General features: G+C 41.3%; 2 protein-coding genes across 2 annotated transcripts; one reads left to right on the forward strand and one right to left on the reverse strand.

Annotated features, from left to right (window-relative positions):
* Positions 1 to 544: 544 nt before the first annotated feature.
* Positions 545 to 43,323, forward strand: LOC134458340 (zinc finger protein 850-like). Its single transcript, XM_063210600.1, has 19 exons — positions 545 to 622; positions 7,599 to 7,647; positions 12,398 to 12,466; positions 14,236 to 15,291; positions 16,373 to 16,540; positions 22,900 to 23,004; positions 23,528 to 23,903; positions 25,081 to 25,340; positions 25,586 to 25,688; positions 27,446 to 27,762; positions 28,005 to 28,409; positions 29,393 to 29,690; positions 33,255 to 33,574; positions 33,812 to 34,102; positions 34,502 to 34,771; positions 38,087 to 38,263; positions 41,896 to 42,066; positions 42,817 to 42,944; positions 43,255 to 43,323. The coding sequence occupies exons 2-19, from the start codon at positions 7,599 to 7,601 to the stop codon at positions 43,321 to 43,323; spliced, it is 4,632 nt and encodes a 1,543-aa protein (XP_063066670.1). The 5' UTR covers positions 545 to 622.
* A 16,247-nt stretch (positions 43,324 to 59,570) lies between these two features.
* Positions 59,571 to 71,274, reverse strand: LOC134454773 (zinc finger protein 235-like). The gene is made up of 9 exons (XM_063205935.1): positions 71,126 to 71,274; positions 70,503 to 70,595; positions 69,834 to 70,013; positions 69,298 to 69,368; positions 64,885 to 64,942; positions 64,665 to 64,785; positions 63,202 to 63,512; positions 61,584 to 61,641; positions 59,571 to 61,202 (listed from the first exon to the last, which is right to left on the reverse strand). The coding sequence occupies exons 1-9, from the start codon at positions 71,135 to 71,137 to the stop codon at positions 60,466 to 60,468; spliced, it is 1,641 nt and encodes a 546-aa protein (XP_063062005.1). The 5' UTR covers positions 71,138 to 71,274; the 3' UTR covers positions 59,571 to 60,465.
* Positions 71,275 to 72,089: the final 815 nt, after the last annotated feature.

The following is a 72,089-nucleotide window of genomic DNA, read 5'->3' on the forward strand; positions in this document are numbered from 1 at the left end:
TAGCCTTGTGCAAAACTTTTTATTTAACATTGCGAATGGGCAGGATGATTTGCTTAGACACGCACGTGCTTCAGAGCAGCTAGAACTGTGCAAGGTGACTGCTGCAGTTTTCAGCTCAGTCCTCCTGGATAATAAACACAAAATAATGCCGACGAGAAAGTAACGCCGTTATCTTTTGATGAATTCCCTTTGGGTGCCCGGTTGAGACAGTTTAATTTTCACACCCAAATCAATTCGGTTTTAAGTTATAATTTCATTGTATACTTTTTTATTATCATTTTGATGTCACAGGGTCTATTCCTTTGATTGGGAGATCAAGGAACTTTCTGGTGTCGCCGAAACGGCGATGTGCGGTGGGCTCTTTACGCACGGCACCTATGTCCCTCCTTCAGTCAGACTCAAATCGGACCGAAATCAAGTAGCTGAGGTTAAACTGTCGTAAATACACGACCGAACGCGAGTAGCTGAGGTAAAATAGACGTAAATACTCGGGCGGATATCCGGGCACTCACATCCAGCCGCCTACTTACATTGGGTTGCTACACTGCCGACTGTCGTCATGAGCATTATTTGCACTAAACCTGGACCGTATTTCATTCTTTGAACGCTACATTTAAACACGGTAACTATGCACAGTATCAATTCCAGTTCTTGTGTCTCTAGCCTTTGCTGGCAAATGGGGGGTATATTTGCCCAGCAGATCGCTCCTTGGTGGTTGAACGAGAATCTCAAGATTAGCTAAAGAAATGATTTTCCATGTTGATCAAAACAAGACCGTTCGGTATGGTTGGACCCAGAGCCATACAGTATGACAGAGTTGCTCTCGCCTTTTTCACTACTGAAGGCCATATAGCAATGCTGTGAGCATTTGCGTACTATCAGGCACACCCTTTCTCTACTTTGGAGTTTTCAGACATTCTCGAACATCAACAAACAGGACCGAAGATTCTATTCTTATTGAGCGGATGTGATCAGAGCCATGTGGGTTTCACCCGGCTGTTTATGATTTCGCATCTTGGCATCGAAAGTGTATCATGACATGGTACTTTTTACGGCCTCACTCATTTAATAATATTTTTTGACTAAGCGAAATAGCCTACCTTTCCTTACACGTCCATTGATGGCTGACGTCTAATATATCCAAATGTTTCTGATGGTTACAATACAAGGATACAAGGATATTTATTTGTCATGTACATAGAGACACTTTCGTGTCACTTGTAATGAAATGCATGGCCGGTGCAAAACAAGTGTGCAGAAGAAGGGTGAAGAAGAAATAAAATAAAAATAAAAGGTGTGTGTGTGTATGAGTGTTCAATCAAAGTAATTAGGAGGAATTCAGTAAGCAAATGGCATGAGGGGAAAAAACTCTTTCTCAGTCTCTCAGTTCTAGCTCTGTGACAGCACAGTCGCCTTCCAGATCTCAGTTTTTTAAATAGTCCATATCTTTGAGAATGTTATGGGCCCTAGATAGCACTCTCTTTGTGTATATGTCTTTCACGGCAGGCAGAGGTTGACGGATACAGCACTCAGCAGAGCGCACTATCCTTTGTAGTTCTTTCTGTTCACGCACTGTGGCGTTTCCGTACCAGGTGATGATGGACCCTGTTAAGATGCTCTCCACTGCTGAGGGGTAAAAGGCTTTTGGGATGGGTGTGGAGACTTTAAACTTTTTCAACAGGCGCAGAAAGTACAGTCTCTGCCTGGATTTCTTAATGATATTGTGTGTGTTGTTTGTCCATGTCATTTGTTTGGTTAGTGGTTGTTTTTGCATAGGCCTACATGTAGATCAAATGTGGAGTCTCCTACTTGTTTTTTTATGTAATGCATGCAGCCCATTCGCGACACTACAATAGTTTTCGTTTGATCCTCCGCTGTGGAAAGAAAAGTTTAGTTTTAACGTCTTCAGTGATCGAACGTACGTTAACGTTAGCAAGCTACGATGGACCAGTTCAAACCTCCAGCACCGCTAGTGCTAACTGGAAACATCAGCGAGAATTGGCGCCGATGGGAGCAACGGTTTCGGCTGTACATGACGGCTACGGGAGCGGACACAAAAAGTGAACCGGTGAAAACAGCCATCATGCTGCATACGGTCGGCGAGGAAGCGCTGGAGATATACAACACAATGGATGTGTTCGTCGAAGCGGGTGAGGATGGACAGCCCGGTGAGCTAACAGTGAAGCACATATTGGACGCATTCAGAAAGTATTGCATACCGAAAAAGAATTCATTGTATTCGAGTTCTGGTCACTGCCGATGTCTGAGGGAGTCAACGTAGACCAATTCGTGACTGAACTTCGCCAAAAATGTAAGAACTGTGAATTTGGACTAACAGAGAATGACATGATAAGAGACAAACTTGTGTTTTCTGTACCGGACGCTCGAGTGAAAGAGCGATTACTGCGTGAAACGGACTTAACTCTGGATAAAGCAGTTGATAACTGTAGAGCAGCCAAGGTTACCAGATCACAGATGCGAGCCATGAGATCGGCGCAGCCAGAGGCATCCGTAGAGGCTCTTCACAAGGTGTCTGCCAGCTACGATAAGGGGAGAGTCGCCATGAAAAAGATGTCACGACCACCTGAGAGAAAGACACACGCAGCGAGCAGTAATGTAAACAAATGCAGAAAGTGCGGCGGTGCGCACAAACCTCGTCAGTGTCCAGCATTCGGTGTCATCTGCCACAACTGCAATAAGAAGAACCACTACGCGAAGATGTGTGCGTCAACACAAGACAGAGGAGCCACTGCTCGGGGCGTGCACGATCTTGAGGTAGAGTCACTGTTCATGTCCTGTACTCAACCCAAACACACTCAACAGGATAATTCGTGATACACAACAGCCAGCATAAAAGACGCAGGGGTCAAGTTTAAATTGGACACTGGGGCAGATGCAAGTGTGCTACCTCTGAGCATTTTGCAAAAGATTCCGGGTCCTCATCAGCTTCAACCCACACACATCACTCTCGTCGCCTATGGAGGAACACGTCTGAAGCCGGAGAGCACCGTGAAACTTACCTGCGATGTGGCCAGAACGACGACAGATCTTCTGTTCTTCATCACCAAGCACTCCTCCACTCCGATCCTGGGCCGAGACGCATGTGAACAGCTGCAGCTGGTGAAAAGAATGCAGACCATCGCACTCAAAGCACCAGCCACGAAAGAGGAGCTAGTGTACGCCTACCCCTCCGTCTTCAGTGGGCTGGGGTACACCACATCCACACAGACCCACATGTGGCCCCAGAGGTGCACGGCTGCAGGAAAATCCCCATCGCTGTCATGGACCGGCTGAAATCCACACTACAAGACCTCGTCGAAAGAGATGTCATCGCACCAGTGAAAGAGCCTACAGAATGGGTAAATAGCCTTGTCATCACAGAGAAGAAAAACGGGACACTCAGGGTGTGCTTGGACCCTCGAGACCTGAATGAGGTGATCAAGAGACAGCACTTCTCAATACCAACCCCAGAAGAAGTACTACACCGGCTGTCAGGGAAGACCATCTTCTCCATCCTAGACGAAAAGGACGGATACTGGCAAGTGAGTCTAGACCAGCCCTCATCGATGCTCTGCACATTCAGCACACCGTGGGGCAGGTTTCGCTTTAAGAGACTTCCTTTTGGCATCAAGTCCGCCAGCGAGGTTTCCCAACAAAAGAATTGTGAGACATTCGGCAACATTGAAGGAGTGCACATCATTGCAGACGACATGATCATCGCCGCTGCGTCTGAGGAAGAGCATGATGCCATTATACAAAAAGTAATGGACACTGCATAGAAAGACAGCATAAAATTCAACAAAGACAAAATACTGTACAAAGTGGACTCAGTCAAATACATGGGCCATGTAGTCACCTCGAAGGGAGTGAAGCCGGACGAGTCCAAGGTGTTCGCCATCAGAGACATGCCGCAGCCAGACGACAAGAAAGCACTACAGAGACTGCTGGGAATGACAAGGTACCTCTGCCAATACATCCCAAATGAAGCCAGCATCACAAGCCCACTCAGAGAAAGGACGCTGCCTGGCACTGGAGCCACCAACACACTGCTGCATTGGAGAAGCTCAAGACCGCCCTCATGCAAGCCCCAGTACTCCAGTTCTACGACCAGAGCAAGCCACTCACCATACAGTGCGACGCATCGAAAGACGGACTCGGCGCCTGTCTGCTGCAGGAAGGTAGGCCACTGTCTTATGCATCACGAGCACTCACAGACTCTGAGAAGAATTATGCTCAGATATAGAAAGAGCTGCTGGCAATGGTCTTTTCCACCAAACACTTTCACCAGTATGTCTATGGCAACACAATGACTGTACAATCTGACCATAAGAAGTCATCTTCAAAAAACACCTGAGCAAGGCACCAGCACGACTCCAGCGCATGCTATTGCAGCTCCAACGCTACACAGTCTACACAGCAGGCAAGGACATGCACGTCGCTGATACCCTGTCCCGCGCTGTTGTCAGTGACTGCAAGGATGACGTGAAGGAAGAACTGTTCGAGGAGAGAGCAGTGCACGCATTGGAAGTCACAGCCGCACTCGACGAAGACACACTCTCAAAGCTCAAGGCGGCCAAGGCGACAGACAGCACACTGCACTAGGTGATTGAGCTACATAAGAAAGGCTGGCCAAGACGACGGTGCAGTGTTCCCACCAACCTACACCAGTACTGGTCAATGCGACACAACATCAGCAATCCAGGATGGCATCCTGATGACTGGTGACAAGATTGTAATGACACAGAATGTGAAGCAGCTGATGCTTGACAGACTGCACCTCGCACTCCAGGGGATACAGTGTTCGAAAGCGCACGCGAGAAAGGTGATGTACTGGCCAGGTATGAAGCATGGCATCGAAAACCAGGTGGAGAAATGCCACCCATGCTAACAACAGCAGCCACAAAATCAGAAAGAACCTCTGATTCCACACGAGATACCTGAGCTGCCATGGCTGAAGATTGGTGCAGACATCTTTGAGCTACACGGACAGTCATATCTTCTGATGGTGGACTACATGTCAAAGTATCCAGAAGTGCTCAACTTACCAGACAAAACCGCCCACACAGTCATGCGCAAAATGAAGACCATCTTCGCCAGACATGGAATCCCGAAGGAGCTGGTAAGCGATCACGTCCCTTTCGCCAGCTCTGAAATGTGACAGTTTGCATCGTCGTGGGGCATAAAACTCATCCACTCCAGCCCTGGATATCCACAGTCAAACGGCCTAGCAGAGAGAATGGTAAAGACTGTGAAACATGCACTTAAAAAAGCAACACAGGCCGATACAGACCCGCACTTAGCTCTCCTGTCACTACGCAACACTCCAGTGACTGGAACAGAGTTTTCACCAGCACAAGTCCTGATGGGAAGAGTACTGCGAAGCACCCTGCCGACCTCCACAGCTGTTCTGCAACCAGCTGTGCCACACAGACTCCACTCACGGCTGAAACACCTACAAGCCAGGCAAGTGCACTATTACAATCACAACACAAAGATACTGCCATAGTTTGCTCCTGGTAACTCAGTGCACATGTCAACACGTCATGGCTGGGAACCAGCTACAGTCCTGAGAAAAAGAGAGGAACCACGTGCATACAACGTCCAGACACCCAGTGGTGTCATGTTCCGGAGAATCCACCCCAGTCTTCATTGAGAGGACGACGACGATCTTCCAGAGCAGCCCATCGCTTCACAGGCCCAGAGAGACCAACGCACACCAGCCTGTGAACCATCCAGTCCCACTCCAGCTGCGCCCACCTACAGCACCAGAAGTGGGAGACTCGTGAAGATTCCTGCAAGGTTCAAGGACTATGAGTTGAAATAACACTTGAGTCCTGCCTACTAGGCAGGACTCAAGTGTTATTTCAACTCATAGTCCTTGACAGATAAGTCAAGTTCTGACTTTGTTTATGTATACTTCTTGTTTAATGAGGTGAATACTTACTCAATTCTTCTTCCACAGAGAGACTGAAAAAAAAAAATCAACTGTCTTTGAAAAAAAATTAAAAAAAGACAGACACATGGACAAAAAACATCATCTGTGTCTTAGAAAAAAAAAAGAACAGACACATGAAAAAAAACATCATCTGTGTCTTGAAAAAAAAAAAGAACAGAAAGACAAACGTGAATGAAAGACTATGAATGATAAAATGTTTTTAATTGTATGCAATGTGATCCAAAGGTTGTTTTTACAGTATAAGAATCTCATTTAAAATGCATAATGAAAATGCTTATATCTTGTGGTAATCTTTAAAATGTTAATTTAAAGATGTAGAGTTACAGTAAAGTTAAATATTCAATATAAATACTCACGCTGCGTAAGTAGAGCCAGGAGTATCATTAAAGATCCCACACATCCTGGCTTTCATCTCTTCACACTGTTGCCCTCTGGCAGGCGCTACAAGGCATTGCCAGCCAGAACCAATAGGATGAAGAACAGCTTCTTCCCCAAAGCTGTTACAACAATGAACTCAATGTTCATCTATAAAGGACTGTGCACTTCGTAGGGAAGCTACAATCTCAGTATACTTTGTATAATGACAATAAAGGCTTTCTATTCTATTTCTATTCTATTCTATTCTAATATGATTCTCATGCTTAAAAAGGGAGGATGTAGTATATTGTTAGAATGCTCTGTGACTGATTGGTTTAGCCTATGAGGAACTCCTCACTCAATGTTCGATATGTTTTGCCTACTCTTCAGTCTGTAGTATGTGAGCGGCAATAAAAGTCACATACAAAGTGTCTCACCAGGTAAATAAGCCTCACCGTTTTATTTATTAGAGTAACAAGTACTCAACAGCTGTCAGCTCGTCATTGCATAGCAACCATACTGTACAATCAATTCGGAACTACTTTGCTTAGCGAAGCAGGTAAACAAGTATGATTAAGGTAACTAATAAACATGAATTTGAACATTTATTCTGGTATTTTGTAGGCAATTGAACTATTGTATGAAAGCAATATGACCCGAGTGGAAGGGATGATGTGCACTGACATCCTCCCAAAAAACTTTTTTTCCCTCCATAAGAGCAATCACACCACGGGACACCATAAATGAACCTAAACATTGTGTGACAGAAATATTGCAATATGTAGACATATTAAGAGGTTAATAGTCACCTCAAACTTCCACACCACTCTAGGAGCCTGTCCCTTGTAGTTGGCCTGCAGCTGCCCGTCCACAACCTGACTTACATGTCACTCAGCAGGACGCAATTTGTGTTACGAAACTGAACTTGTAGTTAATATTACTGTATTGAGTTTTTTCACATTCATATTTTTTATATAAGGCTAATCATGCCAAATGCTTTATAAATGATTCAAAATGTTGTTGGTTTATTTTATAGCTGTATACATTCCAGGTTTTATTAATGTTACAGTCACACCACAGGACATTTGACATATAAACCTTTACATAAATCTGAACAAAAATGTTTCTAATATGAAACATGACGTACCACATCTTCTTTCATTTACATTTGTTTTCAAGAGGAAAATATCATTTTTGTCCGTTTTCAACCAATGTTAGGTAATGGCATGCTTGCTTGTACCCTTAACGGGAGCTGATGTTTCTTGTCTGGTTGATGTCATTGCAGATGGGGAGATTAAGCAAACGCCAAATTCTCGCCAGGTCCAGGGTCAAAGGTGAGGACATTTTTGGAACTGTTTTTTTAATGTGGTGTTGACCCACCTGTTTTTGTGCCCACCCGCCCTCCACCGGTAGCCTGGGAAATCCCATGCTGCTTTGCACAATCGTTTCGATCTAGAAGAGGGTTCCCAGTCATATGCTCCAATCAGAGAGCAGAAAGTCAAGTCAGCTTTTATTGCCGGGTTCCTCATGTGCACAGGTCATGCAAGGAAATTGAAAATTACATTTCTCTCTATGTATAATGAAAGGACATAGACATACACAGGACTGACATTCACAAACTGACATCAAAGTGCAAGACGGCACAAGTAACAGTGATGGACCAATAACAGTAAAGTGATTAAGTAGCCTAATAAAGAATAAATAATAACTGAGCATTTATCATAGGTGAGTGACAGTGACGGACCAGTGATGAACCAGTAACAATAAAATGATCGATCTAATAATAACACAGTGTTTCCCACAGAAATTTTGGCATTCCACACGGGCCTTTTTTTTTGGCGGTGTTATTGCAAAACGGAGAAACGATGAGTAAAATATGACATTTTGACATGACATTTCATCCATTTATGTTTTGAGAAATTGCATAATATTTTACCCATGACATGTATAGTAGTACATTGTCATTTATATGAAAAATGCAGTACAGTGAACCATTTCTGTTTGCAACACACTTTTCATTCGTCCCTCATGCATGGGTCTATGCAATGAAAAAAAGGAGTACAGATAAGAATTTTGGAGCACTATGAAATTGTTAACGCACAGACAAAAAGGGTCTAAGAGAGTAGACTATGCCTTTTTCCCCACACATGCCTCCGTACACATTCTACATGAGGGGTGCTGGTCACAGGGCCAGTTTTTCAAAATTCCTCCGAGTAAAAGGGCTGAACAACATATTATACATTAATGTGAATGTCTATATTCACATTCATTTGTATATGCAGCCGGATGTCTCCTCTGCTGTGTCATTGAAGGCCTGTCACCTAACTCATTATCATACAACTGTAAAACCCGGAAATTGTTTAAAAAAAAAAAGTTAAAAAATAAATATATATATATATATATATATTATTTTTTTTAAAAAACATTTTCAGAAACTACGGGGGCCAAATTTAAACTATGGTGGTGCGCCATAGTTTCATCAATGTATGGGAAACACTGATAACAGTTTAACATTTAACATATGGCAGCCCACACCTCAACCAACCCCCTTGCCCCCCAGCCTTCACACTAGACCTCCATCCCCCTTCTACTACCTCCTCTGAAATCCTGAAAGACTCAACTGTTAACATGCTTGCATTTTCTGCATGTGTAAACAGACTGGGTATCTCAAATAATGATACCAGTCAGTGTTGGGTAAGTTACTTTTTAAAAGTAATTAGTTACTTTACTTTTGTTACTGCTTTCAATTGTAATTGAATTACTTTACTTATTACTCAATTTAAAAAGTAACTCGTTACTTATTACTTTACTTTACTTTTCGCGGGAAAAGGGATTTTAGTAACACTTTATTTTAGGGATACATCTATTAGCACTAATACATACAATGTACCTGTATAAGTAACTTGTAAGGCATGTACGAAGCAAAATCAAACATGTTAGGCATGTATTCGCAAATATCTTGTTCATGCATAATAAGGGATTTATTACCAATTTAACCTTAGTAGGGACCTAGTAGGCCTTAGGCCAGCCGCACACCGGCTCCGACAAAGTGCGGCGCACTTTTGCTTCCGACAGAATTCAGACCCCCAAACCCAATTTCACACGAACATTGCATTGATAGTCAATGGGCGGCGCCGACAAAATAGAACTTGTCTCTAATTGCTATCCGACATCGGAGAATGTCCGTGGACATCGGCGCCAGTGTGCGTGGTTCTATTGAAAACAATGGAATCGAATTTTAGCTGAGCAGTGCTCAGCACTTTGTCGGAGCCGGTGTGCGGAAGCCCTTGGCGTTTGCTTAGTACATGACTTACAAATTACATATGCAGGCATTAACATTGTATGTATTAGTGTTAATAGATGTATCCCTAAAATAAAGTGTTACCGGGATTTTAACCAGTGTAGTGGCACACCTCATAATACACCTTCTTCCCCAGGTTGTAGACCGGCTGTGTAAATGGCCTAATATTTTAATCTGTGCAAACTGTACCTCTGTTGTCATTCTCACATCTGAAATGGATTTCATGATTGCCCTGTAGGTCTAGGCCTATTTATAACAGTGTCAATAAATTTGAATTTACTCTAACATTATACCATAGACTAGAATAGACTTTCATTGTCATGTCAGCATGAAAATGGCCTTTGGTCTCAGAGAATAAAATGAGTAGGGTGAGGTGGCCACACCAAACCGAAATGTTGATAGGACACTCTAGCTTACATATCCTCTCCTAGATGTTGCAGCTTATGCTACCCCAAAGCCTTTCAGTTTCCTGATTAAAAACGACTTTGGATTGCATATGCATATTGCATATGCGTAACATTATTATTAAAGGGACAGTTTGGTCAATTTCAACATACAGTTGTATTGCTCATGCTACCCTTGACTTGTCAGTACCTGGTGATGCCACATTTTTCGGCTCAGCCCTTTCCGAGATATGAGCAATTCTAATGGGGGCAGCGTTTGTTTACATTTTTAAAAAATGAAACATAGGCCAACTCCAAATATTTTCCCAAAAGGTACTGCTGTTTGATAGTTGTCTGCTGATGTTTTATAACCTTTTGGATGTTTTTGGGAATAAATAAAAATGTTTTTTTGAAATGTAAACAAAGAGCTGCCCCCATTACAATGACCAGGATCTCGGAAACGGCTGAAGAAGAAGAAAAAAAAATCTCAGGCACTGACAAGTCCAGGTTAGTGTGAGCATTACAACTGCATGTTGAAATTGACCAAACTGTCCCTTTAAGAATTCTGCCGAATGCAGAATCCGTTTGTGCTGGAAGACAGTTTGATCAGGCACATTCGAATAGCCTAAAGAACGTGGTCTCAACGCAATAGTGTTGCTTGGGGTGTTGTTCTCACGTTATTCTCAATTACTTGACTCGCGCTGGGTGACGGAGCTACCCAAACTTTTTTTGTTGCAGTGTATTTAACCAATATGTCATCAGTGAGCTGAGCACAACAGAGGCCATGGCGGCATTTGTGATGTAGGGTACAGCTGTTTCATTCATGCATTTGCATGGACTCGGAATGACTGTAGATTTAACTGCGCAGCAAAATCACTTTCACTTTACCTCTGGCGTAATGTTTAAAAGAAATGATGGTGGAACTCCAAATATTGTAGGTTAAGCACATCACAGCGCAATGGGCTCATGAAAGTCCCAGTGAAAGACCTTGCATGCACGAGGATGGAGCAATCTGCATGCGCGCGCTCTCACACACCCACACCCGTGAGCTCGAGAAGGGCTGGCGGAAAAAACAGCCCAGACAGCGCTTCGCACATCTAGAACTACTTATATCAGCAAACCTGAAGAGGATTTCGAGGCTTAAATTATAATGAGTAACGACCGTTACGGAAGTGCAGTAACTGTAATTAACTTACTGAAATTTGAAGAGTAATGCGTTACGTTCCTACGTTACTGCCAAAAGTAATTAAATTACGTAATTACGTTACTTAGTAACGTGTTACCCCCAACACTGATACCAGTACATTGGCTTGCATGGAACGTTAGTAAACCTCCCTCCCAAAGTCTCATACAGTGTCGATGCCGTTACACTGGGAGACTGGTCTCTTAGTTCAGCGGTATCGTACTGTGCCTCCCATTGCCGGACCGTTGTTGTTGACGAGGGCACAGGTTCGATCCCCGAGGGGGGCGAATAGGTGCAAGATGACCTCCGTCACACCTTTGCTGTTTGTGTGAAAATACTTAGCTAACTGAGCTAGAAAGCAGCATTGCTAAGTAATGCCCATAGTGCTTGCAATGTAATGAAGGTAATCGCGCTATTTCAAATGTGGCTCGCAACGAGACCGCGGGCGCAGATGCATAAACGTGGAGCTGGTTAGCACTATTCATACTAACTCACACACACTATACCCCCAAACACACACAATACATGCTAACACACTCTATAACTACAGAGCGATGTAGCTGATTCTGCGCTGGTTGGATTACATTTCGGGATTAAACCCTAATATTAGGGGAAGTCATGTTGCCGCAAGGGGGCTGCAGTGGCAGTTTTATACGGCACAAGGGCATACGCTCTGTGTCAAATATTGCCGGCTGGTCAGTGAGTCGAAGAATGACACACTGGAATGATGCTACGGTATGTAGTTAATCCTTAAAGCGATACTGAACCAATTCTGGAAATGAGTTCATTTTACACCTCCCCTTAAAGGGACACTGTGCAGGAAATGGTAAAATAAGGTACTGCAACTATGCTGCTCATTGAAACTGGGCTGCCTACTGCCAAATTTGATCTTAACATGAAAGTTTACTAAGTAGGCTAATAAACATATATTTCCTAGTATGTTCCAAGTAGAGTCATTTTTGCAGCTAAAAATGGCTATTTTTGGAAATTCAAAATGGCGGACCATGGAGAAGATCCCCCTTTTCATGTATGAAAAGTGCAATTTTTCTAGTCATAATGAATACTTAGAATTTGATAGTGGTGGTAAGTATTCATGAAAAAGGTAACATTAGTGAATTGGCAGCATGAATTCTGGAAATTCATGAACAACTGAAAATCTCACACAGTGTCCCTTTAAATTGCATTTAAAGTGAAATGATTGAGTTCTACCTTTCTAGAGTTGAAGCGACACATGCTAGTGGAAGAAGATTCCGGAGCCTCAGGTGTTGATCATATGAAGCAGACAGGTACAAGTGTATTACTTTCATTATCTCTTATTATTAATTTGTCTGTAATTATCTCCGGCATGGAGCTAGTGTTCATGCTCGTCTGAGTTTGTTGGTGCATATGTACGGTATGTTGGTTCGCGGTGCGTGTGTATTTCTGTCCATCAGAGGGCAAAGGTGCACTCTTTTCTTTGTTTCAGACATGTGAAAATTGTATCCGTCAAGTCAATTGTTCTTTAATGTTAAAAATCTATGTAGCAGGGTTGGCACAGACATTTGAAATCGCATTTGACCAGTCTCCAATGTGCAGTTAAACTAAGCATACAGTACAAGCCCAAAGTGTGGACTCACCTTCTCATTTATGCATTATCTTTATTTTCATGTATTTTCATTGTATATTTCCATGCAGGCCATCAAATTGTGCATGAACACATGAAGAATTACGTGCTTACCAAAAAATATCATTCTAGCTGTTGTCCAACAGCAATGTCGGCTGTTTATCCACCTGACGTCAACATGGCACAACTGATGGCCCCACACATTTCAATAAGCTTATTTTTGTCTATTTTCAAATAAAAATGCCCAGTCAGTCATGTCAATCCTAATTGAACATTAAAGTCCTTCAATAACTCACTAGAATTGTAGAACTAGAATTTTGAGAGCTAAAATCTAGTTTTAAACACTTGCCAATACAAGAATTTTACAGACATTTTCTTGATCTGATATTGACTCATAGCCAGTTGCTTGGAGAGGTCAAACCTGTGTTGGAGGGAATCTGTGGCAGGGTTTTTCAGTAACTTTTGGTATCACTGTTTCACCTAGATCAGTGGTTCCCAACCTATGGGTCAGGACCCAACTTGTGGGTCACCAAAGATCCACAGGGGGTCGCGAAGCCCTCTTGACTTTAAGGGGTTTCATTTTAAATATCATATATAGCCCATGTTGAATAAATGACAAAGCATTTAACTAATAAATGCATAGAAGCAGCAAATTGTAAGAGCTACATTAAACATTTAGGCTATTCGATATTTGACCAAAGACGAATTGAAGAATAAAATAACTAAAATTAGTTTTCGCAGGAAACAGAGGGCATCTTGTGACTCCGTCTCGTGCGGGCACTCGCGTGGTTGGGTCACCAAAGCTTACAATAGTAAAAACATGGGTCCCTTAAGAAAAAGGTTGGGAACCACTGACCTAGATAACCAGCTACATGCTGTATGCTGAGCAAGTGACCCATTATCAGATCAAGAAAATCTCTATTGTATTGCTTGTATCAAATAAAATTGACTCGACTGACAGGGTATTTTTACTTGAAAATAGACGGGGCCCTCAGTTTTGCTGTGTTGACATCACTGTTTGGCATTTTTGATATTTTTTTAATAATTGTTTTTATTTTTTATATATTTTCATTTTTTTGTTACACACATAATTATACATGTGTTCATTCACAGTTTTGATGCCCTCCCTGAAAATGTACTAAGTTCTGTAAATAGCCACAAAAATAAAGAGAATTAATTAAATGAGAAGGTGAGTCCACACTTTTGGCCTGTACTGTACATATAAGACATTAACAAAACAAAACACCTACACACACACACACACACACACACACACACACACACACACACACACACACACACACACACACACACACACACACACACACACACACACACACACACAAACCCGTGTCCCCGGCATAGCAGTGCAGTGCCCTACTATTTTAGCCATCGCTGAGGCCACAACCTTTAACTATTCACATTTTAATTCTGACTTTTTTTGCATTGTAGGATTTGCTGAAACAAAGCTTCCCAGCAAAGCCAATGACAATGGAGACGTGTACAGTTGCATCACATGTGGAAAAGGCTTTCCTGACATGTTGCTACTTGAAAAACACGAGAGAATCCACAGTGTACAAAAGTGCACTACATGTGGAGAAGCCTTTTCAAACATAAAAGAGCTCACAACTCACATGAGGAACTCACATACTGAGGAGAAGAAAACGCATACTATGCCCCCCCAAAAGTCCTACCAGTGTAATATGTGCGGGGAAACCTTCCCTAACCTCTCCCTGTTCAAAACGCACAAGCAAATGCATTATGAGGAGAAGCCCTACAAATGCACAGCATGTGGCGAGGCGTTTTCCTCACTAAGGATTCTAAAGGCTCATCAGGCTGGCAAACAGCCGTACAACTGTCTTAAATGTGGAAAAACTTTCTGTAACTCGTCACTGCTGAACATACATATACTGAGTCTTCACACTAAGGTGTACAATTGTACCGTGTGTGCACAGTCATTTCCTACCAAGTCACTCCTCAAAATGCACAAGCAAATCCATCGGGAGGAGAAAGTGTTGCAGTGTGCCACTTGTGGAGAGACGTTTTTCTCAGTTCAAGTTTTTAAGACTCACCAGACACTTCACGCTGGAAAACTTAATCTGTTCAATTGTTCTATCTGCGGAAAAGCTGATTTGACGTCGACAAGTTTAAAGGCTCACCAAAGAATCCATTCAGAGGGAGAAAATGCAACAGGAGCATCGCTGATGAAGTTGAAGGTTCGCAAGAGAATCCGTTCGAAGAAAAAAAAATCAGTAGGACCAACATTGCAACATGGAGTTGATTACCAAACAGTTGGGAATGGTACGGCATCAGCAGCAGCACCAGCACCAGCAGTGCCAGAGTTTGAGACAATGTGGTCAAGACAGGAAGCTGAATGGGAAGAAGAAGAGCCTTACGGCATGGCTGACTATGACTATGACTATGCCTATGCGACTGCTGTGTTTGACGAATCCCATTCCCCCCCACCTGCCTTACCTGGCCAGCACATCAAACAAGAAAACACTGCAGGTAGGATTCATAAAACAGCAGAAGACGAGATGTATGCATTACTATCAAGAGTGAAATTGTCTTGCATTCCTAATTAAAGGATAGCTTCTGCCAATGTCGACATGCAGTTGTAATGCTCACAATACCCAGAACTTGTCAGTAACAGATTCTTCAGCCTTTTCTGAGAGCTTTTATTTACATTAAAAAAAAACATCTCGATTTATTCCCTATAACATCCAAAAGGTTATGCAACATCAGACAACTAGAAATACCTTTTGGGATAATATTTGGAGTGGGCCTTTGTTAAGAAAGATTTTAATGTAAACAAAGTCTGCCCCCATTAGAATAGCTCAGATTTCGGAAAGGGTTGAGTCAAAGAATGCAGCATCACTGGGTACTGACGAGTCAAGGGTAGTGTGAGCAATACAACAGCATTTTGAAATTGGCAGAAGTTGCAAGAACTTTCAATTGAGAGGTTTCACTGATTTGGATCGCTGGCTGGTATACTGCAGATTATTTTACAGTGCGATAAAAAGTGGTAGAAAAGGCTTGTAATGAGCATGCTGTGGAGCCACAAAGTGGTAAGAGGGTTTTGTGCGTGAACATGGTGATTGCTTATACTGTACTCGGGGCCGGTTCTAGTCTGTTTTGCTTCCCCTTTAAAAACATCTGCTAGCAGTGCCATACTTCTGATTGAGCATAGTGGATCTAGTACCTACATGTTTACTGAGTGCCCATAATGTTAAGTTTGATGTTTTGTTTGGTTGACCAGTCAATTGGAGCTGATTTTACCAGTGGATTCCAAAAAACTTGGGACAACTGGTATTTTGTGAATAAAAGCAAAATGCTACCATTTTCAAAACATTCAATATGTTAATAAGGTAGCGCATTGTGTACAGACAACATACCAGTTGTTAAAGTCGAGCAGAATTATTGTGATCATTTAAAACATCACCCTTGGAACAGATTCCAAAAAGTTTGGACGGGGTCAAAGTCAGGTCAGGTTCCAACTTTTTTGGAATCCGCTTTGTACATAGGGCCGACAATTTTGCTGTTGCGCCCCTAGCCAGCCCTGAATGTTTTTCATTCATTTGGTTTGTAGAGTTGAAACAGGAAGTTAAAGAAGAAGGACACAGCGAGCCTACTGTTGTAGAACATGGAGAAGAGCCTAGTGTTGTAGAATGTTGTGATGCAACATACTCTGACTGGGCCATACCTGTGAAGATCATCAAAAAAGAAGAGCCAAATAATCTCCATATGGATCATACAGGTGCGTTCAAACGTTGGTCTTATTAAATGTAACTGCATGAAGTTCAGAGTGTGCGACGACCATTCCGAGTGTGCGACGACCAATTTTTAAAATTGTTATGCCCTCCTGTATCCACAAGGCGGCAGTGCATAGACAGACGCATCTTTGTCTGCCTGTCGGACTTGTCCATACAGAACACCTCTGTACAAAATACCAATATATTAATATTTGCATGAATCATCAAAATTTAATTCTTAAAACAGCATCTATAACCCTGTGCATTTTGGGCGGAATTCTCCCGTTGCCACGGTTTTACACGCGCACCTTGAACATGAAAAATAAGGCACTTTACCACCTTTATAAACCCTAGCCAACGATTTTAACTGTATTAAACCCCAAAATAGTGGCATACCCCTTTAACTACAAAAAAGCAATGCGTAGCCCAACATGGGCATGATATATGCTAAATGGGGGTATGAGTCTTTGCCAAGTCCATCAGTTGTGGCTACAAAGAAACCATGGAGCATGGATTTTCAGATCAACCATGTGAAAACCTCTGCAATCAATTGAAAGCCAAAACTGAACTTTAACTTTGAATTTAAAACCATGTGGCAAAATTTATTGTGCAAAAGCATTTTGAAATCTAACCTTCGCTCCTTTTCACAAACACAAGGCGAGTAGTGGAGGTGAGATAATTAGATGGAAACGCGATGTGTCCCATTCGCGGGAACTGCTCTGCGTCTTGCAACCAGTTGATTGAAATATGAAACATGATGAAACGTTTTCTTAAAAATGGAGTTTGGCGTTTTGCCTAGACAATTCCGGAAATTAAAAACTGATTTAAAATGCTGATCATTGCCTCTTAAGTCCCACAGTAACACGCACATTGTATTTGATGACTTTTAAAAGCTCTTCGGGGGCGCTGTGGCGCAGTGCGCTAAGCCCCACACATTTGGGCTTGCATGCCCACGAGGACCCCGGTTTGAGTTCGGCCGGGGTCATTTCCCGATCCTTTGTCCCATTTCCCGTCTCTCTGTCCCACTCGCTTCCTGTCACCATCTCAGACTGTCCTATAAAATAAAGGCATAAAAGCCCCTAATATATATATATATGTGGATCTCAGCTGTCCGTCAGCACATGACACTTACATGCATTCTGAAGAATGAACAAGGAAATCGATCGTCATGAAAAGACTGAGACTTTATACATGTACTCTGGCGCAGACATGGGAATTGGACAGGACTTAAACTCACAGCTGATGGGGTGTAAATAAAGACCAGAAGCGAAATGCCGAAGACATGCTCTGATGTGTAGGCCTACCTTTTTACGTTTAGCTGTAATGAGATTCAGGAAATATTTTGTGCCTTACAAAAACAGATAGGACAACCTGTAGCCTACCTCAGTAGGTTGTGGCTTTGTCGGGCATCAGTTCGAAAAGTTCCAATAAATCACAAAAGTGGAGGAGTTGCAATAAAAACCCTTTACTTGAAGGTTGTTTTTGAATAGGCATACTTTGGGTGACTGAAACAGCGGTTTTGGTTACCTTCCGGGGGCACAACATGATGATCCTCATACTGATTAATTAATTACTTGCTTTTGTTTGTAAGTTCACCGATATGAGAACATGCTCTGGGCAGCTGGTCATATTTGTCACAGTTAATGTAGGATGTTTATGTGGAACTGTTAATGAATTTCGATTTGGACTCACGCTGACGGTAAGGAACATCAACAAAGCATACCGTGTAACATGTTCAAAAAAGCGAGCATCAAATGCAATATAACATTTTACCTCATAGTGGTGCTTCACCTTACTACAGCCATTTGATGTGCGTAAAGGGAAAAGTGCGTAAGTGGACGGGAGAATACACTTAGGATTGATTTACATGAGAAACTCCCTGATTTTGGCCTGGCCCCACCCAAATGTGATCTTTTCATGAATATTTATTTACTAAGTTATATACTAATATATCAGTAAGACCAAAGTAAAGTAGCCTAAGTGTTGCGGCTTAAAATGCATTTTTCTAGAAATTCAAAATGGCGTACAAAGAGAACACCCTCCTGTTCATGTCTGGAAAATGCTATTTTCCCTGTCATAATGAATACGTAGAATTTGATGCTGGTGGTAAGTATTCATTAAAAAGTTTTCTGAATCCGCAGCATTAATTTTGAAAAGAAACTGCTAAAAAATATTGCACAGTGCACCTTTAAGCCTATGTTACATAATAGGGAAGGGAAGATTCACCGATCCGTATCGGAAAATCGATACGACCTGTACGGTATCGATTTGCAAACGTCTGCATCGATATGAAATGCAAGTAAAATCAAGATGCATCGTATCTTGACTGTCGGCATCGGTACAAACCGGATAATATTTCTTAAAACTTTTTAGAAACGGTCAATTTCAGGATTTGTTCTCGTGCGCAAAGCACATCACCTTGCTCTGATTCAGACCACCTTTCCTCTCGTGCGAGGAGGCGTGACCAAGCAAACATTTTCCTTTGAGTCAGAGTGGCTGGTAACCAGCAATGTAGAGCAGCGAGTTTTCTGGTCATCCGGTGACTTTTTCAATGAAAGTTTCTAGCGACCATTTTCTGCGAGTCTGGGAGACGTGTGGAGAGAGTACTCCCTTCACTAGTTGATATGTAGGGTAGCTCTAGGCTACCGCGCGGCACAAACAACAAGAGAAAGTTGTCTGCCAACACGTTGCCATTTCCGAATGACAGCAGTATAAGCATACTGTAGTTAGCGCACAAGATTTAAAATAAAACACGACCGTGTTGGAAAACGTTACAGAGGCTGTGCATTCGTGTCCATTGTTCGTGCAGTAAAAAAGAAGTGAAGTCGCTAAGTTGGCATCATTGCTTAGAAGCCTGTTATATTTCGCTCTCGTGCTGGACACACACGGTCTGATTTGCAGCTGGTGCAGATTGTCCATGCAGTTTAAAAAGTCCAGTTGAAAAGTACACTACTCCAACACTTCAATCCAGTACGCACGTTTTCCCCCTTTCTGATATTAACCCCATTTCCAACATCTACTAAATTGTTCTAATTTGAATCAATTGTAGTTGATAAGTTGTTCAGAGCGTACCTGTAGGCCTTAATGTAGTTATTACATGTCCAGGTCAATATTCCAACATGAGCAGAAGCTCTGTGGTTTTCCCATTTTTATTTTAAAAAGAGATATAGCCTACTGTTGCCATGGTATTCAGGTATATATTTTTTTCATTTTCTCTGCTCATAGCAATGTGCCCAAGCCAAAATGAGTTCTCACTGCTTTCTGTATGTTTTCCAGTATAGGCTATTTCAAAAGTAATATGCACAGCCAGGGCCGCTGCTAAGGTTTTGGGGGCCTAGGCATAGCTGGTCAGGAGGCCCTTCATAAGTAAATACTACTGCTACTACTAATAATAATGCTAATTCCTGTATTCACAATTACAGTATGCCTGAAAAATGATGGCCCTTTTGATAACTAACAAATGGTTTTGAAATGTAATTAAATATTTTTTCATGATATTTCTTAGTCAGTCTCAATTTAGGAGGCCACAATTTTCGGGGCAAAGTGGTTGAGGCTCTAAAAGCGCTCTGTTTACTCTGCTTATGCCTAACGGCAGCCTTGTGCACAGCCTTTAATATCAATTTAATATTTTAATCTGTTCTGCATCGCATTGTACCGAATCGCACTGCATTGCATGGCTTTATAATTGCATCACATTAGGCAGGAGAATCGTGTTATATCTTATCACTGGTAATTTCATGAATCATGAATGTATCGTATCGTTGCCATGTGTATCGAGATGGGCATCGTATCGCTTTGATGATGAAGATTCCCATCCCTAGTACATAAGGTTGTAAGATCCCACCAGGAGCCTCATGTACGAAGCTCACTTATGGACAAATGGACAGGTCCAGATGTACTAAACCTGAGTAGATGTGGAAAACTGTGGATCTCCATGTGAATTTCAGAGCTGCAGTGGAAGTAGCTGTAAGCACATTTCTGGTGCATTTCATCATTTGGCGGCACACAGAGGCATGCAGCACAACTACATGCACTGTACACGGCCATGGAAGACGAGAAATGTAGCAATAAACGCAGCCAGTCAAACGTGGATTTGAATGTTGAGGCGCGTGATAGTAATAAAAAAAGAAACCCACTTCAATCATATTATTGTTGAGTTAAAATGAAACAGACTCATAAAACTATCCTGGAATTACAACAAAATTGGATGCTCATCAGCAGCATTATTTCAAGTAGGCCAATTGACATGGCAGCTATTAAACATTGGATATTTTCAGGACTATGACATTTATGATGCGTCTTCTAGAACGCAACTTTTATTTCCCTTTTAACTAAAGTTACTGTAAAATCAGTCCATCAATTAACAGTAACTGAGTATGCCTACAAATTATTCAGACCTTGGGCGCAGGGGCGCAGTGGGAGGACTTTTCCCATCGGTACAATTTTCCCCTTGGCGGCCCTTTTTACCCTTTTTAGAATCCACAGGAAGTGACAGGAAAATGTTGTGATGTACTGCCAAGGACTTACCAAGGACTGCCAAGGGGTTTGAACATCTTTTTTTCTGTCAGGCGGTTTTAGAAACTCTTGGAAATTACTACATTTCAGCAGTTTAGCTGATACATTTTGCCTTGGAAACAAATTTGATACTTACTCACACGTCTACAGAAGCTGTTTGTCAAAGGGCTATATATGACCTTTCCCAAGACAATTATGTGTGGATATGCACATGCGTTTTGCCATGTGTTTTATTGTAGACCTTTTGATTAGTCAAAATGCACCCCACAAATAAGGTCTCACTGTTCAAGAACATTTTGAGCTAGAATCCTCATGATGGTCTTAAATGAAAGCTTACCCCTTGAGGTGTTCTACAGTCATCTGCCTTTTGGGTAGTATTACAGAGATGTTACTGTACTGTACTGTACTGTACTGTACTGTACGGTACTGTACACTATGTACAGTAAACACATGGGAAGAAAGGGGCATTCTTGAGCAGATTTGAGATTCCTCTGTCCCTGGGTGTAACACAGAAGAACTATATGACTAATTTGAAAACCTGGACTCTAGACTATCATCCAGTCATCCAGAATGGAGTTTCTGGCTCTTGCTTTGAGGGAGCTGCAGTCATTCAAAGCAAATGAGCCAACACAAAGCTGCATAATACAGGACCTGCCTACTTCTCTTCTAAGGCTTGTCTTTCTGGGCAGGAATGTCACAGAGCCACTCCAGTGGTGCCCATGTAATCAGCTGGGTGTGGGAATCATGTGGAATACCATTGATCATATGAAATATATGGAAATGTAGGCAAAAACAGCACAATTCTTGAGGGAAAATTCTTGAGGGAAAGGTTCTTCAAATACTGAAAACGAAACTGTATTACTAAGATCTAGCAAACTGATATATAATGTTCCTGGGTTTATTTCACCACCTGGATTATAAACAATTGCGGAATGAAGATCAAGTTGAAGTTCAAAGTCATTTGGGTCGCCACCGGGTCGCTTTACAGTCAAGGGGATAAATTGACAGTTTTTTCTGCATTCCTCACATTTCATATTACCAAATGCCAGACTTTATATGCGCCAAAGTAATTGTTGTTGTTGTGTGCCGCATTTTTCCTTTTAAATAGGCCACCTTCGAAACAACACCTTGCATTCACCTCGTATCATGAAATGTATTTTCCGTGTTCCCCCCTTTCCCATTCTTTCAACCAATGAATGCACACCAAAGAGCCTGTTCACAGTAATTAGAATATTCATATGGAATATTTAAGGGAGGAGGCAAGGCAAAGACTTGAGCTCGCATGTGCTCGTGCATGTGCACAAGATTTCACGGCAAAACCTGGTTACACACTTATTGATGCATCCAGATTTTTTGTCCGTAAGTAACTTTCAATAGTTTCACATCCACACTTTTTGAGTAGGAATTCCACACAGTTCTTAGTACATGAGGCTCCTGATCCCATTTCCCAGTCCTCCTCAGTCCCTCTCTCGGCCCCATATCCTGCCTTCTCTCCACTGTCTTGTGTATTACAGGTACAAAAGCTAGCCAAAATAGTTCAAAATAAATAAGTTAATGTACAGTTGTGTTCATGAACTGCACAATCTATTTCAAAGCAAAAAATGGGAAAAGTAATTAAATTTCATAGTATTTCATGAAAAGTGGAGAAATGTCATCTTCAAAAAAAACCTGAGTGCAGTGTTGAAATCTGTCTTTGGAAACTCAACGATGTTCCGTACAAACTAACAAATTATTGCAAATTCAACATAGCTGAGCATCTTAAACTAATATTTGTGAAGGCACTGTTACTTTTAGGAGCACAACTGTATGATATTAATGTTTTTTTTCTGTCTCTGTGCTCTGTTATTAGATAAGAACACAAACAACACAGCGTCATTTAAAGACGAATTGGTTTCAAGTCTTGACATTGAAGGGGAGGAGCATTTTTATGAGGACAGAATTGAGATCACATTAGGTAAGTTTCATTAACCCACGCAAGCCTAAGGTACCCGCAGAAAACACCTGCTGAAAGCCAAAGCTCTTTTGGGAAAAGGTGCCCTGTGCCTATTACAACCTAAATATCTCAGGCTCAGAAGCACATGAAAGCATGAAGTAAGTTACATTTAAAAATGAGGACCCCCCCTCATCTTGCGCTAGAATGTGTTTACTCAATTTACCCCTCATCTCTCAAGAGAAATAGTTAAGATAAAATAGCCCTTGAAAATGAGGTTGTTTCTTGTTACATATGTGCTCTTTGACTATCCAAGTTGAAATTGAGGATCTAAATGTATTTTCACGACCCAAGAAGAAGTCCAGTCGCTTCCAAGTAAACCACTGTATTTGAATGAAAAATCACTGATGCACAGCACTGATGTTGCCATATCCACCTGAAGTACCTCTTGACAGGCGTTTGTCCTTCTGTTTAGAAAAATGTAGACACCCAAAGTGTACTCACCCAAAGCTACTTGCTCTTTTCTTTGTATGTTGCTTTATCTCAGATGAGCACCAGGGACCTTCTGTCGGTGTCAGCGCACCACATCAGTCGGCCACATTCGGAAAGGCGTTCAAACAAAGAGACCGTCTTGATGTTCACTTGCGATCGCACAGTGGAGAGGCGGCGTACCAGTGTGGCGTATGTGGGAAGGCGTTCAAAACAAAACGAAGTGTGAACCGTCACCAGCGGGTACACAGTGGAGACAAGCCCCACGGCTGTGACGTGTGCGGGAAGCGGTATACGTGGAGGTCTGGTCTCGTCGACCATCAGAAAATCCACACTGAAGAAAGACACTACTGCCACACTTGTGGAAAAGGCTTCCCCAGAGCGAGAGAAGTCAAGAGCCACATGGCTGTTCATCAGAGGACAAGACCAAAAAGGTTCACTTGTTTTGTAACATTCATTTTATGTCATTATGTGAAATCGAATCTTAAAGACCTTGCCATTTCATTAATGCCGTGTCCAGACCAAGAGCGAACTATGCTGCCTGGTAGCGTGGGTAGCAGAAGAAGTTTCGCCTTGAATTCGCTGTATTCGCTCAAGACGCAGCATTGACATGTTTGATTCAGCTAATCACATAACGGCTCTGGCTTGACAGCTTGGGACATTCGGTGATATGAACGTTCTGATTGGTTTTCGCCGAACAGCGTCAGAGCGAATTCGCCTGCGATTAGATTTAGTTTAATCGTCAAAATTCGCTCTGGTAGCGCAAGAAGCTTCGCTCCTGGCGAATTCGCTTTGGTAGCGCAGGTCGCGTTCCCTCCATAGAGAAATAATGACTTCTGTCGCTTCATTCGCTCCGTTCGCTCTTGGTCTGTACACGGCATAACATTGCTGTGTTCCAAATATACATTTATTTAACAAATTTTGGACAATATTACAAAGCTTTCCGTTCTTGACGCTGCCATAAGGCTGTAGAGTTTCTGTCCTTGTGTTGCTTTTGCACGTCTCTAAGTGAACCTGTCTTGAACCAACGGTCCACAGATTCATCACAAATCGATCTTAGAGCTGTCACAACTTCGAGCTGTCACAAATGTCAATCCAGAGAAGCATTCAAACCTGTGAATGGCTCTGGGGTGCATTTCTCCAAGCCACAGTTGTTAACTACGTTTGCAATGCAATTTCCCATTAGCAACTACTCAGGTTGCTAACTGGTAAACAACTACGCTTTTGAGAAACCCACCCCAGACTAGTTAAACTGTGAGTGGATTGTTTTTTTCATAGATTTTACTCAATTAATACAGCTTTACCCTCGTGACAAAACTGCATTTTCAAACAGCGTTACAGTTTTTTTGTGCAATGTTTGTGTTCAAAATGCTGCGTAATCTTCACAGGAGATAATGATATGTACTTAATTCACATAATTCACGATTTCATGATTCATGCAGGAGTACCACAGCCATTTTAAATAATAGGCTTTATATATATATATATACAGCACACGCTCAGCAGCCTCTTTCGTAACCCCCCGTAACTGGGGGGCTGTACAGCCCCCGTTGAGACACGTTAATGTCCATTTATTGTTCCGTCTCTGTACTGTGCTCTGCTCTGCTCTAGGTCCTATGAGTGCGATACCTGTGGGATGTCTTTTGAAAGGAAAAAGGACATCCAAAGGCATCAGAAGGTCCATCGCAAAGCTTACAAGTGTTGGACATGCGGGGAAGGCTTTCAAGAGCAGGACTCTTTGATCGGCCATCGATGGAGATGCCACCCTGAAGAAATGAAGCTACTTCGTGAGGCTCCAGCTCCGGAGGGCGGAATAGTCAACCAGCAATCTCATGCTGCAGAGGAAACCTGTTCAACTCCAGACATTGCAAGTGAGTGAGTTATTTTCGGCAGTGAAAGAAATTATTAATATCCGCAGCACTGTTCTGTCCTTCCAAATGTTTATTGCCACTGATTGCACTTGGTGAAGGACTGAGCGTCTGAAACGCCTTGCCATTTAAATATTTGGGAGCATAGAACAGTGTTACCGACATTTCTCATTTGTCATCTCCTTTGGTCCAGTACAGTGTCACTGATGTGCGTGCATTCTGCATTTTTTTGTTTGTTTTAACTTTAGGCGCTGAACACCGAGAAGAAACATCTGACATTAAAAGGGAAAGGGAGTCCTGTGTCATTGAGTCTACTGTAGACGTTAAACAGCGAGAAGAAACGCACGACAGGTCAGATGTTCTTGTATGTGACGGCTTTAACCCTTTCCTATTGCAGTTAAAAACCTACTAACACTTTAAGCCCATTTCCTGAGTTGTATCCTTTTTTTTGGAAATGTTCCACATTCTTGTACTGTACCTAAAGGTAGCAAACATCCTACATGTGAATAGTGATGATCCAAGGCATTCTATTCTATTCTATTCTATTCAATCATTCGAAGAGGCATTGTATTCTTGTTCTATTGTATTCTATTCATTATCCGCATTCTGTTCATTTGTTTCTAAAAGGCTTCCTATTCTATTCTATTCTATTCTATTCTATTCTATTCTACTAGTGCAGAGCCTGTTGGGCCTATTTGCCCAGGTTTTGTAACTTGGGTCTATGTACAAAAACTGGGATATGTTGGGGGCTTCCCCTGCGCTGTCCTAATGTGCTTCCCCAAAAGATATGAAGGCATAATTTCTTCATGTAATCTATAATTTTCTACCAGATATATGGATATAAGGCCTAGATAGATTTTTTTTCTTATAGACCTATTAGGCACAAATAACCATTAGGCACATTAGGTAACCAATAGGCACAAATATGTTTCAATGGAATCCGAGGTGAATTCGTAGGCCTATTTGTATTTCCACATATTTCCATGTCTGTCTCTCTCTGTTGGCTATTGCTTTCTGATTGTGACCCTCTCGTTTTAAAACTCCCCTTGTTGGAAAGATGCACCACGTTTAGTTCATTTGAACTCAAATAGCTTAGTCAAACATTCGGAAATTTGAAACTGGCAAGTAGACTGTTCGCGAATGGAGGGAGAGGGAGAGAGGTGGTTTAGAGATTAACGAATGACATCAGTTTTGAACACATGGAGTTCTTGTGTGGCACGTGTTTGTAGGTTTGAGACGCAGCTGACTTGAAAAATTAATGTTGGCTTTTGCAGGTGAAGGTTATTGAGCAGAACAGCAAAAGCAAATTAATTTGTTCACTCTCACACTCACACGTTCCAATTTGCAGATCATCCGGCAGCGCGGAGTGGTGTGGGAGTTGTGCGTGGAGCAGATAGAACATTTCTTATTTCTGTTAAATGCGACAGCCTATGTGAGGTGTGTGTAGCTGGTTTGTGTCTGTTACACTTTAGTGTTGAAAATGAAATGTCTGTCGCGCTGCTTGTGCTGTCAGCTGTCAGTGGTGGACCTCAACAATTAAATTCTAGAATGTTGGGTCTGCTGATGATTCCATGGCGACAAAACGGCTAACCACTGACTTCTATAGTATAACAGAAGTCTGTGTGGCTAACTAATATCTTCATTAAAAAAGAGGAAAAGGAGAGGGCTGCGTTCGGTCAATTGTTTGTAAAAGAATCAGGTGCTCCTCAGAAAGGACACGATAACTTCAGTAACTTGGCTTGTGACTATCTCCAAAATGTGAAGGTCCAAACAGAAGGATCCTTGTTGAAAGTGGTAGGCTGAATGATCCAAGCCACACTGATCTTAGTGGAAAAAAAGTTGAAAATCCTTTATTTTAATGGATAACGCCTACGCGTTTCGACTACAATCAGTCTTCATCCATTAAAATAAAGGATTTTAAATTTTTTCACTAATATCTTCATTTTTTTAATTTTCAAGCGGCGTGAAACTTTGTGCTGCAACCTGCCATACCACTACCAAGTGACCTTCCAAGTTTGACTTAAGTTTGAGATAAGTTGGAGTACATAGCGGAGATCCAGACAGACATTTCTTGAATTATTAGATAGATTCTTTTTTCCGTTCTAAAGGTCACTCCGCTGTCCCACCTGTGAGGAGGTGTTTGTGGAGGCGCACTCCTTCCTGTTACACCTACTTGCACACACAACAGAGAAATCTTGTGCATCTCTAAAGCATCACCATGACAGCTATCACCATGACAGCCATCACCATGACGACCACCAAGTGACAAATCTCCACAGTGTGGCCGGTGATGAAACCAGTAACGAAGAGCACCAAAGAAATCATCAACATGCACCTTGTGATGAAGAGGACTTTTCACATCAACCTGCTGTGAGCGTCGAGCAGCGATCTCGAGAAGAAACGTGTTCCACTCCAGACATTGAAAGTGAGTGGATTGTTTTATGCATTTAAAGAAATAATTGTCTGCAACACTGTTCTGTTTCCCCAAATATTTAATGGCACTGGTTGCACTTGATGAGGGACATCTGAAATGCTGTGCCATTAAATATTGGGGAGCATAGAATACTGTTGCAGACTTTTATTGGTTCTTTTAAGTCATCTTGTCAGGGCCATTAGGGAGACTAATATGCGTGCATTTTATTTTGTTTATTATTTTTTTTAATGTAGGTGTTGAACAGCGAGAAGAAACATTTGCCATTAAAAGTGAAACATTTGACATCAGAAGTGAAACATCTGACTTCAAAAGTGAAGGGGAGTCTTGTATTACTGAGTCTACTCTGGGTGTTGCACAGCAAGAAGAAACATGTGACATTAAATGTGAAACATCTGACTTCAAATGTGAAAGGGAGTCCTGTGTCAATGAGTCAAGTCTAGGCGTGGACAATGGTTTGAAGGCCCACCACCAGAGCGATCATAACATTATGACTTGGGATGGAAAGGACTTTCCAAGTCCAACTATTGTAGACATCGACCAGCGATCTTCTCTAGGAGGAGAAGAAACAATTGTGGACATTAAAAGCGAACAGGAGTCTGGTATCACACAGCATGGAAATGCAGACGAGACCCCTATGGGTAAGTTTCAAAATTGTATTCATTTTAATATTTATATTTAAAATATTTGGGATAGTAAAATATGACAGGAAATGAATGAAGTGAAAGTCCGCCTGGGAAAGCCCACCATTTTCCTTGTGACACAGCACTCCACAGCACACTGCACATAATGAAATAGCATTAATGCCCCACTCTCTGAAGGGTGCAGCCCCAAATGACAACCCAAGGGAGAACAGTCAACACAGACAAAAAAACAGCAGACACACAGCACGGAATGTTTCATTATTTTGAGAGATCTTCCTGAATTGTATTGTTGGTACATTGTTTTGAACATGCTGCTATAGTGAAGTGAAATTATTGTGAAAAATAGGCATAAATGAAAAATATGTATTGAACATGATGTGAACTGTTTGCTTTTGTGAGTTAACTTATCAATTGCTGCACCCTTAATAACATGTTCCATACATATTTGGTTTGAAGTGTTGAAACAGGAGGTAAAAGGAGAAGGCGAAGGAGAGCCTGGTAATAGTCAAAATAGTAAAGTGCTCAGGGAGTGCACCTCCGCCCTCTGGTGGACAGAAACAGACGTGCATCACGAATGCCAACAAACTCTGACGAGCACATAACCTCCTTGGCGGCCCCTAGTGGTAAGCCGGGCTGACAGCAGTGTGTGAACGCAGCAAACTCAGCAGTGAGCGAACAAACAATTGCACAACAAACTCGGACATAACCTCCTTGGCCTAGGTAATAATGAATAGGTTGTGTAGATTATAGAAGTATACTATAGTTGAAAATCAAACCCTACTCAAAATTCTGTGTTATAGAAGAGAAGTATATCCTCCTTGCTCCTGCACTTCACACAATCTGGTGCATCACAGGAAATGACCAGTAAGAGCAGATTAAGAAAGTCACTGGAGCATCTTCAAGTGGATAGTTTACGTTTCGTCGTCGTCCCGTTTTCTTCAGTCAGTCATTTCCTGTCGTCTTTGTATGTTGCTTCTTAGATGAGCACCAGGGAGCTTCTGTCAGCGTCAGCCCGCCACATCAGTCCGTCACATCTGAAAAGTCGTTCAAACAAAGAGACCGTCTTGATGTTCACCTGCGATCGCACAGTGGCGAGGCGGCGTACCACCAGTGTTACGTCTGTGGGAAGGTCTTCAAAAGAAAGCACAATCTCAAGGACCATCAGCAAATCCACACCGGAAAGACACAGCGCTGCCCCACTTGTGGAAAGTGCTTTTCCAGAGTGAGAGATGTCAAGAAGCACCACATGGCTGTTCATCAGAAGATAAAACCAAAAAGGTTAACTTGTTTAATAGATGTATATACAGTGCCCTCCATAATTATTGGCACCCCTGGTTGAGATGTGTTTTTTAGCTTCCAATTATTTTATTTTTTTTCTAAATAATATGGGACCTTAATGGAAAAAAAGAGAAAAATCCAACCTTCAATACAAGTGCATTTATTCCGTGGGGAAAAAATCCCACATAAAGAAATAATTATTTGACATCAAATAATGTGTGTCACAATTATTAGCACCCCTGGTGTTAATATTTTGTACAACCCCCTTTTGCCAACAAAACAGCACCTAATCTTCTCCTATAATGTTTCACAAGATGGGAAAAGACAGAAAGAGGGATCTTCAGCCATTCCTCTTTGCAGAATCTCTCTAAATCATCCAGAGACCTGGGTCCTCTCCTCTGTACTCTCCTCTTCAGCTCACCCCACAGGTTCTCAATGGGGTTGAGGTCAGGGGACTGAGATGGCCATGGGAGGAGCTTGATTTTGTGTCTGGTGAACCATTTCTGTGTAGATTTTGCCATATGTTTAGGGTCATTGTCTTGCTGAAAGACCCAGTGACGACCCAGCTTCAGCTTTTGGGCAGAGGGCAACAGATTTTGATTTAAAATGTCCTGGTATTTCAAAGCATTCATGATGCCATGCACCCTAACAAGGTTCCCAGGGCCTTTGCAAGCGAAACAGCCCCACAGCATCACTGACCCACCCCCATACTTCACAGTGGGTATGAGGTGCTTTTCAGCATGCGCATCTTTCGTGGTACGCCAGACCCACTTAGAGTGTTTGTTGCCAAAAAGCTCAATCTTGGTCTCATCTGACCAAAGCACACGGTCCCAGTTGAAGCCCCAATACCGCTTGGCGAACTCCAGACGCTTGCGTTTATGATTGTGAGTGAGGAAAGGTTTTCTCCGTGCATGCCTCCCAAACAGCTTGTTGGCGTGTAGACAGCGCCTGATGGTTGATTTGGACACTTTGTGACCCCAGGATGCTACCATTTGTTGTAATTCTGTAACAGTGAGCTTTGGAGATCTTTTGATTTCTCTTACCATCCTCCTCACTGTGCGTGGTGGCAAAATAAACTTGGGTCCTCGTCCAGGCTTGTTTACCACTGTTCCAGTTGTTTTGAACTTCTTAATTATTCCTCTCACAGTGGATATGGGCAGCTGCAGTTGAGTGGCAATCTTCTTGTAGCCTCTGCCTGACCTGTGAAGGTCGACGCACATCTGCCTCACTTGTATGCTGTGTTCCTTTGTCTTTCCCATGTTTAAGAGTGGATAAGAGAAATGGCCTCGGTGTCACGTCATATTTATACCCCAGGGAAACAGGAAGTGATGAATTACTAATTAAATGTTCCTACATACTCTGGTAAACTTTGTAAACTACTGTAGAAATGACAGAAATGCTTCAATTATATTTATTTCCTGGGAATTGTTAAGGGTGCCAATAATTGTGGAACAGGTGATTTAATGAAAAATAATTATTTTTTAGTCAGGGATTTTTTTATTTTCTTACAATTCATTCGAGTTGAAGGCTACATTTTTCTACAATTTTCAGTGTGACAGTATTCTTCTGCAATAAACACTGAATTTATTTTAAGGCTTTTAACACATCTCAACCAGGGGTGCCAATAATTATGGAGGGCACTGTAACATTCATTTTTAATAGATGTATAACATTCATTTACAGATATATAATGTTATGTCAATTCTTTCCTACTTTCCTTGTGATTTATTTAATGTAGTTGTGTTCAGCATTATTATTGAATGCTCAATGCAGAAGTGGGGAACCTACATTATATCTCAAGGGCCATTTGCTGCCATTTCACATGAAATATTACATATTTTGTAAAGGAACCTTAGAAAAGACATTTTCAATACAATTAAGTTATATTCAGTGAACCTACAGAAGGTGGAGTCTGTTTTAAAGGTGGCTGCCTTCGATATAGGTCCAAAGTGCAGGGGGAATCCTGGTTTGTGTTCATAGTACGGCCCTCGGAGGACTTCTACGGCCCTCGGATGAATTTGAAGTGACCCTTCAAACAAAAAAAGCTTCCCCACCCCTGGCTTAATGCGTTGGTTTTGTTTAAACATACGTGCTGGTGGCTTTGTATCAAGCCGTCCTTGTAAGTGGCTAGTGGTCAAACAACAGGATTTTCTGGTCCTTCTCATGCATATCCGTGACTCTTCCAGATTCGCCTCTTACTCTGTATTGCTTCAGTGAATGGGAAATGCACCACTTGCAAGTGTAGCATGTGTACTATGTCTAAAGGTGACCCTCCGTATTTCAAAACGAGCGAGTAAAACTGTTTTTCAGTGAAAGTAATCTTTAAGATTTCATTTTGTTTGAGACATGTACATTTTTTATTGTTAACCTGACATGTTTCAATTCCTGGGTTTCATTTGACGTCACATCTTCGAAATCTCTTTGATCTACCGCTGCTGGTGGTTCATCTGGGATTGGAGCCATTGAAACCCATTCAAAAGTAAATTTCTTCTAAGAGCCACATACAATTTTGAGTTACACCTAAACACACTATAGGTCTTGTTTAAAGGCTGAGAACCCCCGTTTTCCATAAGTGAAAATTGTATGTTCCTAGCTTCTTCCCATCCGAAGGTAGCCCACTGTAAGTGCGGGTTACTTTGTCTAAAGATAGCGTTTTGTTTCCCTGAAAACTGAGATGAAGCCAGAGATACTGGATGATAGTCCTAGAATCTCTGACGAAGCGGTTTATGTTACGTATGCCTAAAGGGGCGTGTATGTTCTGAAAGCCAAGTTGTGTCGTCACTAGGTAGCCCGGCCCCCGATCTCGCTCCTCACGATTTGATTGGTTGCAATGGCCGGTCCACCTTGGGTCGATTTTCGCTTTCGCTTTCGCTTTTCGATTTTAAGCCTTCCAGGTCCGCTAGACTGCCCCCAGGAGCAAATTCAATATGCGGCCTCTAGGGGCGTCTAGATTTCTAGGCTAGACAGGAGTGGTACCTGTTGTGGTCTTCCCATCTGCCCAAGGTTTGATGTGATTGTGTGTTCAGAGATGCTCTTATGCAGACCTCGGTTGTAACCATGTTTATTTGAGTTACTGTTGCCTTTGAATCAGATTGAACCAGTGTGGCCACTCTCCTCAGACCTATGGCATCAACAACATTCACAGAACCGCCACTCAATGGATGTTTTCACTTTTCCCGAACCATTCTCTGTAAACCTTAAAGATGGTTATCCCAGTATCCCAGTTATGGAGTATCCCAGTAGATGAGGATTTTCTGAAATATTCAGACCTGGTACAAAAACGTTTGTTAAATCACTTTTCTTCTCCAGACTGATGTTCAGTTTGAACTTCATCACATTGTCTTGACCATGTCTGCATGCCCAAATACATTGAGTTGCCACCATGTGATTGGCTGATTCGAAATTTGCGTCAGTGAGCAGTTGGAAAGGTGTGCAAATACAGTGGCAGATGAGTGTATTCTGTTCTTTTTTTCTAAAAGGCATGCTATTCTATTCTATGCAATGATATTATATTCTATTCTATTCTATTTTCTTCTATTATTTTCTGTTGTGTTGGTTTTGAAGGTTACTCAAGTGCGCCACCTGTGGGAAGGTGTTTACACTGTTGTACTACTTCAAGCTACATCAGCGAACACACACACGGGAGAAATCTGATCAATGTGCTCTAAAGCATCACCATGACAACCACCATCACGACAATTATCATCATGACAACCACCTACTGATAAAACACCACAGTCTGGCCGGTGATGAACCCAGTCACGTGGAGGAGCACCAAAGAAATCATCAACGTGCACCTTGTGATGAAGAGGACTTTCCACATCAGACCGTCGACCAGCGATCTTATCCAGGAGAAGAAACGTATTCAACTCCAGACATTAAAAGTGAGTGGAATATTTTAGGCATTTAAAGAAATAATATCCGCAACACTGTTCTGTTTTCCCAAATATTTAATGGCACTGGTTGCACTTGATGAAGGACTGAGCGTCTGAAACGTCTTGCCATTTGAATATTTGAGCTCATAGAACAGTGTTGTGGACATTCATTATTTCTCAATTGTTATCTTGTCTGGTCCAGTATAGTCACTGTTGAGCATGCATTCTGTGTTTTTTTTTATTTAGGCGTTGAACAGCGAGAAGAAACATGTGACATTAAAAGGGAAACTTGTGACATTAAAAGTGAAAGGGAGTCCTGTGTCACTGAGTCAAGTCTAGGCGTGGACAATCGTTTGAAGGACCACCACCAGAGCGATCATAACATTATGACTTGGGATGGAAAGGACTTTCCAAGTCCAACTATTGTAGACATCGACCAGCGATCTCATCTAGGAGGAGAAGAAACAAGTGTGGACATTAAAAGCGAACAGGAGTCTTGTATCACACAGCATGGAAATGCAGATGAGACCCCTATGGGTAAGTTTCAGAATTGTATTTATTTTATTATTTATATTATATTATTTGGGACTGTCGAAGATGGTGACAGGAAATGAATGAAGTGAAAGTCCGCCTGGGAAAGCCCACCATTGTCCTTGTGACACAGCACTCCTCAGCACACAGTGCTCACTGCACATAACGAAATTGCATCAAGGCCCCACTCGTGGAAGGGTGCAGCCCCAAATGATAGCCCAAGAGATATTATTTTGAGAGTTTTTCATGAATTGTATTGTATTGTTGGTACATTGTTTTGAACATGCTGCTAATATTTGTGAAGTGAAAATTAGGCAAAACATGATGTGAACTGTTTGCTTTTGTGAGTTAACTTATCAATTGCTGCACCCTTTACAACATGTTCCATACATATTTGGCTTGTAGAGTTGAAACAGGAGGTAAAAGAAGAAGGAGAAGGATATCCTAGTGTTCTGGAACATGGTGAAGGAGAGCCTAGTGTTCTGGAACATGGTGAAGGACAGCCTAGTGTTCTACAACATGGGGAAGGACAAGGAGAGCCTAGTGTTGTGGAGCATGCCGATGGAGGGTCTAGTGTTCTACAACGTGGTGATGCAACAAAGCTCTCCTACTGGGCCACACCTGTGAAGATCATAACTCTACAAGACTTGGATGTTGGTCAAATGAATCCTACTGGTAAGTTTAAAATTAACTTGGCTAAAAGAAATGTCTGAAATGTCTGAAAACAAGGGCTTTGCCACCAAGTACATGTCCACTAGAGGGGTCAAATACCTATTGCTTCCTTTTTTGATATTGCCTCTTATTGGATGAATACCCCTACCATTGATATAATAGAGCTCGAAAGTGACGTCACTTCCCCCTATTTAATGGGACCTCAACGGCGTTTTTAGCCGAAAATCGTAGCATGTAATCCAATGGCGGTATTAAAATGATATTTCGATCCCCTTCGAGTTGTGCCACGAGCTCCATATACAGTCCCAAGAAAAAGTTTGTACACCCTTTGAAATTTCTTACTTTTCAGTCAAAATAGATCATAAAACATGGTCTGATCTTCCCGGAAATCTCAAGAAGGAACAATCAGAGTCTGCTTTAACTAATTCCACACAAACAATTACATGTTTTCATATTTTTATTGGCCATAAGGCTATAACATTCACAGGAGAGCAAGGCATAAGTAAGTACACCCTTGCATTAAATAGGTTTTAGCCCTCAGTTAGTTGCAATATCCTCAACCAGACTTGTCCTGTAGTTGCAGATCAGATTAACAAAGCAATCTGGATGTATCTTGTCTCCCTCTTCTTTAGAGAACTGCCTCTCGTCATCAAGGTTTCTGGGATGTCTGGAGTGCATAGCTTTATTGACTTCATGCCATATAATCTCAATTGTTTTTAGTCAGGGCTTTGTCTGGGCTATTCCAGAATGTGTACTTCATTGTTATGAAGCCATTCTAATGTAGATTTGCTTCTTAAGTATGGGTTGTTGTCACTTTTCAGCACCCATCCTCTTGTGTGCTTCAACTGTGTGACAGACTTCCTCACATTTTTTCTGTAAAATATCACAATAAACTTGAGTTCATTGCTCCACTGATAGTAGCAAACTTTCAAGGGCCTGAGGCAGCAAGGTAGCCGCATATAATGATGCTCCCGCCACCATACTCAGATGTGGAGATGTAACCAAGAAAAGCTAAAAATGGGGTTCATTCTGCCAATCTAAAATTATTGGGGTTTCTGTCCAAAAAAATATTGCTGCAACTTTGAGGTTTGCGAAAAAGCATTTATATGCTTCATAAAATTACTGCTAAATATTCAGTAGACCAACGTTGAAACTAAAGTTGAATTTTTCAGGGGAACACATAGTATCATGTTTGGAGGAGAACTGGAGAACCACACCTTCACCAAAACATCATCTCCACTTTTCAGTATGGTGGCGGCAGCATCATTATATGCGGCTACCTCGGTGCCTCAGGCCCTTGTCAGTTAGCTATTATCAGTGGAACAATGAACTCAGAAGTTTATTGAGATATTTTACAGAAAGAATGTGAGGTAGTCTGTCACACAGTTGAGGCACACAAGAGGATGGGTGCTGAAATGGGACAACTACCCATATTTTAGAGGCAATTGACATTTGAATTGCTTCATAAGAATGAAATACACATTCTGGAATAGCCCAGTCAAAGCTCTGACAAAAACATTTCAGATGATATGGCATGAAGTCAAGAAAGCTATTCACTAAAGATATCCCAGAAACCTTGCTGAAGAAGGGCAGTTTTCTAAAGAAGAGGGAGACAAGATACATCCAGATTGTTTTGTTAATCTGATCTGCAACTACAGGAAACATCTGGTTGAGGTTATTGCGACTAACTTAAGGTTAAAACCTATTGAATGCAAGGGTGTACTTACTTATGCCTTGCTGTCCTGTGAATGTTTACATCTTATGGCCAATGAAAATATGAAAACTTGTAAATGTTTGGGTTGAATTAGTTAAAGCAGACTCTGGTTGATCCTTCTTGTGATTTCTGGAAAGATCAGACTATGTTTTATGACCAATTTTGACAGAAATGTAAGAAATGTCAAAGGGTGTACAAACTTTTTCCTGGGACTGTATGTTGTTTCTGATATTTTTGCTTAATTTTTCGTACGAACCCCCAAACTTTTTAGAAAGCTGTGTTTCTTCACATTTTTCATGCCGACGGCCTCGGAACAAAACATTGATACTTCTGCATGAATAATCTTTATCTAGCCTCTTAAACAGCATATTTGTAGCCCAGTGCATATCATGACTGAGATCAGAAGATATTTACTCTCTACCATGTTGTTAGATGGTCAGCTTAGGTCCCGTGAAACGCGGAACTAAGGGGCGGGACTTTCGAGCTCTATATGCTGATCATGTCTTTATTAGTGGGCAATCCAAATCCAAAGAATCAGATAGGGATCACATTACTCTCACTAAATGCTTGCTTGGAGGTAGAATTTGCACAGGCAGACTCAATGAATTAAAACCCAGTCAACTAACTCAAGGGAAGGCATACAATGTGCTTGTTTTCTGAAAGGTGGAGCGTTGATTTAATTGCAGAAATTCACCATTTCTAAGCGTTTTGCACATTGGATTTTGCCTGGTCAGACTGTAGATGGTTTCATGTAATATTCACTTGTTGCTTATGCTTGATGAAATTGTGTAGGCAGATGGAAGCCCAACAACGCAACTACGGCAAACATCATGCACTGCATGTGCAGCTGTGTTTTTAGGTGCACAGTCACTAGACCCATGTTAGCAAATTATACTTAGTCCCTGCCAAAAATGTATTAAATGATGCATCCTGTAGTTTTAAATGCCTTAAAAGCTGCCTGTGGAGGATTTGCATAATAGAAATGTCAAAGCAATTATTACTGTGAAAGCATAATATGTGAATGTGTGTGAAAAATATGTGAATGCTTCGTGTGTCAGTCTAACATGAAATACCATTCTTGTTTATCTATTGTTGGCATGCAGTGTATTGTTTGTGAAAGTCTACTGGAAATAAAGTTAGGGCCATAGAACATGCTTTATTTTTATTTTGACCGTTGACATCTCATGAAACCGTTTACAAAAAGATGAACGCGTGCCATCCGCTAAGATGGTGCAACCAACGGTTGCCATTTTAAACTGCTGTGTAGCCTCTCACTGCAGATGCAACCAATTACACTCTACGAAACATGAATTAGCCAGTTACATCGTAAGGAGACTGTAGCCTCTTACTGCAGGTGCTGTGTTAGCCATGTAACTGGCCAGTACTAAGCTGGAGGGCATTCCAAGACCATGGCAAAGAGATACACCAGACTGAGATAGATAACAGCAAGTGGTATGTGGATTAGGGCTGTAACAATACACCGCGATTCAATAATCAATTTGGCCAAGGTATAGTGGACAAATAAATATCCTTGACCAGTATACGGTGTATGGTAACGTGTCTGTCTTTTCTGTGTTTCTTTTTTCTTCTATTTTGGGGGCCAGAAATGGAACTGCTTTCATCTGCCATCACCAAATTCGTGACTATCCCAGATGCAGTGAAGGATCCATTAAAGAAACACAGCTGTTCTGTTTGTGGTGACAGCTTCAAGGCCAGGAGAAGTCTGGAACTACACCAGTCCATTCACACAGGAGAGAGGCCCTACCACTGCCGACAAGAGTGTAAGAGAAGTTTTCCAAAGTCAGCATATCTCTGAAAGCACCAGCGCATTCTCACAGGAGAGAGACCATACAATTGCCAATAATGTGGGAAGAGTTTCTCACAGTCAATACATTGCAAACAACACCAGTGTATTCACACTGGAGAGAAGCCGCATGAATGTGGACAGTGTGGGAAGAGTATTTCACAGGCTGGAAATCTCAGAGCCCACCAAGTGGTGCACATGGGACATAAGCCCTGCCACTGTAGCCAGTGTGGGAAAGCGTTCTCAAGACCAGACTATGTTCAACGACACCTGACCATTCACAGAAACAAATCCTACTTTTGACAACAGTTTAACAGCATAAAGTGTAAATGTGACTATTATAACTGGTATGGTATAAGCTGAAGTAATGACCCACAGTCTCCATTTTTGACCCTTTAATGTGCCTGACTGGAATCCGACACAGATTGAAACAATGATACAGAATGAGTCAGAACTTTTGAAGTAGACTATATACAGAGACAAATTAACACATAATTGACCTCAAGAATGAAATTAAGTTGTTGATTTTACATTTGACAACATTTAAACGTATTATACGTACATTATAAAAATTATAAAATGTGGGTTGACTTTTGAAGTAAACCACAAACAGAGAAAAGCTAACCCATTTTCCCATACAATATTGACCCAAGGAATGAAGAAATTTAGTAAACATCCAAATAAGATAAAACAACAAAGAAGAACATTTCAAAATGAATTGTGCTGAGGGACAATATAGGTGTCCAGGTATAAGATCATCACAGAGAGGCTGAGTCACTCAGAATTAAAGATGCAGAGGGAATAATTACCATAGTCATTACATACATTTTTGAATTCCCTTTGATTTACCACGATTGAGTGTATATAAGACATATGTTTGTCATTAAAATCATTGTATAGGTTCATAACATCATGAAATATATATTGGCTGTAGTCTCACTCTAGCACTCCAGGAATTGCCGCTATTGAAAATGGACCATAATAAGAATGCTTCATGCGTGCAAATGATACAGGGGCGTAACATTCTTCTATGCACCCGAGCTCACTTGAAATAGACCCAGAAGACATGGGAAACTGTCCTTTGCTTATTTTTTGACAATAATAGAGTATTACACATCCTGTGCACAGTGAAAATGAACCATCCAACTTGTGTTAGTGCTAACTTCAAAAGTCAGCCTCCATGATGGCATGTGGGTGCAGTAGTGCATTGGTTAATATGTTGTCACTCAGCTGTAGAGTTAAACACAGTGCTGAGTGGTATAAATGGGTTTTAAACAGCATGAAAAGCCACTCACGCATTATATTTTGAAGGGAGATCTTCGATTACTGCCACATAGTAAGGACAAATTGCATTCTCTACTATGTTTTAACAGTTTGGCTCCATCTTAAGGACCAGCAGGTGATAAAATGGAGGGCTTTTGGTCAAGACCTGTCACACTGTAAGCACTACAGAAAGGAAAACATTGCAAAACATTACAAGGAATACACCCACCATTTAAGCTGGTGAAATCATGTCCAAGATAGGAATTAACTCTGTTTTTTTATATATAAAACAATCTCATCGGTTAATGTATTTAACTGTTAAGTGTTGTCTTTTGTTTTGTTTTTAGTCTTCCTCGACATTTTCTGTCTTTTATTGTCCCCGTCCCTCAACTCTTTTGAGACATGTTGTTTTTACATATTCATGAATATCCCCCAAAACAATAATTTTGGTCAGTTTCGATGGCTGATATGTTTCTTTGCGCTGTTTTGAAACATTTTGAAAATGGCAGTATTTTGTTATTATTCACAATTTACCTTGTGTCCCAACTTCTATGGAGTTGGGGTTTGTAATAGTCACAGTTACATTGCAAATGATAAAGGAAGAGCAGGTGGTGAAAAAACCCACAATAAAACTTGAAAGAATGAAGAGATAATTGAGTGTCTACATATTTTAGGCCATTTTATTGCTGTTTATGACCAAATATGCTGTTTCAGTGTTGTCAAAAACAACTTGATTTCATTTCCCGGGTCAATACCATATTGGAAAATGTCTTAATTTGTCTCTGTATGGAGTTTACATCAACAAAATGTCCTATTCTGTATCATTGTATCATGGGACATTATTTTAGCTTGGTAGTAGTACCTGTCAAATTCTGAAAGTAGACACTAGACAAGATACAAAAAAATCAGGTGCCATAAAAGGTGCATGGATCCCCCTTTCCAACCCTACTATTAGTTTTACCCACATAAAAAAATATTACATAGACATTTCAGTATATAAACTACATGGGTCGTGTTGCATGTTGTTCTGCCCTTCAATACTCTCCCTGTACTGGGGAAAAGCAATCTGTGTGTGTGAGAGTGCTTTTTTATATTCATTTATTTTTGAGATTTAGTTAAGCATCCAGTGTAGATATTAGAGGGTGTTGAGTGCACTTCTTGGATGAGGTAAATCATTTTGTTAGCTGGTGCGCAGATGCCCATCTGATTTTAAATGTTGAGAAGACAAAGGAACTGATCATTGATTTTAGAAAACGTAGAAATGCGCCAGTTCCTATTTTAATTAAAGGTCATCCAGTAGAAGCTGTTCCCTCCTACAAATACCTTGGCGTCCACCTAGATCAGTGTTTCTCAACCTTTTTTAAGGCGAGGCACCCTTTCAAATCATGAAAAATTTAAAGTCACCCCAAACCAACAAGCCGTAACATGGCATCGCATCCGATACCACAAAAGCTTAGAAAAGTAACACATTTGGAGACGTCACACGACCTACGTTCAAAGTTGCAGCTGACTGGGGCGACCTATATTTACTTTATTGTGTGTAAATGGCAGATGAAAGATTCCACTGACTAGCATTAACTTATCAATTTAGACAAATGTGTATCATATTACATAATTTATTTATCAGTCACGTATCCGTGGCACCCCTGAGGGGGGCCCGCGGCACCCCAGGGTGCCCCGGCACCCCTGTTGAGAAACACTGGCCTAGATAACAAACTGGACTCTAGGGAAAACAGCAGATTTTTAAGAAGGCCCAGTCAAGACTTTTCTTTTTAAGGAAATTGAGGTCTTTTGACTTGGGGAGGCCTATTTTAAACACATTTTATCATGGGATTGTGGCAAGTGTTTTATTTTATGCTGTTGTGTGCTGGGGTGGAGGGATGTCACTTGAGGACAGGAACAGGCTGAATAAGCTCATTAGGAAAGCGGGGTCCATCACAGGTGTATGTTTTAATTCGGTGGAGCAGATTTTAGAGGAGAGGACAATGAGGAAAATGAAAAGCGTACTGAGCATGGACGACCACCCATTGTTCAGCTTGATCACGAAAAGTGGCAGAAGCCAAAGGCTCCTCCTACCTAGATGCTCCACCGAAAGGTTCAGAAGATCTTTTATTCCTGCAGCTATCAGACTTTTTAACAACAGCTGCTGATTGAATTTTTAATGTTTTTATAATGTTGTTGAGATTCTTTGTGTGTTTTTATGATGGACTGTTTTTATTTATTTATTAGCTCTTACTTATTATGTATTTGTCCTGTCTTCCTGTTATGTGTTGTGTGTATGACCAGGTGGCACTCAATTTCCCCTTGGGGATTAATAAAGTCTCTCTCTCTCTGATCTTTCAAAAGATTTCACACACCCCCTGCTCATTCCCACTGGGGAGAGCATAAACGATTCTCGTCCAGATCTGGTGTCTCAGTTCCAACTGAAGAGGTTATCAGTGCGACTGGTCGACTGCCTTTCAACGCTAGGCCAGGAAGGAACAACTGACAAGAAAAAGAAAGATGAAGACAAAACTGGTAAGAGATCTTACACACATGCCCAGATATCATTACCAATTCCCCAAATCCTGCAGGTTGGCATCATGCAAAGGTAATTATTTCACACTTGTGCATGCCGCTTTGCATGTTAAAGGTACACTGTAAGATTTTTAGTTGTTTATTTCCAGAATTCATGCTACCCATTCACTAATGTTACCTTTTTCATGAATACTTACCATCACCATCAAATTCTAAGTATTCATTATGACTGGAAAAATTGCACTTTTCATACATGAAAAGGGGGATCTTCTCCATGGTCCGCCATTTTGAATTTCCAGAAATAGCCATTTTTAGCTGCAAAAATGACTGTACTTGGGACATACTACAAAATATTATTTTATTATTTAGTAAACTTTCATGAAAAAAGGCAATGGGCAGCCCAGTAAATCAAACCAAGCATGGGAAATGGCAAAATTGCCCATGCCAGAACAAAACCACCTCTAAACCTAATCTGCCACAGGGCGTTTTGGAGAACATGTTAGCATGCAGTCGTGATGCACAAATGCGATAGATGGTTCTTGTCTTCCAAGTCTTTCTAGATGGCACTTGTCTTACGAGTAGTGGGATCCAACCAAGTCAAATAGAAGTGATGAGTAGTTGAAATGTGTGCTACTAACAAGAAAGGGGTGAAATGTCTTTTAAATTGTATCCTGCACGACTACATTCAACTTTTCAGGTTAGTCTGAGTTCTGCTCAAGTAGCTGACTTGACTGGATCTGTTTTCTTCAGCAGCGGAGATCTCTGTAACATTAGAGGAGGAGGAGGAGGAGGAGGAAGATGAATTGTGCACTTCAGAGGACCCTGAAGAGGATGGAAGAAGAAGCACTTCACTGGACACTATGGGTCAGGGCTCCAGAGTGCGACCAATTTGGTCGCACATGCGCCCATTTTTTTCCATAGTGCGCCTTAAAAATATTTTTAGGCGCACCGGTGCGACCAGACATCAGTAAAACAAAATGAATTGGCAATGCTAAACACCCGGTTTAATCTGCATAAAATGAATAGTCATTCTGCAGTAGCCTACTGGCCCATCACACAATAAAACGTGTTAATGCGTCATTCTCCCCCTTCCTCTCGCTGACAGGCAGCCCGACGTTTCAGAATAATGTTCGACTTCGCTAAACTATCCGAGTTCACGTGTGCTCGCAAGTTTGTGATCTCAACCAGGGGAGTTTTGAAACGGACGAAAGGGTCACAATCACGGGGAAAAAACGAGATGGCTTGAGGATATATTAAACATCAGCCACTGATCACATAAACGCAGACGGGTGCGCGGATAATAATGGTCCGTTTCAGCCGCGTGCAGAGCTGGCCATTCATCAGGTGACACGCTGTCGGGACTTCTACGAGAGTTATTTGATAGCGACTCCAAACTGCCTATCTGTCGGCAAGGCATCGTTCATTCACATTGCGACAGCACGAGAGAGAGAGAGCGCACAAAATTGTGCTGTCCTGTCGTCGTGCTAAGATACCACAATCATTATGCAGAGGGAGAGCGCTCAAAAATGGGGAAATACAAAACCCAATTCACCTCAGATACATATAAACACAATGGTCAGTTTCAACCGCGTGCAGAGCTGACCAAACAACAGACAGACTTGTCTCTCGGGACTTCAGTGAGAGTTTTTTGATAGCGACTCCAAACTGAATATCTGTCGGCAAGCCATCGTTCATGCACCTTGAGACAGCACGAGAGAGAGGTGGGGGAAGCGCGCACGGAATTGTGCTCTCGTGTCTGTCCATAGCGCTTGCTAAGATACCACAACCATTCATCATAGCGCTTGCTAAGATACCCAATCATCATGCAGAGGGAGAGCGTTCAAAAACGGGGAAATACAAAATCCAATTCACCTGTAAACATATGCTATTAGTGTCTAACGATTTTAAAAATCATGACATTTTTAACAGGGTTTGAAAAAATATCTAGGCAATCTACCGGTATCCATCTATCTATCCATCCATCCATCCATCCATTTCTGTGCTTGTGTGTAGACTTAGTGCTGAAAATTAAAGCTTAGGCTAGCTTAGGCCTACTTGTAGCCAGGATGTGGTAGTTATGTAGCCTACTGTCATGTCTTTTGAGGAGCACATTTGGAAGACTAGCCTCTAGCACATGGAAGGCTCCAGGTCTTTCATTAATTATTATTACTATTATTACTATTATTATTTGTATTATTATATTATTAGGCCTATTGCTTTTTTATTAGCCTATTATTATTATTTTTATAAAGCTGGGGTGCGTGCATGCGTGTGTGTGTGTGTGTGTGTTATGGGGTGAACATTTGGGTGCACCTAAATTTTGTGCTGGTGCACCTAAAAAAAAAAATTTAGGCGCACCAGTGCAACCAGTGCAAAAAGTTAGTCTGGAGCCCTATGGGTGATAGAGGAACAAGAACTACAGAAGACAGTGAAGAGGCACCTCACCAACATGTCCCTACTCGCACAGGTATGACCTAAAAGTTTTAAATCTTCGGAACTTGTTATATCATCACCTCTACCCTCATGTAGAGAGAATAAGAAGGTAATTTAAGATGAATTAGAAACAAGACATTAAGCATCCAAAACATGGCTAACAGATGGGTACAAAGGGTCCAGAGCACCGTGGCGCTCCACCACTTACACCACTTTTTCCACAGAATTCAGGTAGTGGTGAAATTGTTTTACGGATACTTTATTTTGCGGAAAGGTGACAAAGATGTCATCAATGAAGCATTGGTGCAGTAAAAGGCTTTTAATGTGGATTTACCTCTGAATTCAACACATATTGGTTCGCAAAAAGATCCCATGTACAGGTTTGCATAGTTGGGTACCATGGTGCTACCCAAGGCTGTCCCTTTGACCTGTACAAATTTGTGGTTTTTAGCGCAGGGGTTCTGTCATAAAGTAAAACAACTGCATAGCCTCTATAATACAGCCATCTTGCGGAATATTCGCCTATAGACTAGAGACGTCAAAGGTCGCAAGTAAAATACCACTATTAGGTAGAGTTGTCATTTCAGTTTGTTTATATAATCAATGGAGTCCCTGGTGTATGAGCTAGAGAACAAACAAATGGTTTCATACAGTGGTCAACAAACATTGAGGCATTGGATTTCAGGGACCAAATTCCACTGACAATGGCTCTTCCAACAAGAGGGGGTGTGTGGGGGTCTTCTTGTGCACTTTGGGCAAAGTGTAAATCACTGTTTCTTATGCACCATTGTTGGAAATCCCTTACTAGGATCATTACTCATCAAATCTCACATGGAAAAATTGATTTGTAAATAAGGTGCAATGTCCCACTGATTGCATCAGAATCTGTGTTCTGTTTTGTCTAGTGTATATTAAATGTTTCCCCCGTGTGTAAAAATTGTGCTGGCCACCTTCTTCACGTATAGTCTTATGTAAAGTCCTATGTCTTTAAGTCTAGCCTTTGATCTCGCATGGTGAAAGCATTTTGATGCTTTATTATTTTTGAAGATTTATTTTTGTAAATATTCTCTTTCTGAAAATAATTTAAAAAAGAGCTAAAAAAAGAACTGAACATTGAACTAGCAATCTGAACATTGAACTAGCGTGATTACCATTGACTTTCAAATCTCGATCGATACTTGGTCTGACCAAGAGCATAACAATTACCCTTTCGTAATCCGCTTGGTTGACCCGCTTCCCTAGGTTTGCTACTGGTTGGCTGGTGACTGACAAAGTGGGTGGAGTTCCCTATTTGTCTGGAGATCAGAAATGATATTTACATTCCTCTTGGCCTGACCATAAGCAACGCAGGCGGTGTTGCTTCATTTGGAGGGCGTGGCCTGTCTAACATTAAACATATTTTGGCTGGCCCTGCCGTGGCCGACCGGTAGGGCACTCGTCTGCTATGCGGCCGACCCGGGTTCAATTCCCGGCTCGGGTCATTTGCAGACCCCTCCCCATCTCTCTCCCCATTCGCTTCCCACTTCTCATACTGTCCTGTCACTAAAAAGAACATCCAAAAAATATCTTTAAAAAAAAAAAAAACATCCAAAAGATATCTTTAAAAAACAACAACATATTTTTGCTAAATAGCCACCAAGCTTAAAAAATCAAAACCTTGCTTGGAATTTTTGATCCCTCATATAAAAAGAACCCACATATATGGGGCACCTAAGTCACGCCCTTCTACTTCCGATCCATGGGGCAGGAGCTCGCAAAATTTTGAATGCGAGTTAATGGAGCAGGTCAAGCTAAATCCTCATCTCGTTTGGCATGTGCTCCGGATTTCACATACGATGACAGTGAATTTGAAAGGTTTGGATTTGCGTCGTAAGACCACTCATTTTCTGCACGCAAGAAACGTTATTTTAGCTTTTGTGCAAAACTGTGTTGGAGACTACACTTGCGCCTCGCATATCTGACGTGAACCGAGGCACAACCAACCCTACCGCTGCACCATGGCTTAAGTGGCTGCACGTCGGACATGCGACGTCTGTTGTGTAGTCCAAATAATTACATATTTTTGCACACTCACAACTCAAAAATCGCTTGCCAAGTGAAGTCAACAAGCACACCATTGGTTGTTATTAATTCTGAGGCACAGCATGTGTGTGATCGACGGGGAAATGCGAGGTGGGTCGGAAAATAGCTTTGATCAGTCCATTACAGCCCAGTCAAAAGTTTTTCCGTTGCCAGCCCCATAAGGTGCCCGGAAGGGGTGGAGACTTAGGTGCCCCATTGACATCGGTATCCGCTCCTATCGGAATCGAAAATTGAGAGTTGGACAAAATGGACATGTCTGATATCGCCAAAAAAGGCAAAATGGGACATCCCTAGAAATAAGTATTGTGATACAGTGTCATGAATCGATGTGGTATATTGTGAAAACAAGTTACCTTGTCGTGGCTATTTTTTGCACACCCCTACAAGTAGACAGGTTTGTGGCATAAATAACAAAACAAAATTATGATTTATCATTCAAACAGGGGTGGGTTTCTGGAATCCGACCAAAATTAGCCTTCGGAAGTTCGAACGAAGTCCGACACAACAACTAACCAACAACTATGATTTCTCGAAAGCCTCAAACCAACAAAGTCCGATGTAGGTACGAAGTAAGTCCGATGAAATTCCAACCAAGTAAGTTCAGACGCACAATGAAGTTGTCGGAAATGCTCGGAGTGTCTCGCCTCAGCTCGGGTGCATTTATCGCAAAGCAGTGACGCTACCACAGTGCCTGTCAAATGCAGTAATTAGCCTACATCACTATCAAAAGTCCACAAATCTTTGTCAACACAATCATGCCCCCGAATTCACCCCTTCAACTGCAGTTATGAAATGCAACATTACAATCCATCATGCATTAGGCTATTTTTACTTGTGTTTTGTATAGGCCTAATTGGTTTAATAGCCTATTGTATAACCTACCACTAATTTGGAAGCACAGTTGGTGGGTGAGTGGTTAAAATGTTGGAATATCATACAAGTTTGCCGTTTCCTTATTAGTGGTGTGAGTTCAATCCACAGTGAAAGAAGTATAGCCAAGCCTATAATCCCTTCACATCTTTTTTTCCCAGAACGGCAAGTGAAGTCATTCTCACGCTCATAGGCAACGCAACACTTTCAACAGGTCATGGCCACACATATTGGACAGTAGGCTGAATGCTGCTTGAAATGATAACTGAAATTACGCTCGAGAAACATATCAGGATGTTTGTCATTCCCAGTCAGCACGTCTTTACGCACAACGTAAGCTAAGGTGGAACTGCCCTTATTGCCGTTGTAGCCTAAAGATGCACAGGAAGGGATGGAAGGATGGATGAAGTAGTCCTATGGAAGGGGCCGTCAATGTCTGTAAACATGGCACATTCAAAGTCCTTCAACGTCGGAAAAGACCTGTCAACACAATCATATCCCCAAAATCCACCCGATTAAATGCAGTAACCAAATGTCGGCCTACACATCACTATCGCCATCAATGACTGAAGAGCAAGATCATGATAAGTGCGAAGGCATAATCGCGGCTGTGTTTGCAGTGTCTACAAGATTTCGATTCCCTCAGTAAGCTACATTAAGCGCAGGTGCCTATTCCTCTGCGCAACTGTTTTTCACCCTCTCTCTGCGTGCGCAAATTGGCCGATCCACGCGTGCTGTTGTGCGCGCGTGTGGAACTGTGGCATCCGAGCCTCGCAGCCACACACGCAGTCACATTAAGGCCAAGTAACTAACTGGTTTTTACCTGCATTTTACAAAGACAAAACGATGGCCCAATTTACACACAGAGAGAAATAAGGACACGATGCGCTGTGTTTCTCACCCCCCTGGCTACATAACGGACATTTCGTGCGCCATGGGCCATGGCACTATTTGGAGTGTGCTCACTGCTGAAACAACATTTGTTTTAAGAGTAGCCTATTGGCCGGCTGCTTGTGACAGGCTTTTATTACAATAGTAGAATTGAAATGAAAAGAAGAATATGAATATAATGAAATAAGAACTAACGCGAAGAAGTGTCCAGTTCTTGTCATCACGCTCGCCTTTCCGAGTGCCTTTCCATTACGCACTATTCCAACAGGCTATGCAGTTGCATAATGTCCATTTTTGAACTTGTTGTAGCCTATGATGTAGTTTGGAGTTATTGTAGACCAAGATATAGCCTACAAAGCAAGGAAAACGAGAAGGATCACCGCACACTGGTGGCCTTTTTAAATTAGCTAGTGAACAACGCATTTCATAACTAGACTGCCTGTGCAGTCGCCTTCGACTGCTTAAGGTATATCCCCGAAACGCGACGCTTCCAGTCCCCCATCATTCCTACCACTCCCGTCCACCATTTCGTAAACGTATATACAGACGTGACATGACGCGCATAGGCTTAAAATTAAACGACTATTGTGAAAATGAAGCAAAAAATGGGGCAAATGGTAATACTGTTTTAATGGTTCAGTGGATATACCACATTAGGTACAGTGTAATAACCAGTGTAACAATATTTAATACAATGTAATTTTTTTACTTACATCATGTGTTTGTGCGTAAGTGGTATTACATGGTATTGCATATTGTTACACTGGTATTACACTATATTACATGGTATTGCATACTGATACACTCGTTACTACACTGTACCTGATATTGAATATTGTTACAGTGGTATTACACTAGTATTAAATGGTATTAAATATTGTTACATTGGTTATTACACTGTACCTAATATGGTAGATTCACTAAAATGGTGAACCATTAAAATAAGGTGTTACCGGGCAAATCAATCCACCCAGTCAGAAGTTATGGGCCAAATGAAAATTCCGCCATTTTGAAAGTGTTGTCTTCCAAACTCGAATCAGTTCATGAACCTACCCTAGAGCATTCACACACAAAATCTGGGACAAATCCATCCAACCGGTCAGTAGTTATGGGCCAAACAATAATTCGGCCATCTTGAATTCCGCCATCTTGAAAGTGTTGACCTCCAAACTCGAATGAGTTCATGAACCTACCCTAGAGCATTCACACACCAAATCTGGGACAAATTCATCCACCAGGTCAGAAGTTATGGACCAAACAAAAATTCGGCCATCTTGAATTCAGCCATCTTGAAAGTGTTGACCTCCCAACTCGAAGCAGTTCATGAACCTACCCTAGAGCATTCACACACCAAATCTGGGACAAATCCATCCACCCGGTCAGAAGTTATGGACCAAACAAAAATTCGGCCATCTTGAATTCAGCCATCTTGAAAGTGTTGACCTCCAAACTCGAATCAGTTCATGAACCTGTCCTAGAGCATTCACCCAAAAAATCTGGGACAAATCCAAACATCCGTTCAAAAGTTATCGCGTTAACACGAAAGACCTTACGCGGCGGCGGCGGACGCGGACGCGGACCCGGCGGCGGACGCGGCGGCGGACGCAAAACCATTACATCCCTGACGCTCCGCGTTTCGGGGATATAATAACAACTAGGCCTACATGTAGCATATTTCCATGTAGCCTATGCTTATTGGAGTTTAATTAAAATATACTATTCATTCCGTCATGTGTGGAGATAGGTGAGTGGTTAAATATTTTGCATTCATGCGAGATGCTGCTTTTGGTGTGGGTTCAAATCCCGATGGTAATCAAACGGGTCTTTTATTGGCGCCGCTTTGATTGATCGGAGCTCGTGAAGCATGATTGTGGTATATGGAATTTCCTAGGCCTACTATATTTGGACAATATTTTTTTCCCCATATTTGAACACCGTGTTGGTGTGGGTTTTTTCAGCCCTGTTCGTAACATGACTATAGACATTTTGGTGTAGTATGGGTCAGAGGCTTGTGCACTTGGTGGCAGTAATCAATTGATGTTGCTTGAACTCTGCCTGAACCCGCCAAAACCACGAGCAAGAGTGACGTGCATCCCAAAACAAAGGTGAACAGGCTAACCATGCTATTCGTTCCAATTCCGACAGTAGTACTAACGAACAGCCCCTACTTCATTTTGCAGGAACACCTGAGTCGTTCGCTTCAGCACCGGACGAACGACTAACTACATTACTTGTAAACATTGGGACTTTGTAAGTCCGAACGAAGTGTTCCAGAAACAGTTTTGTCGCACCTGAGTCGTTAGTTGCTAAGTTAGTTAGCAACGAAGGTTTCGAGAATCGTAGCCCAGAACTGTTTTGGTAACTGTTTTGTTTTGTTGTTGCAGGGGGGCCACAAAGGAAGCAATTCAGGACAATGTGCAAAACTACAAGTGGAAAGGCCTTTGGAACTACAGGTGGTTTGAAGTCATGGCAATGTACTACATGTGGAAAGGCCTTTAAATGTAAATGGAATCTCAAAATTCACCAGAGGGTTCATACTGGAGAAAAGCTGTACCACTGTAGTACATGTGGAAAGGAGTATGCAGCCAAAGCTACTCTCAGAGATCACCAGAGAACCCATACAGGTGAAAAGCCACACCTGTGTAGCATATGTGGAAAGGCCTTTAAATGTAAAAGGCTTCTCAAACGTCACCAGAGGGTTCATACTGGAGAAAAGCTGTACCAGTGTAGTACATGTGGAAAGGAGTTTGCAACCAAAGTTTCTCTCAGAGATCACCAGATAACCCATACAGGTGAAAAGCCACACCTGTGTAGCATATGTGGAAAGGGCTTTGGACTGTTCAGAAGTCTCAAACGTCATCTGAGAATCCATAGTGGACAAAACCTTACCAGTTTACCACATGTGGAAAGGAGTGTGCAGACAAATCTACTCTCAGAGATCACCAGAGAACCCATACAGGTGAAAAGCCACACCTGCGCACCAAATGTGGAAAGGCCTTTGCAGACATGAAGGGACTAAACTGCCATCAGAAAATCCATTCTGGGGAAAAACCTTACCAGTGTACCACATGTGGAAAGGCCTTAGCATGGTCAGCAAACTTAACGGCTCACCGGAGAACCCATACTGGAGAAAAACCTCACCAGTGTAGCGTATTTGGAAACATTTTCTCAAATATCACCAGATAAACCATACTGGGCTAAAGCCTTACCAGTGTAGTGTATGTGGAAAAAGGCTTTATACTGTCAAGCAAGTTTAAGATTCATCAGTGATCCCATACTGGACAAAAACCTTACCAGTGTAGCACACGTGGAAAGGCCTTTGCAGACAAACGTTATCTCACATATCATCAGAGAACCCATACTGGACAAAAACCTTACCAGTGTACTACATGTGGAAAGGGTTTTGTACAAAAAAGAAGTCTGAAAAAGCACCAGCGAACCCATACTGGAGAAAAACCTTAGCAGTGTAGCACATCTAAAGTTATTTGAAACGGCATCAGGTCAGAAGGCACATGCAGAGAATGTCTGCTATATACAGTACATATAAGGGTGGGCCTCCAGCTGTTTGATGATGTCACATCATGACACTCTGAAATGCAATGCTGCTCTATGATTGGTTGAGTGAAACCAGAGCTGAAATTAGATCTCGGCTCATACCTACACAAGGTTCACTTTTTCATTTTTTTGTTCATACAGTACTAGGCTACGTGCGTCAACTTCATACTTTGTGTCACTCTTCATTTCAACTCTGCTCCAAGTCCACTGTTGCTTTTCCACTAGGGAATGTCAACACAATGTAAGATGTTGATTGAACTGATGAAAAAGAATTGGTTAATGGTGCTAAAGAGGCTGGTTAGAGTGGAACATGATGAAACCACATGGCATGGATGAATCATGACACACATTTCAATTAACTTAGCCTACCTTTGATCTCACAAAGTTAAATAAAACATACAAAGCGGATTCCAAAAAAGTTGGGACACTTGGTATTTTGTGAATAAAATAAAAATGCTGGCATTTTCAAAACATTCAATCCATGCATAAGATGCACAATGGCACAAGGTCAACATAGGAACAGTTAAAATGAGGCAAAGTATTGTTTTGAGGGAAATATGTGGTCATTTAAAATTCGACCCATGCAGCAAATCTCAAAAAAGTTGGGACAGGTCCAAAAAATGTTGTAATAGTTGAATAATTCTAAAAATAACACAAGGAGGAATATTTTGAAAGGAACTATATTGACTGCCAACATGAATGCACAGATAAAATACCATCACAGAGAGGCTTTGGCACTCAGAAGCGAAGATTTTGAGGGACAAATTACTGATCTATTACACAGAAAGATTGAATTCTCAAAATTGCAGGCATATAAGGCCTATTTCTGTAATGTAGAGTTCTGTGAAATCATTGCACGAGTTATGAGATCATGACATACCCATCGTCAATAAGCAAACTATGACACTCCAGCAATGACAGCTGTTGAAAAAATGACCATGAACACAACACTTGATTAAGGCACATGATGCAGACATTAAACCGTGTTGCAAGTGGCAAAGCTCATTCTAGATGGACCTAAGAGACATGTGAAACTGTCCTCTGATTACAGAATGGAAAATATTTAATTCTTTTTTAAAATCATGGAGTCATGCACCCTCCAGGTTATGAAGAAAATTAATACTTCAGCTTGATTTAGTGGTCAGTCTGAAATACTGCATATATGATGGTAAAGGGCTGCAGAGATGCCTTGGTTATGGTCTTCTTATTCATGTAGAGCATTAAAATGAGGTCTGAATGATATATTCAGACTTTAAACAGCATACATAGCTACCAAGGCATTATATTTTGGAGCACAGTCTTTAGATATTGCCCCATAATGATGGCAAATTTCAATCTCTACTATGTTCCAACAGTGTGGTTCCATCATAAGAGTAAACAGGTGACAAAATGGTTTTCTTGCAGTGAGGATATGCCACGTATTAAGCATAACAAGAGGTAAACAAGTCGAAGAACACACCTATCAGTTGAGCTGCTGAAATCATGTCTCGCACATCAAAATATCTATTTTTTAAATAAAATCATGCCATCAGTCAAAGTATTTAAATGTTAAGTCTCCTCCCTTGTGTTGTGTTTAGTCTTATCCAACATAAAAAGCATTTTATTGACCCTGTCCCAACTTTTTTGGAATTTGTTGCAAGGACGAAATTTTAAATGATCACATAAGTACCCCAAAACAATCATTCTGCTTGGTTTTAACAACTGATATGTTGTCTGTACACAATGCTCTACCTTATTAACATATTGAATGTTTTGAAAATGCCAGCATTTTGATTTTATTCACAAAATACCAAGTGTCCCAACTTTTTTGGAATCCGCTTTGTAATTCTACAGGTATGTGGTGCTATTTTATCAGGCTACAGCACTCTTCAGATTCTTAACTGTATTTAATTACCATCCCAACTGTGTGTGCAGCTGCACTGCTGTTAAGGCTGCTTATGAGTTTTGCCATAGGCTACAATTGAAGTAGCCTAGCTTAAAAATGCAATGGGCAGACAATCGATACAATGCTCTATTGCTGTTTGAAATGATTTGCGACCAAAATAGGAGCGAAGTACATCGCCATATGACACAAACTACCGAACAAAATATCTTCTACATTGGATTTGGCCTTTAATTCAAAGAAAATATTCACACAATGTCAAGTAAATCTGTTGTTTTTTTTGTGGCTCTTCAGTCTGTTTCATTTCTGTCCCACACTTTACTTGCTAGTCTAGATCACAGCTGACCTAATGTTGCCAGGCGTAGAATGAGAAATAAGCTGTTTTGGAGTGTCTTGAAAAAAAGCCCAAAACAGCTGCTTATTATATTTTAACCCTCCTTCCTTGAAAAATCTCTGGCACTACTGGGACGGCCTGCACCCGAGTATTTTTTTGCAATGCTGCATTTTTTTCTTATTTGGAAAATATAAACTATAAATTATACAAATGTTATTGAAATGGAAAAGTTGGGTGGAGATTAATTTAAATTCATGATTTTATTTCATTTTTGAATTTAATTTGTCTTTTCGTCAGAAAAAATTAAGGTTTGGGGGGAAATCGTCGCTTATCAAAAAATTGTCAATCATCAATTTTCATGAAGAAAACCGTGATGCACATTTTTTCCAAAACTGCCCAGTACAGCCCTAAGTGAAACAAACAAAGCTGTTCCTAAATGGCTTGAAAGTAGTTATTTCACAAATAATGAAAACGATTCCGTATGAATATCTGATAGAATGAAATTAATGTACAGCAACTATTTGACGTATGACTGACAGCTGGACCTGTGGGCTGTGTAGTGCTTTATACGGCACGCTACAAATATTACATTATAGCGAAATTGGCCCAAATGAAATGTAACTCATTAGCTGACAGGGCTAAGTTTGAAACTCCAGTTTCTAATTTCACAATAAGAAGGCATAAAGACTACAAATAAAATAGGGTGTGACATAGTTGAATGCTCTAACAAACAGCTTCCTTGGTGCATTGCTGCGCTCTCTGAGCACAGTTGATGACTGTTTTTAATGAACTGGAGAAATGTGGGTGATGTGACGAGGACACTTGGGCTTTGGAATAATGATGAAATGTTGTTTTGCAGACACCTCAGTAAATATGTACAGACCTGTGCGCATCAATTATGTCTATTTTTGAGTTGAAAGGTACTTTAGAATGTTTTGCCATTAGTTTGCTGATGCTACCAATCTAAAGTATGGGGTACTGTGTGTTTGTGAAAAGGACACTAACAGGGCTTTGCAATGATTAAATAGTTTTAACTATATTCTTTTGATAATGTCCCTGTTTAAGTGTAATATATGAATGTAAGTTCAAAATATTAAGAAAATCAAGGGGTGAAAGGCACAGTATTCTTAAAACTGCAGGATCTTGTATTGTCAACATACAATCTTGTTGTTTGCAATATGATAATCTATGCCTTGAGTAATTCAGTTATCGTATGTTTCTGATTCTAATTGTTTTTTTTTGTTTTTTTGATATCCCTGTAAGTGTTAACTAGGTAATGTGTCTGAATGTGAGTTCAACATTTTCAAGAGGTATGGATGTTTATGCAGGACTTTGTATGTCTGTGTCAGAAGTGCTGAACGATCTTACCAATAGCTGTGAAGATGTCAAGAAATGTTATATTGTTAAAATAAACTCTTTTTCATGAAGGGACAAAATGATCTATGACTTCGATGAATTATTTAGTTAGCTTATGTGTTTCTGCTTCGAATTTGAACACAAGGCAACTGCCTGGCTGCTGCCTTGCTGTAATTTAGGGGAAATGTCTATTTAAAAAAAATAATAATAATAAAAAAAAGGTTCTTATGTTGATATCCCTGTAAACCCAGTGTACATGTTCAAGGGGTATGAATACTCATGTAAGGTAGGCTACTGTATGTTTATTCAAAACTGCTGGATGATCTTGATGATGTCAAGAAATGCTGTATGGTTAAATTATACTTTTTCATGAAGGGAGAAAATAATCTGTCTCGAGATATTTAGTTACCGTGGGTTTCTGCTTCTAACTTGAACACTAGGCCACTGCCTGGCTGCTGCCTTGCTGTCCTTTATGGGAAAGGTCGTTTTAAAACAATTGGCTCTCACAAGAAAAATAGCAAAAATTAAATGGATAATTGAATAATAAATTCATACCAAACTAAAGCAAATAAATATTCTTGTTTGTAAGAATTGCACCTCTGAACATAGTTATTGCTATGGTAAAGGTTGAGGACCTTTTAATAATTTTCCATAAATTTGTTAGCATTTCACTACAGCCCCACGGATCTGAAGTAGAAGGGCGTAATTTAGGTGCCCCACGGCTACTGTTCATTCCAGAGTGGCATACGTGATTGCCTGTTCATTCCAGAATGGTTCCCATAAAGGACCTGATCTTCACTACTTGTTAGCTCCACCTTCTTTGATGTAGTGTGCAGGGGGCATAAGAGATGAGACTGGATGATGACATTACGCTGGTTATGGAAAGCCAGCAACAATAGTAGTTACATTTCCAACACAGCCCCCCTTTGGCTGTTCTTCACAATAAAAGCATGTGATGCTTTATGTTAGAACAAAACGGTACATTGATTCCCAACCGTGCAAACTACTCGAACTTCACAACAAATAATAATAGTGCAGCAGTTAAGCAAAACAAGCGTTGAGTTTGTGATACAAGCATGAACATTGATACACATATAGCCAAAGACATTCTAAAAAGAACTGGATATGGAGCCATCGTGAATTGTCAACATGGTGGCCACAGCAGCCATTTTTCAAAATGGCCGCCAGCAACAACTGTTTTCTTATGAGTAATGGCATAGAGGATAAAAGTTTATCTAGAGCGGTCATAAGCATGTTTTATGGGAATCTGTCTGTAGGGGTTGTAGTTTAGCTCTCTCCCATTGACTTTTGTACAAACGTCTGGGGTGAAGACTTATCATGGTACTTTTCTAAAATTAATTTAAAATTCTGTAGCATACTTCACAACAGAAACATGCTTTGGTGTAAACCACAGTCACTGAAGAGATTCCCGTTGTTTCAGAAATATGTTTCTTAGTATTTCACATGGAAATTGAGTAAATGTCACCCACTCATCTCTATGTGTTTCGAGCGATTTTCACCCCACCGCCATTTTTTTTCCGGAGCAACCAATTCCCAGAAGTTAACATGGTTATGACCTCTCTAGATAAACTGCGATCCTATATGGTAATGGATATAATATGATATTTTAGACATATTTACCATTCCTCCTACTTGGTAAATGTCTTATGGATAATTGAAAAGTTCTCATGAATATTCAAGATGGCAGCTATTTTCAAGATGGCCGCCATTTTCAAGATGGCAGCGGTCACTTGTATGATTGTCTGATATAGGTGATATCGGTGTCAAATCAGTCATTTTTTAATGATGCAGAATTCAAATTTGTAACTTTGGAATAGACCAGAAGCTTCCTTTTATCTCATTCTATACTTCATATGTAGTATGTATTAGGGGTTGACTTATACAGGTTTTTTAATGGCCGATGCAATACCGATTTTTTTTTTTCATCACCCTTTGCCGATACCCGATTTCCGATACCCGATATTTGAGGCCGATATGGGTAAAAAAAAAAACAAATATTCCAGGTCTCAAGTTAAAAATAAACATTATTTAACATTATCAAATTGAGGTAGAATAGAACATGTAACATTTAAACACCCACTCTAACAATCAAGTAATGTCTAATAATCAAGTATTACAAAAATAAAGTGTCTTGGTGCTTTTAACATAACATAAAATAATAATAAATAATGCGTATCGGCCAAAACCACACGTGTATCAACCGATACCGATACACTTAAAAAAACGCAAATTTTGGCCGGTATATCGGCTCGGCCTAACTATCTAGCCATCTAACTTTCTACATCTACCTCTAATGTAAACTACATGGATGTGGGGCTAACATTAGATAGCAATTAGGAAACTAAACTACACTACCACTAAACTACACTACCACTAAACCATCACCACAGCACATTGATGACAGAAATTATGGCATTATTCAGAGTGTATTGGCACTGAATTCCATGCCAACTTTCACAGCAGTGGTGTTGCCAGTGTGTCCTGGCTGTGCTTAAACATCCACTCTATTATTACATGTCCTTTCATCAAAGGATTCAGTTGTTGCTGATATAGGAATTGTTACATTTATTAGATCACATGTTAACAAAGTAGATAGAAACTACTGTCTTGACAGTTTAACTTTGATTTTGGCCATAGGGCTGCCATCTTAAAAGAGGCAGTGATAAGCAGGGCTTTGAACCGTTATTTTTTTCCAAACGTTCCGTTCTGAACAGAAACGGAATTATAACGTTTCCGGTTCTGAGTTCCACCAATATATTGACGTTCCCGAACCGGTTAGAACCAAAAAATATTGTTCCCGGAACGGTTAATTTCGTTCCTGTCAGCTGATTACTCGCCATAGGCCTAACTAACGTTAAAAAAGAAAGACGGAAGTGCAAATGAGTGAGCCTACATTCAAAACTGTTTATTCAAGCGGATGAAAAGAATATCCTCCAGAATTTTGTCATTCAGGGACGACCTAAGCGGAGAAGCAGAGAATAAACCTCAATGATGAAAATGTGCGCTCCACGCTGACTTGGGTAACGGGGAGCAGTATGATGGACATTGTGAGTTTGTGCATATTTGAAGCGGCCATGGATGCCCAATAATGCCGAACATTGTCTGTGCGCTTTGCACGCGCTTCCCTGCAATGTCTTACAATAATGCAAAGCAAACTCTGTCCTTTTGCATGACAGTGGTTTCTCTTAATTAAGATGTGGAGTGAAGACTTTGTAATCTACAGCTCTCTCTCCATTCAGTCAGAGAATGTCTGATGTCACACAGGACGTGAACCTCAGCCGCCATGGTAACGTGCGCAGGCAAATAATGACTTTTTTTGTTTGTTTGAGGAACGGTATTAACCGGTTACCATTATTTTTAAATAAGTGTTCCAGTTCCAGAACATAAAAAATAATAACGTTTCCGGTTTCGTTTCTGTTCCCTGTAAAATACAAAAAGTTTCTGGTTTTCGTTTTCGTTCCTTGAACCGGTTCGAAGCCCTGGTGATAAGATATCACTAGATAGATAGATAGATAGATAGATAGATAGATAGATAGATAGATAGATAGATAGATAGATAGATAGATGAGATAAAAGGAAGCTTCAGGTCAATTCCAAAGTTCAAAAATTGAATTCTGCATAATGAAAACCTATTGATTTGACCCATCACCTATCAGACAATCTTACAAGTGGCGGCTGCCATCTTGAATATTCATGACAACTTTTCAATTATCCATATGACATTTACCAATTGGTATGAATGGTAAAGATGTCTAAAATATCATTACATCCAAGAAAACTGTTGTTGCTGTGAAAGAGGGAAGGGGTGACAGATTTATTTATTTTTTTAATGAAAGTGTGTGTTTGATGTAACTCCTTTTCAAATTCATGAATGATTCGAGAAAGTCCAGAAGGCCGTCGTGAAATTGGTCAGAGTATTGTGTAGATTGTCAGTCTATACAAAAGCCAATAGATACCCAGAGCCTTACCATAGACCAAAATGGTGTGGCTGAAATCTCCATATAAGGCATTGACTGCCAGCTGAATAGCATTTATTAGGCCGATAGTAAAAAAAAACAAACACCCTTCACACACATCTCATAGTAATATAAGCACACTGCAATTACTTCTTGGACTTCAACAGAAGCCTGTACACTAGGGAGGTGTGTAATTACATTCTTGTGACACAGCTAGGCACAATGTACCCCTCTTCTCCCCGTGAGACAGTCCATTCCATTATCCAAACTCCTTTCCTCGACTTATGGTTGTGGACTTGCACTTAGCTAATGCCCCGCCTCTGTGGAGAAAACAATTCTCTCAAGTTTCCCTGCGGTCAGCCTAAGCACAACAACTGTTGGAGGACATTTCCCTATTCAGCTTTCCAAATGCAAAAAAAGAAAGTCACCTTAAAAGCGCACACAGAAGGGAGGACAGGAGATTGGATAATAGAATGGACAAGCATACACCATCCGCCAAGTTATATGTCAGATCACACAAAATACACAGCCATTATTGAATCAAAACACAACTTTGGACTTTCAAATAATAAAATACAACAATTACAACATAAGAAAAATGCATGTACATACCGTCTAAGATCTACAGCGAATAGAGGATGGTAGTGTACTAGAGTTTACGCCCTGCCCTGGTGTTGCACTTAAATGTACGTCTTGTTAATGTCAGTCCTGTGTATGTCCACTGCGCCTTTGCAAGGGATTAAGAAAAAATATGATCTGTATGATGTATGATCTGTGCATAAGAAGAAACTGACAATAAACGCAGACTTGACATGACTTCTGATATTACAATTAGTGTGTTAATTTCACTTGTCAATACGCTGAACTGCTGGAAAAGTTTTTAGTAAGGCAAGCAAGAAAAAAACAAAACACAGGATAGATAGGTTGAAAACGCACCTAATAGAGTTTGGTACAAACACTGCCCTCACCACCATCTCTTTCAGTTGATCCCCACCTTTTAACATCAATAGAATCCATCTTTAAAGTCTGCACTCTCCAGTGTGAATGCGCTGGTGCTTTCTGAGATTTCCTGACACCGAAAAACTCTTCCCACACTGTCCACTTTCATAGGGCTTCTCTCCTGTATGAATGCGCTGGTGCAATTTGAGATTTTGTGGCTGTGCAAAACTCCTTCTACGCTGTCCACATTTGTAGGGCTTCTCTCCTGTGTGTGTACGCTGGTGTAATTTGAGATGTTTTGCCCGTGAAAAGCTTTGCTCACACTGTCCACAGTGGTAGGGCTTCTCTCTAGTGTGAATGCGTTGGTGCTTTTTGAGATTTTGTGGCTGTGCAAAAGTCCTGCTACACTGTCCACATTTGTAGGGCTTCTCTCCTGTGTGTGTACGCTGGTGCGCTTTGAGATTTCCTGCCTGTGAAAACCATTTCCCACACTCTCCACAGTGGTAGGGCTTCTCTCCAGTGTGAATGCGCTGGTGTAATTTGAGATGTTCTGCCCGTGAAAAGCTTTTCTCACACTGTCCACAGTGGTAGGGCTTCTCTCTAGTGTGAATGCGTTGGTGCTTTCTGAGATCTCCTGGATATGAAAAATGTTTCTCACACTGTCCACAGTGGTACTTCCTCTCTTCTGCATGAATGACCTGATGTTGTCGTAGGTGTTTTGCCCTTAAGTATGTTTTCCCACACTGTTGGCAGTGGTAGTTCTTCTGTCTTGTGTCAATGAGCTGGGTAGCAGATGATTGCAGCGGTGATACTCTTCCTATCCTCCCAACAAAAAAGAAAGAAATAATATGATTAGAAAACACAAATCAGTCACAAAAGCATACCCATAACGCCTTTTCATGTTTGTTTCAACCAGACCCACATACATTTAAGGCCAGAATATATACAAGTAAATCATATCTCTTCTTCAAATTAATTTAACATAATCTGTCACTTAGCTGATGCTCTTATTCAAACCGTCTTACATTTATTTATGTTCAGGGTATTGATCACAGTGCCTGGAGAAATGCCATAATATTCCTACTTGCCCAATTTTCAAACCTACAACCTTCTGATCACAAGAAAACTCCCTGACCATTAGGCAGCTTTTGAAAACAGTCTGTGTGTGACCTCATACTCTTTTTGGGGTTTTCTGCACCTTGTCTCTCTGTTCCATCTCCCTCCATCACAGTCACTTCAGATTCTTCATTGTGTTCCTGGACAAAATAATGTATATTACAATCATACAAGAACATTTTCATTTTCCCTAAAGCTAAAGATACTGAGGAAGCAGCATCTCCACAGCTCTCACACACATTCAAACATGGCTCAACCAATCATGTCTTGTATTAAATGAAAAAAAAAACATGACCCGACTTAACTACACCAACTATACCAGCCCTGAAAGGGGTATGCCACTATTTTGTGTTAAAATCGTTGACCAGGGTTTATAAAGGTGGTTTTTCATGTAAGCCGTTGTCTTGCTTTAAGACAAGTTAAAAGAGGGAGTATGTAGCTAAGCTAGTGAAAGTCAATGGATCACTGCAGCATGTAGCATGCTACACAGATCCATTGACTTTCACTAGCTTAGCGACATGGAAAGCAACACAATGAAAATTAATGGAGTTCAATGAGAGATGGTGACATATTTGCTATTCGTAGAGCAATACATGTTTAACTTCATGATTTAATCAATGATAAAAGCCCTCAAACACCTGCAGCATGCATGCAGCTCCTCTTAAGAGCTGTATCCGTACCATGTTTCACTTTATGCACCATTTCTCTTTTTTCACATTCTTCATCTCCAACACCATACAGTTTTGATGCTATCAGTTCTAAAATGGTTGATCTTGGGATCTTGACTTCAGAGTAGGAGTCCCATTAGCCTTCATTTTTGTCAGAATTAGGCCTGACATACTCTTTGCTGGCTTTTTTGAGACAGGACAGTCGGAGAGACTTCTTTGGTGTTAAAGGTGAAGAATTTGGAAAAAATACATGGTGCCTAAAGTCAAACATGGGAGGGATACAGCTCTTATGTGGAGCTGCATGCATGCATGCTGCTGGTGTGTGAGGGCTTTTATAATTGATTACATCATGAAGTTAAACATGTATTGCTCTACGAATAGCAAATATGTCACCATCTCTCATTGAACTCCATTGATTTTCATCGTGTTGCTTTCCATGATTACAATGACCCTAAACATACACCTAAGGCCAAAGTTGTTTTTCTGGAGAAGTGTGAGTGAATCGGTGATTAAGTATGTCACCCGATCTGCGTATTTGAAGTGTTTTGAAGTGACTTATCTGCTCATTTTCACATTATGTTCGATAGGCGACAAAACTTTTGTCTTGTGAAAATCTGCCCTGTCTGTGTTCATTAAGGGGTCAATCTTTCTTTGGTGCATGAAATTTACTTTTGTACATACATTTTCATTTGGGAGGGTTGTAGCTTTCATATGAGTGACTTCTGAAGCCAAGTGATTAATTGAAAGTCAGGTATTAGCTGTTATTCCAAACAGATGGATAGGCGACAACTCTTTTGGAGACGGGTGTATGGCATTACTTAACTGATTTTATAATACTCTCTACATAACGATACCATTGGCTCTGCTGAATAATCGTGATTTCAATTCTGATCTAAATCATTGTGATTTTTTTTCCATAATCATTCAGCCCTACCTCCAGGTGTTTGTGATGTTGCAATTTGCAACTTCAACGCAGCTTTATGTGTGTTTTGGGGTTAGAGAAGGGCAACCCTGAATGAAGCACCACTCTACCTGCAGGACTTCAGATTTGATCTCTACAGACGTGGAGATGGACTTCTCTGTTGGGTCTTCAGTTTTGATCTCTGCTGCCGTGGAGGAGGTCAGTTCTGTAGAGTCTGACATGAAGGTGTCTCCCTCTGTGGAGGCCACAACTCCTCCTGTAGGCGTGGAGATGGTCTGCTCTGAAGAGTTGTCAGTTTTGATGTCTGCTGACATGAAGGTCTGCGAGGTGGAGTCAACAACTCCTCCTGTAGGCATGGAGGTGGTCTGCTCTGTGGGGTATTCTGCAGGTGTGCAGGAGGCCTGTCCTGTGGGGGCGCCACCTACAGGAGAAGACGAGAACCGCAGACAGGGTTCCCACTCTAAGTCAAATATAAAATTCCATGATTTTCCATGACTTTCCAGACCCACAAAACAGAATTTCCATGACCACTTTCGTAAAAAGAAATTACGTTAAACGTTTTTTAAAGAGTGAAAACTGAAGATTATCTTCACACCAAGAGCCAACGCTGAGCCATCGCCAGACTTCAGTGGGCTCATTGCATTCTAGAATGTAGCATATTACAGCGCAAAACCAAGCGAAGTGTTGTAGTATAACCAGTGAGAAACAATGTTATACACCAAACAAAAATGTTATTGCTTCTACACAACTGTTAAGAAAATTCCATGATATTCCATGACTGTGCATGCAAAATGGTAAAATTCCATGACTTTCCATGACTGGAAAAACTTTTATGAAATTCCATGATATTCCAGAAATTCCATGACCCGTGGGAACCCTGCGCAGAGAACTCTGAAAGCAGAAACAGTCCCATTCTTTCTCCAGGTCCCCATTTCCCAGGAGCTCAGCTATAAACAACATGACCTCTTCCTTGACCTTCAGGGCATTCAGATCTCTTGGCCAGTGAAGCTGACTTTGATGCATCGTATGCGTGTCTGCGTAGGGGCAAGACACTGGCAGCCAACCACGTGAGCTATTTTGTTGACCGACAGCGGTGTAGACCGACAGGCTTTTGGCAATGCAATTTTGACTTGATGACACCTATGATATACCTAGAAGTCACTTTGGTAGAGGTTATGGATTATTGAATGTGGTTGAAGGTTATTGAAATGTGTGGGGCCATCAGTTGTGCCGTGTTGACGTCAGGTGGATAGACAACCGGCATTGCTGTTGGACAACAGCTAGGATTTTGTGAAGCACACAATTCTACATGTGTTCATGCACAGTTTTGATGTGCAGAGTGGAAATCCAAAATGTACTATAAATAGCCATGGAAATAAAGAGAATGCATTAAAGGAGAAGGGGAGTCCAAACTTTTGTCTTGTACTGTACATGTTCATCAAAGTTGATGAAAGCTTGTCCAAATTATTTTTTTTCATGTGGTAGAACATTTTTATTCTACAGCAGTTAGAATGTTTCTTTATTTTAAAATCATGGGGGGTGTGATGCACCCTGGTGTGCATGCCAAACTTACCACACTGATATTCATGATCATTTCCTTTGAGATGTGTGTCATCTTCACCACCATCTGCATCATCATCATCATCTTCTTCTTTAACCCTAATTACACTAGGTAGAAAACCATCATCTGCTCTCTGTAAAACACACAGGGACTATTAACATGCAATGCCAATACGAAAGAAGTACACAGAATGTGTGTGTGTGTGTGTGTGTGTGTGTGTGTGTGTGCTCACCACAACATTGGGCTTGGCCTCGTCATCCTGCAGCCACTCAGTCACTTCCTGAATCGTCCTGCAGGGGGCAGAAATGTTGTGGGTCAAAGGTCAACAGTCAAAGTTTGGTCATGGCTGCAGAAGTGAAGTCTGTACTGTCTACCGTATTTTTTGGACTATATGTCGCTCCGGAGTTTAAGTCGCAACGGCCCAAAAATGCATTTTGAAAATGAAAAAAACATATATACGTTGCACCGGACTAATCATCGCACATTTTTTGAAAGGTTATTCTATCCATGGAATCTATGTTGTGATCGCTGGCGCATGGTAAGCTGCTGCTCAAAGACGGCATTGTTTTATAAACCAGCATCTGAAGCAGTGGCAACGCATTCAGAGGTGGTGGTAATGCACCAACTAAGATGCCAACCGCCATAAAACCACAAAAAGAAAAAGAAACAGTGATAACGCGCCATGTTGCCCTGTAGTCAGAACAACATTCAATTTTCTGCATTGTTTTGCGTTTGGACCGTAGGAGGGTTCGAGGCAACTTTGTTCCGTCTCCAGAGCACGCCTTTCTTTACCCCCTTTTCTGAGACTTCAGCCCATGACGGTATCAAAGGTGAGAGGGATTTCATCCATGTTGTGTAGCCTATGGTAGTGTCACGTTGTGCTCGCTTGTCAGAAACTCGCGGAAATGACCGATTTTCACATGGAAGTCGGCTGACTGTCTTTAATAACACAGACGCTCATTCTCGGATAGAGAGGCGATTGCGTTGCATAGCGCAAATAAATCCACGAGAGGGGATTGCATTGCATAACGCGATAAATCCACAAGGTCCCTGACTTCCGCAAAAAGTCCTATTTATTTCTTTGGCAATGTCATGGAGCCCGTAACAAGACCGTTGACTCGCAGCGCGCGCGTTGTTCGAGAACACATGTGTCCTGTATTCAGCCCTTCTTCTAGACGTGGGCCTTGAATCTTCAGATAGGCCTACCTTTTTTTCACAACATGCACATTTTCCTCCGCTTTTCTCCAGTCCCCAAACAGTTTTCCATTGCATGCAAACTTTCGTTCAGCTGCCCTATTGCCATTTTCGGCTGCATATTTAATTACTTTCAGCTTGAACTCAGCAGTAGGCTATATTAACTTCTTTTGGGTGGTATATTTCTATTCAGTCGTCATTGTAAATGCTATTTTTTGTTGTGGTAAGTTGTAACATTTTTTCTATCAGTGGTATTAGGCAACACAACATAGGCCTAGTTACGCACATAGTGCTCTCCGATGGAGTCCGGTGGCGAAAAAAAAAACATATATGACGCACCAGAGTATATGTCGCATGTCCAGCCAAACCATGAAAAAAAGTGCGACTTGTAGTCCGAAAAATACGGTAATTCTCGTGGTGTAGACCAACCGTATCTCACTCATTTCGTGAAGTATTCACGAAAAAAATAGCTTAATTTTCGTGGTGCATTCACGTTATTGCCCGCCTTTCGTAAAGTCTTCACGAAAATAATAGATTAATTTTCACGCTGCCTATTCACTTGAATTGCCCGACTGTTGCCTAGCGACCCACTAGTTTGATGCCCTTTCGGTAGCCTACAGTCACATGGTAATCAAACATTTCAAACAAGCAATTTAGGGTTAGGTTTAGGGTCAAGGTTAGGGTTAAGGTTAGGGTTAAGGTTAGGGTTAGGTTTAGGGTTAAGTAGGGTTAAGGTTAGGGTTAGGTTTAGGGGACATAAGGCGTAAGTACCGAAAGGGCATCGAATTAGTGAGTCCCGAGTGTATCAGCAGTGTTCTGTCAGCACCCCCTCCCCGCCCCTGCAGACGTTTGGATAACCATAGCAGCAGTGGGGCAATTCAAGTGAATAGGCAGCGTGAAAATTAATCTATTATTTTCGTGAAGACTTTACGAAAGGCGGGCAATAACGTGAATGCACCACGAAAATGAATATTATTTTCGTGAAGACTTTACGAAAGGCGTGAGATAGGGCTCTGTATAGATAGAGAACAGTCAGGGTCCATCTCATTGTCTAACCTCACATCCTAGCCTTGTGCTTCACCGACTCCTGTTCCTGCTGTCAGCCTTGGCACAAACACAAATACTTGTATAGGAGAGAAAGATACTTCAGACTCGTTCAGGATCCATGTGATGGTGGGTGAACGCCCCTTTAGGAGACCTTCGGTTAGGAGACCTTCTGAGTCTTGAGGTTGAGAATAAATGGAGTTCCCTTAGCGCTGTAGATGGCGGTAGCGTACTTCTTGCGCAAACATCACAAAAAGAGAAGAAGAAGGAGGGGGCAACGTCACCTTAGGAGACTAAGGGCCTTTCTCAAAACCTAGGACAGTGTCCTTCCAAGTGTATCAGCCTAATCAGTCACGCCCAGTGATTGGATACTCTTTGGTGAACTCTACAGAATATCCAATCCCTGGGTGTGACTAATAAATAGTATCCAATCACTGGGTGTGACTAATTAGGCTGATACACTTGGAAGGACACCGTCCTAGGTTTTGAGAAAGGCCCATTAATATTTGAGCACGCTCCTTTTGCATTGGATGGGTGGAGTTTGACATATCTTTCTCTCCTATACAAAAACTTTTAGGAAACTTTTCCCCATTCAACATCCCAAAATGAGAAAATGACAAATGAGAAAATGACATTTGAATCATGCTTTTGTAAGGTATTGAGATGTGAGACAAAATTTCAAAACCGACATAAGTTTTATTCCTGACCACAAGTCCAAGGAGGGGGGGGGGGGGGGATTAGATACTGAATGGACCATAGATAGGATAAGACCAAGTCAAATATCTAGAACACTAGATGTCTCATTCAGCCGTTTGGCATGGCAAGCCTCAGGCACCGCCATCTTGGTACAGATTTCAAATGTTTTTCACACTGTCAGCCAAGATGTTTTAGTGCCACCTACAGGATTTCTGGATTGCCTTTTCACCAATTGATTGTTCATTCAAGCAGCTTGTTTCCAGCCTGCACTGTCTGGTTCTAGTGGTGTAACATAGATATAGAAGAAAGGGAATGCTAAATGTCCACAACACTGAAGCATAGAACAGTCTTCCTGACCCTCATCATTTGCATTCAGATATCTTCTGTTTCGCCCAGCACCAGTGTTACTGATGTGTGTGCATATATTGTACTCTGACTTTTTGGATGCAACATAGATCTGGAAGGCTTTGGCTACACCTCTGTATACGAGTGTATCTCAAAAAGTGGATGGGAAACGCACAGGTTAAGCATTATACTAGAACTTCACCTCCTTTCCTATAATTTGTCTCATAATGTGTCAAAGATATTGATCAGGCGCTGGTGTGAAGTGCGTTTTGTCAGTTCGTGTTAACAAATAGCCTACAAATCATCAATCAATCTATCAATCAAAATTACTTGCATAGCACATTATCATACATAATTGTCATTCAATGTGCTAAAGACTAGAGAACAAGAAAAGAGAAGAAAAAAAGAATCCATATTGTGTTATGGATAGAAGATAATAAGAAACTAACTATCGCCAAAGGCAGAAGAGAATAAAGCTGATTTTAATTTCGAATGTAATTAAGATACTGTTGGGACAGGTCTAATATGCACAGGAAGTTGGTTCCAGCATCTTGCAGCATAATGACTAAATGCCATTTCACCCTGTCTAGACTTGACCCAAGGGACAACCAGTAGAGGAGATGATTCTGAAGACCTAAGACATCTATTAGGATGATATTTCTAAAGCATATTTACAATATACTTACTTTATAAGTCACTAAATGGCTTAGGCCCTATCAGAAGAGTTTTAAACTAAATTTTAAATCTCACTGGTAGCAATACTCTAAGTACTGGAGTGATGTAGTCTCTTCTTTTTAATAATTTTTTAAATATATTTTCTTCATATTAAAACATGGAAAATGAACCAGACTTTCTGAGTAGGCTAATCCAGTGTGTGCTTCCAACATCACAAATCTTACAGGCCAGCTTTTAACAAAACACGGGGCAAGGAATCGCACATGCGCAGAGCGGATAATGCAGCCCTGCGTGGTGCACATGTGCAGAGCGGATAGTGCAGTTTTCCACATGGTGCACTCACAGGGAGATACTAGTTTGAGCTGGCCCCACAGATCTGGCGAGAGCCGGGTTACACTCCATGACCCCCAAGGCCAAACATGACTGCAGGCAGCAATACCCAGACAACTTCAATGTCAGTCTCCCACCACCTCCAAAACACAGTGACAAAATGACATTGTAATGCCACAAACACATGCAAATGCATTATTTCTGTGTGTGTGTGTGTGCGTGTGTGTGTGTGTGTGTGTGTGTGTGTGTGCGTGTGCGTGTGCGTGTGTGTGTAAATACGTGTGTGAATGTGTGTGTGTGTATGTGTATGTGTGTGTGTAAACGCATGTCTGTGTGTGCGTGCGTGCGTGTGTGTGTTTACCCGTGACTACTCTGGTGGCTCTGCAGCTGTTCTTGCAGGTCCCTCAGTTCAGTCTTCAGGGTAGAAATAGCCTGCATGACAACAAAACACACAATAAAAAAACTGATTTGCCATGTCCTTTTCATGTTACAACCTTGATATTATTAATATTATATTAATCAACCTTGTTATTATTAAACCAGTTTTCCTTAAAATCCACTTAGTAATATTTCTTGTAGCTTATTTCCAGAATTCATGCTGCCCATTCACATACAAACAATTACCATCATCAAAGTATTCATTACGACTCATAAATCTGCACTCTTCATATTACTTGAAAATGGGGATCTTCCCCATGTCTGCCATTTTGGATTTCCAGAAATAGACATTCTTAACTGCAAAACGTCCTGTACTTTAGAAATACTAGTAAATAGGTAAATAGTAGTTTTCAGTTCAGTAAATATTCATGAAAAGATCAAATTTGGCACTGGGCAGCTAAGTTTCAACAAGCCACAATCCCACAAAATGCACCTTTACACGCACACACGCACACACACCTGGTTGGCTTGTGCTAGTGAGTGGTCTTTGTCCTCCAGGTGTTTCTGGAGTTGATGGACCTGGAGCTTCAGTTGCCGGTTTGACTCCACCTGCTCTGATAGGCTCCTCACACCTTCAGACGCCCTTTCTTCCAGATGCTGGATTAACACGCGCTGAGCCATGTTCCTCTGGACTTCAGTCTAATCAGTGAATGAACAGCAAATACATCAACACACAGAAACACAGACACGATTACTTTCATTTGGACCCAATAGACAAGCATTAAAATGTACAAGAACCAAATATTTTGGAATAGGCTATTGACAGGCCAGCATATTTTAAAAGACTTACACACTTAAATGATTTGTACTTGTTTTTTTTTCCATCAAAAACAAACAAAACAACATATTCAATGGCTGTGAGGACCGACCAAAATGTCCACACACACACACACACACACACACACACACACACACACACACACACACACACACACACACACACACACACACACACACACACACACACACACACACACACACACACACTTGGCAGGGGGCTCTTGCTTCTGAATGCATTCAAATAATGCAAGAGAACGAATTGAAAGAGGTTCAATGTGCAGGTAAAGAACGAGGGGTTCAGTTTGTCATCAGCTATTTAAAGGATTTAGTCTTTGCAAATGGACTTACCTGTAGTGCTTCGGTGATGAACTGCCTGGCCTTCTCAAGGTGAGAACAAGCTTGTCTGTGACTCGCATCAACATGCTGGGAAACAGCTTTCACCTGCAGAACAACACACAGGTTGGAAAATGTTTTGGTCAAGGCACACATTTAAAACTCAGAAACATTGCAATAGCCTGGCAGATAGGGTTAGGAAGGACTTGGCAACATTAATGACAGGTTATGTTTAGGGGTGGTTTTGGTAAGGGCACAACTAGACCGACAGACGGCATATTTGCTCGTCATGCAGCTGACTTGGCACCGGGGAAAGCAGGACATACGACCTGGGATGATGACCACCCCAAACAGCAATATTGATCGGAACTAGGGTTGTCGGAGCAAAGGGTTTAATTTAATTATTTCGTGTTAGTGGGCTGTAGGATCAATGGGAAATTTTCTGAATATTGACGCGTCGGACCAAAGAGGCGTCAGAAAAATGACATGCTACCAGGCTATACAACACGGTGTACAGTGTGCTATTCCAGTAGCCCACGTAAATAAACGTAGCCTGAATAGCCTACTCGGCATTACCACCAGTCTCCAATCCCAATCCCTATTCCGTGAATCGTCCCAATACTAGACCGTTCACTCACCTGCTTCTCCATGTTGTCTTGTTGTCTTGTACGTCTTCACTCTTCACTGCAGGCCATTATATAATCCAACCATAGCTTTAGCTCAACAAACCATTTAAGGCTGACATTTTTTAATTCAGACGACCATGATCTTGAAAGCAGTGTGTTCAGCGTTTATGGCTGAAGTGTGTGTGAAGTCAGCAGCAGCACGTTTCCATCATGGCCACCCTTCCACTGCTCTTCAAAATAAAAGGTTTGATGATGCTTTAGGCTTACAGCTTTACCCCAGGGCTACATTTTAGGGCCACTGCTATTCAACCTCTATATGCTGCCACTGGAACAGATTATGAAGAAAAAATCCATAAATTACCATGGCTATGCTGATGACACCCAACTTTACCTAGCCATGATGCCACCTAATGACTATGGGGTATAATGGTGCGTTCTCCAGGATTGGGAGATGGGATGTTTCTGACCTCCTACTTGCTGAAATGCATTGGAACGCCTGTTGAAGCGAGCTGGGGCAAAAGCGAAGCAAACCGACTTCGTCCCATTGGCAATCGTGATGTCATCACAGCAATGGCAGCGCACAGTGTTAGGAATAGTTTATGTTGCACATTACTCATCAATCACCATTCTATGGACAAATAGAGTTGATTTGGACAGGTTAACAGTTGCAAAACCGCCCATGAACCTTTCTGAGGTGTAGTTATTGGCATTGCCTCTTTCAAAGATGAAATGCGGCTACATGAAAAAAAAAAAAAACGCATGGTGTTGCTTACACCTCATTGTTTACATTGCTGACATCTTAGAGAAGTGGATATGTATTTTTGTCCCTCCATGTTTGTAGTTTGGTTGGCTTGCTGGTTGGAACGCTTTCAAGTGGAAGGTAGCTGCCTTCTGGTTGCCTATAGGAAGCTCCTACCTCTGGGGAATGCACCATAAGTTCCTCGGGTCTAACCGGGGAACTTAGGACCCTTTTTTC

The sequence above is a fragment of the Engraulis encrasicolus genome, chromosome 1, assembly GCF_034702125.1.
Source record: "Engraulis encrasicolus isolate BLACKSEA-1 chromosome 1, IST_EnEncr_1.0, whole genome shotgun sequence".
Classification (NCBI taxonomy): domain Eukaryota; kingdom Metazoa; phylum Chordata; class Actinopteri; order Clupeiformes; family Engraulidae; genus Engraulis; species Engraulis encrasicolus.

Coding starts and splice junctions, on each gene's coding strand:
- LOC134458340 (XM_063210600.1), top strand. CDS start 7,599: ATGGGGAGATTAAGCAAACGCCAAATTCTCGCCAGGTCCAGGGTCAAA. Junction 33,575..33,811: donor TTCAACTCCAGACATTAAAA/GTGAGTGGAATA, acceptor TTTTTTATTTAG/GCGTTGAACAGCGAGAAGAA. Junction 42,067..42,816: donor GAAAGATGAAGACAAAACTG/GTAAGAGATCTT, acceptor TGTTTTCTTCAG/CAGCGGAGATCTCTGTAACA.
- LOC134454773 (XM_063205935.1), bottom strand. Junction 70,014..70,502: donor TCATCACCGAAGCACTACAG/GTAAGTCCATTT, acceptor TTCACTGATTAG/ACTGAAGTCCAGAGGAACAT. Junction 69,369..69,833: donor CACTAGCACAAGCCAACCAG/GTGTGTGTGCGT, acceptor GTTGTCATGCAG/GCTATTTCTACCCTGAAGAC.